Source organism: Hakea prostrata, chromosome 3 (genome assembly GCF_041222555.1).
Source record: "Hakea prostrata isolate BN-2017 chromosome 3, UWA_Hpros_2, whole genome shotgun sequence".
In the NCBI taxonomy this organism is placed as follows: Eukaryota; Viridiplantae; Streptophyta; class Magnoliopsida; order Proteales; family Proteaceae; genus Hakea; species Hakea prostrata.
Genome location: NC_142602.1, coordinates 17,437,908 through 17,504,734, shown reverse-complemented (window position 1 = coordinate 17,504,734; position 66,827 = coordinate 17,437,908). Strand labels below are relative to the sequence as shown.

Here is a 66,827-nt window from a genome sequence, read left to right as displayed (position 1 = left end):
CTAGATCTTTAATCTTAAACTCTCTGCTAAGAAAGTCCTTCAACCTTTGAATTTCTTCACCATCATTCCCTGTGATGACAATATCGTCTACATAAACAATGAGAAGTGTGATGTTAGTACTTGACTTCTTGACAAAGAGTGTATGATTAAGCATTGTTTTGCTTGTACCCAATAGAAGTCATTGCCTTCAGGAGGTATCCAAACAGCATCTAGGAGACTGTTTTAACCCATAAATTGACCTCTTTAACCGAAAAACTTTCCCTCTAGTATTGTCATCGGAGAAACCATGTGGGATTTCCATATAGAATTCTTCCTCTAACTCCCCACGTAAGAATGCATTTTTTACGTCTAGTTGGTGTAGATTCCAGTTTTTGTTCGCAGCTACAAACAATAGGACTCTGACAGTGTTCAGTTTCGCAACAGAGGCAAGAGTCTCATGATAATCAATCCTATAGGTCTGCGTAAACCCCTCTGCAACTAGTCTTGCCTTAAACCTGCTGACTGATCCATCCATGTTTTGTTTGATCAAACACCTATTTGCAGCCCACTGGTTTTTTTTTTCTAGAGGAAGTGTAACGAACTCCTAAGTATCATTTTTCTTTATTGCCTGCATTTCCTCTATTATAGCTGCCTTTCATCTCTTATTAGCATAGGCTTCCTGCCAACTTTTAGGAACATATATAGATGATAGAGAGGATATAAAAGCATGGTAAGAGTCAGACAAAGAGTTATAAGAGACATATTTAGCTATGGGATGCTGAGTACAAGATCTGACTCCTTTTCTTACAGCAATAGGAAGATCCAAAGAAGATACCTCAAGGGGAACAGTAGAATTTGATTCTGGAGCATGAGACTGAAGTGGTAATGTGTCACCTTTCTCCACCTGCTTTAGCTGGTTGTAATTCTTCCTCTGATAAGTCTACACCTCCTTATTTTGGTCAATTTGGTTTTGAAAGACCTCAATAGTGTGCCTCACAAGAGTGGTCTCCCCCTAGTTAGGTTCTTCATATAGTTCAAAGAATGAAGGGGGAGGATTAGAGTCCTCAAGTATACTGGCCGAAGTCTTCCCTTGGTCAGGAAACTCTTGTTGAACTCTTAAGTTGTGTTGGTGCGTGATAGGAAGATCTAGAATTGGAAAGAACACCTCTCCTCTAGGACTCTCCCCTTGGAAAGGTGTATAGTAAGGGCTAGACTCATTAAAAATTACATCCATGGATACAATGGTTTTCCTGGAAGGAGGATGATAACATTTGAACCCTTTCTGAGTGGCAGAATACCCAAAAAATATGCAGCGTAGGCCGTGGGGAGCCAGCTTACTCTGGTGGGCTGTGATTCTGGCATAACACATGCATCCAAAAACCTTTGGGGGAATAACAAAAGAAAAGGTTTCCTGAAGAATCTCATTAGGACATTGAAAACCAAGTATCTTACTGTGCATCCTATTCATAAGGTAAGAAGCATTGAGTATAGTATCACTCTAGTATTGGTCAGGTACATGCATAGCAATCATAATTGAACGGACTATCTCTAAAATATGCTGATTCTTCCTTTCGGCAACCCCATTTTGGGCAGCCGTATGAACACAACTGGTCTGGTGTATTATGCGAGAGTCAAAGAGATATCTTTGAAATTCACCATCAATATTTGTGCCATTGTCACTACGAAGAATCTTCACAGTGGCATTGATCTGAGTTTTAATCATCTTATGAAAATCACGAAAACACCGAAAAACCTCATTTTTTTGTTTTAAAAGATAAATCCATGTAGAACGAGAGTGACAATCAATACACGTAACAAAATACCTGTGGCCAGTAATAGACACACGTCGGCAGGGACCCCACACATCAGTATGAATTAGCATAAAAGGAGTAGATTTTCTATTATGAAGAGAAGGTAAATAAGTAGAACGAGCCTGCTTCGCAAAAATGCAGGCTTCATAAAAAAAATCATCCTCATTACAAGAAGAAACCAAATCAGGAAATATTTTCTTAAGAGTTCTTAGACGAGAGGTGACCTAGCCTACGGTGCCATTGATGAAGGTTTGCTATTACCGAATGGACTTGATTAGAAGATGGTAGAACCCTCAATGAATCCCCATGAACTTATTACTGCTACAAACATATAAGAACTAATAACCGAAGCTACGAACTCAGTTCAAGTAAAAGTCGATTTCATTAGCATCCTTGTATGGTATTGCTGAATAAAAACAGACTAGGATCGACTGATAATTACTTCTGAAATAAAGAGATAACTAATAAAACTCAGAAAACATAGAACAACTCAAAGGCTAGGCTATTCCCAGAGGTCTTCCCTCTTCCCCCGCAAGCTCTGCTTGCTACTCCTATTTTCTCCTCCCCCTCTCTCTCCTCCATCTCCCCTTACATAATCATCCATTCTAACAAACTCCCACACCTCTAACAAACTCTCACACAATCAGCCATTCATCATTTGCCACCTGGAGTATTCTTTTTGCTCCTTTGTTTTCAGCAAGTTAGTGGTTGCTGTCCAATTGGATGCTGCCACCTGTCTTCTCTTCATTTGGATCCCCTGCAGCAGCTGTAGGAGCTCTTGCGCATACTCCTTCTTCTTCCTTCTCTTGTACACCTGGATTATTAGGGGCCTATCAGAAGATGTAGTCAGAGTAGAAGTAGATCCTCCAATCGGCTCGAGCAAATAAAGTCCATTGTTTAGTTTACCACGTCCATTCTCCTTCCTTGTGACCAGATCCTGGAAGACACAATAAGATGGGAAAAAAAGTCATTTTACAATTCAAGTCATGTGTAAGACTACTGATAGAGAACAAGTTAGTAGAGAAAGAGGAAACATGTAAAACTTTAGACAAAGAAAGTGATGGAGAATGCTGAATGGTCCCTTTTCCAACAATGGAAGAATAGGAGCCATCAGCAATTCGAACTTTATCTTTTCCAGAAGAAGAATATTGTAAGAAAAAAGAGGATAAACCTGTCATATGATCTTCGGCTACTGTATCAATGATCCAAGGAGTAGAAACTAAAGAAATTTGGAAGCTTGTAAAAGTTTTACCTGAAGTAGCAAGGTAGGAGTTGGTATGGGTAGTAGAGGAAGCAATAGTAGAGGCTGTACCGGCATTAGAAGATTGTAGAATACATCGCAGAGTAGCTAACTCCTCTTGTGAAAAACCAACGTGAGAGGGTGTTGTCTCGAAATGAGCGGTTCCTCCGGCCTTTGCCAAATCGGGCCCAGGACCCAACATGGCCTTGGATGAATGGGCCACACGACAATCTCCTAGCCGAGCGATTTAGTGCCGATAGACTATAAGGCTGGAAGCGGTAAACGATAACGGGAACAAGGGCATAAGACTGTTCGAGTGTAGGAAAGGGAGAACGACTTAATACTTGCACTCTGATCTGATCATACTCCACATTCAAACCTGCCAAGAAGTTATATACCCGAATCTTATAAATGTGCTTCCTAAGTAGTCACATTATCTAGATTAGTGGGGTGATAATCCCCATAATGATCCAACTCTTGCCTTAGAGAGCGCAACTCAGCATAATATGGGGCCACAGTCAGTTCCTTTTGGGTAGTCTCATGAAGCTTCTTTCGTAGCTCATAAACCTGTGCATCATTCCCCAATTGTCCATATGTTTCAGTAGTAGCCTTCCAGATTTGGGCTGCAGTATCAAGTAATAGGTATCCACAGACAATATTTTTATTCATGGAGTTCAAAAGGAATGACATAATAAGAGAGTCATTCGAGATCCAATTATCTTGTGAAACACCTGTGGTAGTAGGTTGGATAGTGGTGCCCGTAATGTGTCTAACAAGTCTTCTTCCGGCAATAGTCAAGTAAGTAGATCGAGACCAAATCAAATAATTTGTTCCATCAAATTTTATTAAAAGAGGATGAAGAGTGGGTTAATGTGTGGAGCTAGTGGGAGCAATAATACCATCGGTATTTGCCATGTTGAAAAATTGTTGCAGTTCTTCAGTCGTCACCCTTCAACTAGAACGTCACAAAATGTAATAGCCAAATCATGATTCAAAATGTGCATATAAGAAACACCATGTTTCTTTCTTTCTTTCTTTCTTCTTCTTCTTTTTTTTAGCAGCTTCTTCTCTTCTACTTGCCTCTTTTTTCTGGTTCGATTTCAAGCAGGAGCGGCTTTTCTCTTTTTCTGGTTCGATTCAAAGCAGAAGTTTGAATCTACTTTTTTTTTTCTTTTTTCTATTACTGTTCTTCTCGAATCGAGACGGTACTGAAAAAAATGCTAGCAGCTATAAGTTTGGCAGCCGTGAGGTTTTCGATGCAGAAACAACAATCAGCGGTGAGTTTTGTGGAATTTTGCGATGCAGCAAGCAGCGGCGGTGGTGCTTCTCTTCTTCTCTTTCTTCTTCTTTCCGTTTGATTTTTTTCTTCCTTATTGTGGTAATCAGGGAGCTGGTTACAGAAAGTTTCAGAGAATTGAGAATTTCTGAAAAATTCTGGAATGGTGGTTGCAGAAGAAAGAAAGAGAAATTCTACAATGAGTTTTGTAGAAGAAAGAAAGAGAGATTCTGCAATGAGTTTTGCAGAAGAAAGAAAGAGGAAATCTGCAATGGGTTTTGCAGAAAAAAAAGAAAGATCCTAATCGAACTTAGGCTCTGATGCCATGTTAAGAAACACTATGCCGGTAGAATGGTTTATTGATCAATGTGATCACAAGCCCTCTATTTATAAGTAGAAAGTACACTATTGCATGAATACCCTTACTTGGGTAATAAGAACTTTACATGAATAAAAACTCTAATAGAGTTGGACTCCTTGTAGAACTCAACCAACAAGGTTTCATAGATAGTGCCGGGGGGGGGAAGAGGGTATGGAGAATGCCCATCGGATGCCATGGATCTAGCCAAAAGGTAGTAGAGGAACCGGATGAAATATGGGTGGTAATGGGAGGGATGGCACAGGGTTTAAGGAGAAGAAGCTTTCTCCAGATCTAGGAAGGGTTGGAGGGGATAGGGACAGTCCAGAAAGAGTAAAATTTTGAGAAGGTAAGAGTGGACCCAATTGACCCAAATGGAATCTTGTTTAGAAATAATTTTCCAGATGAGTTTGAGTAAGGTAGCGGAATTGACCTCTTGGATCTGTTGAATTCCTAGGCCCTCAGATTTAGGCCGACAGATGTTAGACCAACTGGTGGGGAGGAGGAATAGCGAGGATTCCTGGCCCTTCTAGAGAAAGGCACAAAAGAGAGATTCCATTTTCGACGAGATAGACTTAGGTATCGGGAAAATGTTACACCAATGAAGGTAGGAGGATTTGAGGATAGACCGAATGATCTCTACCCTACCAGTGAAGGAGAGAAGCTTGCTTTTCCATAGTTGGAGACTCTTACGGATGTGATCCAACATGGGGGAACAATATAGCGAGAGAGCCTGCCAAGGATAAGAGGAAGACCAAGGTAGACAACATGAAAGGATCCAGGCTTGAATCCAGAAAGATTCAGGAGATTTCTCCAGGCTTGAATCCAGAAAGATTCAGGAGATTAAAGCGCAGAGGATCAGCCACCCCATAAAGGAAAATATTAGATTTGTCAAGGTTGACCTTAAGACCAGAGATGGTCTCGAAGAAGGAAAGGGCAGAGATAATGGAGGAGATGGAGCTGTGATTGGCTTTGGAGAAAATCATGAGGTCATCAGCAAAGGCAGATGGGTGAGATTGAGGGATTTACATTTGGGAATGGGAGAAATCAGGAGCTGATCTGTCTTGGATTGGAGGAGGTGGGAGAGGACCTCTAAAGCCAGAGAGAAGAGATAACAGGAGAAGGAGAAGCCAGCCGACGAGCCATTGGTGATAATGGAGAAGAAAGGAGTGGAGATAAAGACTTCAATCCAATGAATGAAGGAAGAAGGGAACCTCATGGCAAAAAGAACATTGCTAATAAAATCCCAACGGATTGAGTTAAAAACTTTGTGGAGATCAACTTTGAGGAGAGCAGTAGGGGAGTGAGAAGATTTTTCAAACCCCCGACAATCTTTGCACAAAAAAGAATATTATCCGCCATACTCTGACCCAAAATGAAAGCAGTTTGGTTGGCACTAACTAGATTTGGCATAACCTTTTTGGGCCGGTTTATAAGGATCTTGGAGATGAACTTATAGAGGAGGTTACATAGGGAGATGGGACGGAAATCAGAAAGGGAGGAGGCGCCAACCTTTTTGGGAATGAGACAAAGAAAAGTTTGGTTGATAGAAGAGAGTTGAGAAGGATTGAGGAAGAAGCTGTGAACAACACGAACAAGTTCATCCTTAATAAGATCCCAAGCATTAGAGAAGAAACCCATACTAAACCCATCCAGGCCAGGAGCACGGTTGGATTTGTGGGAACGAATGGCCTGAAGGATCTATTTATGGGAAGGGATAGAGTAGAGAGGGGTGAGAGATTGGGGTCAATGAATTTATTGATGAGATCTGGAGGAGGGGGGTTGAATCGGGAGGGAAGAGGGAGAGAGAAGATTAGAGAAGTAAGAAATAACTTCAACTTTGATTCCAGAGGGGTCAGAGATCCAAGTGCCATTACTAGAGAGGAGAACAGAAATGGAGTTGTGGTTATGGTGAGCTTTAAGGGATTGGTGAAAGAAAGCGGTGTTGGAGTCCTTAAGCTGGAGCCATTTGATTCTGGCTTTTTGGCAGAGGAAACTTTCTTCAAGAGAGATGAGAGAAGATAAGCTCAGAGGAAAGGTCCTTTTTCACTTTTTGCAAACAAAAGGCTTGGGTTCTCAGGAGATTTGAGCAGCTTTCGGAGACCCTAGAGGAAATGTTTCCGAAGGTGGAAAAGTTCCAGAGACGGAGAGCTTCCTTCGTGTTCCTAAGCTAACGGGCAAATGCTATGAGAGGGAGGGAATGGCAATGGACATGCTTCTCCCAAGCTTCTTTGACGGTGGAAAGGAAGGAGGGGTTGGAGGTCCACATATCAAAGAACTTAAAGGGCTTAGGGCCAAAGGATGAAGGGGGGAAAAGATGGACAACACAAGGAGAGTGATCAAAGAGTCTAGCAGGAGAGAAAGAGGCATGGGAGACTGGAAAGAGAGAGAGCCAAAAGTGATTTCGAGGCAATTCTAGCCTCACCAATACGACGGTTGTGCCATGAAAGAAAGTGGCCCAACCAACGAAGATCAGTGAGACTAGACTCATCGAGACAAGAATTGAAATCCTCACCCACAACAAGATTGGGGGAGCATCCACCAACTCTCTTATGGGAATAGTGGACAATATTAAAATCCCCCTCCACCACCTCAGGGATGACCCTCATAAGAGGAGGAGATAGAATGAAGGGAGCCCCACAAAGGGGCACGCTTAGAGGTAGGGGTGTAAATGGATAATCGAAATCAGCTTCCGAATTCACATCTGCATCCATTTAGGGGCATCCGAATCCGTCCAATTATTAATAGGATGCGGGTATGGTATTACCCATTTCTTACCGATTATTATCCGTCCGATAAAATTATCCGATTAAGTTACTTATTTAGATTTATTATTCTTATTTTTATAAATTTTACCTATTGTTAGAAAACAAGCATTAAATAATCAAAATAGCAGCTGAACTTGAACAAAGAAAAGAGAGAAAAAGAAGAGAAGAGAGATGAAGAACTAGTAGAAGAGGCTTGTGATTCTTGCTTAAGAGTCTAGAATCACAGAGCCCTTTTATTTATAGCTGCTAATGAATCTAATACAACTTGAGAGACAAGTAATTGTCCTCTAGAAAAAAGGAAACAAAAAATTACAGCTTTGGTAACTTCCTAACTCCTAAAATAGAAAGTTCTGAAAATAGAAACTACCACCAAAATAGAAACTATGCTTTTGAAAAACTCCCAAAACTTATGTAGCAAGACTCCCACATTAGAAATAGAAAATAGAATAAAAACAATATCATAATATTGTTCACGTGAACAGTAACGTGAACAGTAAATTCCCAAATTTACGTATACTTCAACACTCCCCCTCAAGCTGGAGCATACACAAAGAAAACTTCAGCTTGCACAATAAGAATAAACTTGAAAAGTAGCACCAATCTTGAATCGTGTAGCAATGGCAGATGTCAATAAACACTGAGAAAACTTCACCCAGGAGATAATCAACACCAACTTAAAAAAAACTTTAATTCTTTATGTCAATAGAACTATCCAATATTGAGAACAATCGACGATGTTGAAGACGAACAAAGTCCATAAGTATAGCAGGATCAAAGATACTATCCATATAATGCCGGTAGTAGGGAGAAATATTCACACTAGATCTTCAAAATTGTAACTCCAAAGTCCATATAAATGCTTCACAAGAACGCAAGTAGTAGGTAGGCAAATAGCATTATCCATGTAATGCCGGTAGTAGGGAGAAATATCCACACTAAATCTTCAAAATTGCAACTCCGATGTCCATATAAATGATTCACAAGAAGGCAAGTAACAGGTAAAGTATGGGTAGGTAAAAGACAATATTGATTATTGTGGAACAAGTTGGTAATGTAGTATGGGATACTACGGACCAAGTAGGTAGGTAAATGATAGTATGAGTTACTGTGAACCAAGTAGGTAAAGTAAAAGACAGTATAGGATACTGCGAACCAAGTAGGTAAGGTAAAAGATAGTATGGGTTACTGCGGACCAAGTAGGTAAGGTAAAAGACAGTATGGGTTACTGCGGACCAAGTAGGTAAGGTAAAAGACAGTATGGGTTACTGCGGACCAAGTAGGTAAGGTAAAAGACAATATGGGTTACTGCGGACCAAGTAGGTAAGGTAGTATGGGTTACTACAGACCAAGTAGTTAGGTAAAGGACAATATAGGTAAAGACATGTAATGATATCGTTGTAGAATGCCATAAGTTGAGGACAAAAATCTTCACAAATAATATCCATCAGCACATCTTGAGTAGATATAGAATAAGGTATCATTCTCCCCCTCACGTGTAGCATTACACGTGGACAATTAATGATGACCAGTGACAAGCATCTTAAAGTATGAACACAAAAGAAACCCAACAAGGAAAAGTAGCAGCCATAGAGCAGTGTATTATTCACCAATAAAGTTGATCAAGCAGCAGAAAATCGTCTCACAGGACAAAGTCTTGTGCACCAAGGGGGGGGGAGAATTCTAGACCACCGCTAACCCTTAGGCAGGAGCAAATTAGATCAGGAAAAAATATATATTGAACCAGCTTGGAATCTCAAAATTGCAGTAGTCGTTGCAGCAATCCACTCGAAAGAATTGCAATAACAGTTGCTACAGTAAGAGATAATATCATATCTCGAACCATAGCCGCAAACTTCTGTTAGATTTGAAACTCTAACAGATCTCGATATGAAGGAAAAATAGTCCTCTAGGTCTTTGTAGAAGTATTAGAAAAAAAGAAGGCTAAACTTGATTTTGAAATAAACAACGGAAGAAGTAGTAAAGCAAGAAGGTAGCAGCAGAATTTTTCAGAAGAGAGAAATTCAATGAAACAAGGGTACTAGTATACGACTTGCAACTAAACTTATAGCACAAACAATGGAAGACAATACTTAGGTCTTGCAGTCCGAATTATGGGCATATCTTTGCAAGAATCAAGAGGAATCCCAAGACATCAGTATAGTGCAGATTGAACTTCAGATTTGCACACAAAAAAAAGGGTAGTAGCAGCCTTAGTTGAATCAAATAGGTAGACATATCCCCAAAAAGCTTAGGGCCTTTTTGTAGTATTAATACATAGATACTTGGTGCTTCAAAAGTTAAGAAGAAGGACAGCCATGCACAATTACTGCAGTGAAGGTTGGGGCTGGCCCTAGATAAGAAAAAGGGAAAAAAAAAAGAAGAAGAAAAAAAACTGGGCAGCCAAGAGAGAGAAAACGGTCCCTAAGTTGATTAAACTTGCTCTGATACCATGTTTGAAAACAAGCATTAAATAATCAAAACAACAGCTGAACTTGAACAAAGAAAAGAGAGAAAAAGAAGAAGAGAAGAGAGATGAAGAACTAGTAGAAGAGGCTTGTGATTCTTGCTTAAGAGTCTAGAATCACAGAGCCCTTTTATTTATAGCTGCTAATGAATCTAATACAACTTGAGAGACAAGTAATTGTCCTCTAGAAAAAAGGAAACAAAAAATTACAGCTTTGGTAACTTCCTAACTCCTAAAATAGAAAGTTCTGAAAATAGAAACTACCACCAAAATAGAAACTATGCTTTCTAAAAACTCCCAAAACTTATGTAGCAAGACTCCCACATTAGAAATAGAAAATATAATAAAAACAATATCATAATATTGTTCACGTGAACAGTAACGTGAAGTAAATTCCCAAATTTACGTATACTTCAACACCTATGATATGTGACAATTTTTCTAGATTTTTTACTTGCAATAGCTACCAAAGTTGTTAAATTCTTAAATTTCAAACCTAGCCCTCACAAATAAAAAGGTAAAGATGTAAACAGGTAGTCAAAGACTTGTATTCAATCTATATTCATGCCCATTTAGAAGAATCTACTTAAGAAAATAACTATCCGATTATCATCCGAATCCGACAGAATCCGTCTGAAAACCGATAGGATATTATCCGAATCTGTCCGAATATAATAGGATGTGGATATGGATATACCACTATCCGATCTGAATCCGGTCCATTTACACCCCTACTTAGAGGCCCTATTAGAACCATAGACAACGGTGAGAAAGGAATTGGTAGAGGCATTGGAAGGGGAGATCGAGAGATGCATGAATTGGGGGGAAGAATCAATGAGAGAGATATTGAGAGAAGAAGGATCCTAAAGAACCTAGATTTGGCCATTTGGGCAATGGGAATAATTGGAGAGGAAAGACCAAGAGGGGGCTAAGAACTTGGCAATCCGGTGGGAAGTTTTAGATTGGACATGAGTCTCAAGGAGAGCACAAAGGGGAGCTTTAGAGTCCATAAGGAATTTCCTAACATCCCCTTGCTTTGCAATAGAATTAAGGCCTTTAACATTCCAAACAATAAATTCAGACATAATAAATAAAAAGGGGGGGGGGGGGACGGGGCAGCAACTAGCAACTAATGTTGGGATCAAAAGAGGCATTTTGGTGGGGGCGGGCAGGGAGAAATAGTCTCACACAAGGGGGAGTCCCATGGGGATGGGGTTTTAAAGATGTTTGGGTCAATGGATGAAACCGAATTGGGAGTTGTAGGTTCTGTGGAGTGTGACGAAGGTTGGGTGGTAGATGGTGGGTCAAATAGGTGATGGGTCAAGGAGATAAACCCAGGTTGGGCCAAGTGGTTTAAGGATTCTGGCGGGTTAGAAGCTTTACTTTTAAAGTGGACTGAGGACAAAGAGGATAATTTGCATTTAGGGGAAATGGGCTGAGATTTCGAGCTCTTGAAACAAGTGGGCCCTGACAAAGGATAACCGAAGGCCCAAGAGGAGGGGAAATGGCTTTATTATTGGGCTTAGGCCCAGGGAGGGAAGGTGGTAAATGCTTGCTAAAGTGATGGAAGGTGGTAAATGCTTGCTAAAGTGATGGGAAGTTGACGTCGATTGGTGATATTTGGGCCCCATTTAGAGGAGAGAGGGGGTGGGTAAAATAGGATTTGAGGTAGTGTGTGAAGGTGGGTTAAAGGTTTTCAGATGAGGGTTTGGGAGCTTGCAGGGGTCTCTAGGTAGCAAAGGTTTTGGGGGTTCAATGCTCGATATATCACCATTTGGGAAAGATAACGACATGCATTCAATGGGGTGAGTAGCAAATACCTCAAAGGACCAGTTGGAAGCTCCAGGAGCAGCAGCATTGATCGCAGGAGCAGAAATCTCAAGATCTTCGACGTCTTCATCAGAAAAGTAGCAATCTGGATCTGCTGGCTTTGCCGAGAGGCCATCATCAGAAGTGTTGAAGAAGTTCGAGTCAGGAAACAGAGGAGCAGGTACAGAAGCAGCTATATTTCTTCTTCTTCTTTGACGGTATGTGTTGGCTACCGGAGTTGCAGTTCTGGCAGCCTTCGATGGGAACAAAGTGGCGGAAGTTGCAGCATTGGATGAAATGAAATTGTAATTTTATCCAGCACATCGATAGTGTTCAGTCTTGAGGGAGCACTGGCAGAATTGCTGTTGTCATCGGAGAGCAGTAAACCCGCAGTGTTCAGTCTTCAGGGAGCACCGGCAGAAATTCTGTTGTCATCAGCGAGCAGTAAACTGGTAGAGGCTGAGGGTTTGGCTTGTTGAAGGGAAGCAAAAGAACAACCCTTCGAATCATGGCCGAAGGAGGAACAAAGCTCACAGCGAGAAGGGATCCGATTATAAACTATTACTTGGTTGTTCTTGAGACCAAAATCATCAGCGATGGTGATGAAAGAAGGGAGATCCTTGGAGGTAGAGAAGTCCACACAAATCCTTGCATAGGAGAGGCGAGTCATGTTTAGCATTTTTGCATCAGTATGGAAAAGTTTACCGAGAGCTGAGCCAATTCGACTTAGGCAGTTAGAGTTCCAAAACTCAAGCGGGAGACCTGGCAAGTTGATCTACAAGGGAAGGGTACTGAAGTTGACCTTGTGGAGAGGAAATGAGGGGGTCCAGGGTTTGAGAAATAATGGGGATTTTCCCACAAACCAAGGAGACCCTTCAAGAGCACGAGATCGGCAATCAGGGGAGGCAAAGTTGAACAGGAAGTACCTGAATCAATAAGGTGAATATCCAGAATACCTTGAGCTTTCCATTGTTTAGTGAGAAACGTTTTTAGGATACCAAAGGGGGAGGCGGGCAGACGAATTGGCCGAGGATTCCAGAGTTCCATCGACGAATTCCACAAGCAGTATAGTCAGAAGGGCAGTGAACTGATGGGTTGGGGCCTTCGGAGATGGGTGGAATGAAGGTGAGGTCAAGGTTAGAATTGTTTGAATGCTGGTGAGTGAAGAGAGTATTCCATGGTTCTTTAGGGGAAATGGAGGTGGGATGACTAGAGGGAGAGGAGGGGAGGGATCGGTGGTGATGGGGGAGAATTGAGTCATCAACAAAGGGGTTGCCGGAGGAAATAGGGGTGGCCATCGGAGGTTACCGGAGGTCAGGCATCAGGTTGCACAGTGAGATTCTTCTTGGAGGGGTTGCTCTGGAACATGCCCACGAGATTATTAGGCGTAAGAAGTAATAAAATGAGTTTAAATCTTACCTTGTCATCAGACCCTGTACTACCAACCAAATAGCAACCCATCAACTTAGCAAACTGTCCGACTATCTGCCCAACACCACCAGATGCTGATGACACAAACACATACTCACCTTCCTTAGGGGAGCAGAGCTCAATGAAACCAGTGTAAGCAGTTAAACCTGGCATACCTGCATTGTAGCCAACATGCTGCATTTGAATAACGTGTTGTAAAAAAACAAATTTGAATGTCCTTTCTCACTCCCTTTTTTGGGAAAATATATTTTTTTTCTGAAGGACCATATGTTATCTGTATATCACCAATAAATTTCGTCAAATGGGAGGGTGGTGGCAACTTCAACTATTGTGGCCTAGAAGACTCCATCAGGCACACTTACATAGAATTCCAGCATAGTAGAAGAGGGTGTACATCTGTGTTGTGAATCTTGAACATGAACTGGGGTGTATTAATGAGGCTATACTCTTCCCATCTTGTCTCCCTCCACACCAAGTCGTCTACTTTGAAGTCTGGGTGATCAGAATCTATGATTTTTGCTACTCCAAACCCAGCTGTGGCCTGCAGCAATGATATAAGAACGTCAAATTAAATTACTCATAACAGGGGAGAGATGATCTCTAGACTTATCAATCTGAACTTAAATCAAGTTGTGTTGGTTGAAACTAGAAGATTGAGTCTCACCATCCCTGACTTGATTTGTCCGTTAATCATCAGTCCCTTTGAATAGGGATCACAAGCTAAGTAGATATTCTTCACCAGAATGGCTTTGGAGCCTTTAAACAGGTAGTTCCTGTGCTGAAAACCATGTCTGTCTCTTGGAAAGACCGATGTACATAGTTTTTCAAGAGAACGTTCTTGTTGCTCACTTCTTCCCTGTTGGACATATTTTTTCTGCAATGAAAATAAGCTCAGAAGATAGGGAAGTATGTATCTCTTCCTCCAACAAGCAGTATCTTCAGATTTACACGTAGCATTTGAGTTTGTTTTGGTTCTACTGAATCTCACATTTTGATTTGTCATGGACCCATCAGAGCATGCCTCAGGGAACTGGTGGTATTAGGGTATAGGATATCATCAGGTATGGATATTGGGCAACTTCAAAACTGATGATGTTATTACGGTATCAGCTTGGATTTGGCTTGTATTGGAATATTTGTTTTAGTTTTCCTTAGAAAATGGGTTTTAGACTATTCTACCTTTGATATTTGTTCCCAAGTATCAGTTTCAGGACCTTGCAGTATTAGTGGTATTGGGGCCGTCTGATACAGATACGACCAATGTGGTTAGCATTTCATTTGTCGCCTTATGTTCAATGCTAGAAAAATAGCTTCAGGTAAGAAATGTTTCAAAACAGTGAAAAAGAAAATCGACCCACAACAAAAGTCAAGAGAAAGAGAAATCTGGAAACTTGAATAAGTTGGAAGCTTTAATGGGGAAAGCCATTAACTGTTTCTTCTGGTAGGTGTACAAGGTGTAACTAGAATCCATGAACAGTTGAAGGTTTTGATCCACCACTTATAAACTCAGAATATGAGAATTTGCACCAGATATTCAGTATGTTCAATCTCTTTATCCCTGATCTTGTTCTATATCACAAATGTTGCTACCGAGGCTTTAGAATTCAGTTCTCTGTCTTTTATTTATACTTCTAATCTGACTGACAAAGTTGTAATTAAAACTTAAAAATTCTGGTAATCACTGGAGCAGCATTGATTCACTAGTGACATGAATGACCCCTCTTCCCACTTATATGGCCTGCATAGAGTCTCACAAGGTGGAAGTTCCACTCTTAAGGCCTTCAACTATATCTTGAAAATATGCCATCTTCCCTTTGCTGATCTGTTCAAGAATCAAATCAAGAAACTTGGGATAAAGGTGAAAGTAATCATAAAATACGAACCCTTCCATTTGAATCCTCTTAATGATCAGCAAAAAGTAGTTCTGATGATAAGGCTTGAAGCTGAACGTGTGAATTTTGGTTAAAACTTGAAAGCAAGTCTGTCTTTCTCCCTGCCTTGTTCCATAACAAATCTTTCTTAATTGTTTCTATATCCTTCTTTCTGGGCCGAAAACCAAGCCCAATAAAAGCCCATGGCATTAATTTTGTATGAAAAATGAGCAGGTCCATGTTATATAGCCCGACCCGGCTTGACATACATTGAAGGAGTTTGGATCTTCTACCCACATGAGAGGAAGTTTTTCAAGGACCATGGTTAGATTTATGACATATCCAAATTAGAGACAAAATCCTTTATGTTAAGAAAATAAAAAAAATGTATGCATCCAATATTCTCCCCCTCCGATTCCCCCCCCCGGCCGCCCTTGGTTTGGTTTAGAGGTCATTTTCCCCGTCACTCTCTCACTCTTTGAAGAGCCCCAAACACAGCCCTTCCAACCCAGTCATTCCTTATTTCTCGCCAATTCCCTGTGAACCCAAATTGCATCATTTGCTAGAATGGTACTGAGGACATTGAGCATTTGTTATTGTCTTGCCCTTTATCTAGTGCTCTTTGGAGAAAAGCCTTTAGCTACATTTGGCCCCGGTCCCGTCGCTCCTTTGGGTTTGCCCGTGACTGGTCTTGGATTTTGAGTAAATTTCTAGGTACCTCTATTTGTGATCGGATTGGTAGGCTTGTATTTGGTGCTATAGTCCACCATCTGTGGTGGGAGCGTAATCTCAGGCGCTGGACCTCCAAATCCTGCTTTGACAATGCTATTTGGAATGCTATATACTTTGATGTATCCTCTATGGTTTCTTCTTTTTCCCTCCCCCCAGTTGTTGACTCCCCAAGGAATAGGCTCATTGTTGTTTCCTAGGGGCTCAACTCCCAATTCCTTCCTCCTATTTGATCCTGGCCCTTGGATCCTCTATAGTTTGTTTTTTTTCCGTCTCTTTAATTGATTATTTATTCATCCAAAAAAAATTTCTCTTCCTCACTCAAAAGAATTTTGTTTTCTAACTAAACACGTGTCATGAATTTAACCACGTGAAAAACACCACAAACTAATCACAAACCTAGGAGAGGAGAGATACCTATCTGGAAACCCTATTTTCCTGTCTTGGCAATAATTCAGATTGCAGAAGTTCTAGATTTACAAAGCTCGGGGTGGTGAAGTCCCATAAGAGCATTGTTGAAAATTCAGGTTTTATGACTCAATTGCTTTTAATTTTACTGTATAGGATACTATTTGAGCAATTTTATTGTAATTAAATGACGATTGCCTACTGCAGTTTGTGAACAACTGTCTCGAGTTTGAATCTCTGGGCTGTTATCTTCTCCCATAACTATATAAAAAAAAAAGGTTTATCTTGATGTGGATTTAAAATCAGAGTACATTGTGATCTCGAAAACTCTATCAGTCTGATTCTATTTATTTATTTACTTTTTTGTATTGGTCTAGTCTAGATCAGTATTGTGAATCTTAAGCATGTACTCAGGAGTATTGATGAAGCTATACTCTTCCAATCTAGTCCTTGTGCTGAAATCCATGTCTGACTCTTGGAGAAACCCATGTAGAGAGTTTTTCAAGGTAACATGCTTGTTGCTTACTTCTTGTTCTTTGGCTATGTTACTTACTTTTACTTTTCCTTCTACAAAGATGCACGCTCTATGCTTCATTTTAAAGATTAGTTTGGCTTGATGACTCGAGAAGAAGATATTAACCACACTTCACTAATTTATAACCTAGATAATTATCACCAATTTGATTATGAATTATCATATTAGAGCTGGTCTGAAAGTAGTTCCGACAAATGATAAGCTATGAGAAAGTCGATTGGTGGCACAATTACATTGAACAATATAAACCTTTAAATGTCCTTAGGTGGAAAAGTGACTTAATCTAGATCGTAGGAATTAGAAGAATTATAAGCAGACTTGAGATAACCTTAAGAAAAGTGGTGAGAAAGGATATTATAGCTTAAGCCTTATATCTAGTATGGCATTATATTCTCTTCCTTTGTAATTCTACATCCAAATTTGCAAACATGTAATTGAACTTGATTAGTTCGAGGACTAAGCAGTTGAATTAAAGAAAAGGGAATTTAAACTTAATATTAGACATATGCAGCAGCTAATCCAAGGGGAAAACACCAACATAAGTAATATAACAACCAACATAAAGATACTACTAGGGAGGAACCAAAGATCACGAAATGATACATCAAGAATGGGGATGGGGGAATTGAGTGTAAGATCCCCAGTACTTTTAATGGTGGATGAACATGCACAACAGAAAAAACCTAGCATGCAATGAGGCAGCCATCTTGATGATCACAACAGAAAAATACCAGCTTTCCAAGAGAATTCATTCATGAGAAACACGGATAACTGGTTTTCCTACTACTTGGCCATCAAAGAGTCTTATCAGTGCAGAAGGACCATTCTCAAGACCTTCAATAATATCTTCCATGCATACCATCTTCCCTTCTTTGATGTATTGAAGAGTCAAATTGAGGAACTTGGGATATAGGTGATAGTAATCAGTAATTACGAACCCCCGCATTTGAATCCTCTTAGCTATAAGGTTAAACAAGTTGTGAATTCCTTCATGCTGCTTGAGGTTGTATTGGGATAACATTCCACACACAGCAATGCGGCCGTTCTGTCTCATGTTTAGGAGAACTGCATCAAGCATTTTGCCACCTACATTGTCAAAGTAAATGTCTATACCTTCTTGAAAATACCTGCAAATTGATCAATAATAGACCAGAAAATTTTCATTATGACTGTTATCTCAAGAAAGGAAAAAAAAATGAAACTTCTCTGAAGTACTTTTAAGGAAATCTAGAAAGAAAAATCTACTGGTGTTCATGAAATTCAATTGACCTTTTGAGTGCTGCATTCAGATCTTGCTCCTTTTTATAGTTAAAAGCCTCATCAAACCCAAACTTGTTCTTCAATAAGTCAACCTTAATCAATAACATAAAACAAATATAATCAATATTAACAAAATCTTCAAATTAAGAGAGAATGATCTAATTTGATCTTATGAGTTTGGGTTAATCCTGGGGCTTCAATCAAAGCCAACCAAAGGAAACTTTGGTATTGGATGTGATTTTGACTTGAAACCTTAGGAACAGTTCTATAAATAATCAAATGAATTAAATCTTACCTTGTCATCAGATCCAGCACTACCAACCACATAGCAACCCATCAACTTAGCAAACTGTCCAACAATATGCCCAACACCACCAGATGCTGATGACACAAACACATACTCACCTTCCTTAGGGGAGCAAATATCAACTAAACCAGCATAAGCAGTTAAACCCGGCATACCTGCAGTGTAGCCAACATGTAGATTTTAGATAGAGTATTGTTAAAAAGAATAAATTAACATGTACCTCTCTCTCTCTCTCTCTCTCTCTCTCTCTCTCTCTCTCTCTCTCTCTCTCTTGGCAGAATATTTCTTCTGTAGGACTATATGGTATCTCAAAAGTCACCAATAAATTTTGCCAAATGGAAAGGTGGTGGCAATTTTAACTATCGGGGCATAGAAGACTATCAGATACACTTACCCACAACTCCTGTATAGTAGGAGAGAGGTACATCTGTGTTGTGAATCTTGAACATGAACTGGGGTGTATTAATGAGGCTATACTCTTCCCATCTTGTCATTCCCCACACCAAGTCGTCTACTTTGAAGTCTGGGTGATCAGAATCCAAGACTTTTGCTACTCCATACCCAGCTATAGCCTGCAGGAGTGATATAAGAACAGTCAATGTCTTAACAGGGGATAGAAGATCTCTAGACTAATAAAAAACTGGACTTAAATCAAGTTGTTTGGGTTGAAACAAGAAGTTTGAATTGAATCTCACCGAGCCTGGCTTGATTGAAAAATCTCCCCCCTTCATCATCAGTCCTGAAAGGGGATCACAAGCTAAGTAGATATTCTTCACCAGAATGGCTTTGGAGCCTTGAGGAGCCTTTAGATGGGTAGTTCCTATGCTGAAAACCATGTCTGTCTTCTGAAGAGACACATTTACATAGTCTTTCAAGAGAACTTGCTTGTTGCTGACTTCTTCCCCGTTGGACATACTTTTTTCTGCAATGAAATTAAGCTCAGTAGACAGGGAATTATGTATCTCTTCCTGTCTACCTCTATGTTGTAAATTCTCTCCACTCTTTGTTTGCTGGATCGTTGAGCTCAGCCTTGATGGATTTTTATTTGGAAATTTAAGAGGACAGCACGAAGTCACTTCAAAGATCGGCGATGGTTTTTTTCTTATTATTATTTTAACATGACGTCACTGCAATGTTCAGCCATGACCTGTATTTCATTGTTTATTTCTTCTTCTTCTACATTTGGCGTAGTCATAGGAAACTTTTCAACAAAGGTGGCGTTTCCTTAGGGTTTTCATCTTTTGAGGGATTTTATTATTTATTTTTTAAGGAAACAAATTTTTTCCGTGGAAGAGCTCATACAAGGAATAGCATCTACACAAATATTCTGAGTTTATTTCAATTCTATTAAATCTTACATTTTAATTTGTTGTGGACCATCAGATAGTATAGATCTTTTTCACCCAACCTGTCGGTAGCCACATCTGACCCCTGTCATATAAGAGCTAACAAGTGGAGATCTTCTTTACTCAATTTGTCCTTACACTCATATAAGTACACTCACATGAGTATGAGATCTACATTACCATAGCCTGATACAAGTAAACTATGAGTGTGACTATATAGGTGTAGGGATAAATTGGGTGAGAGAGGAACGATGAGGGCACAAGCTGGTTGGGTGGAGAGGATCGGACTATCCATCAGAATATGCCATAGAACTTATGTCCACAATAGTGTTAGGGGATAGGATATTAGGTATTAGTATGGGGCACTATCAAAATTGATATGATGTGGTTATGCACGAGATCGGTATGGATTTGGCTTATATTGGAAAATTTGTTTCCATTTTAGTGATTTTTCATGTGAAGAACTTTATAAATGCAAGACTAAAATGAATTAAAAGACATCGTGCTGACGAGTACAATCCTTGCGGCCACACTGTAAAATAAAGAAAAACTAAGTCTAAGCCAATAGCAATTTTTGAGGTATACATGGCCTTGTGCCTTGATATTGAAACGGCGGTAAGATTGAAGCCATTTCGGTGGTATAGACTGATAGAAATCCTCCATGGATCATCTTAGGCTTATGATTAAAAATGAAAGAGGACATACCACTGAAAGGATTTAAAAAGTACCATAATATGTATTTTTAATAAGATTAAGTAGTCTATTTTAATGAAGATATGGATTTGACTATAACATCGTTGCGTTATAATATTCACTGGGCTAGTGTAGTTCAATCTCCCTTACCATGTACAGATGAACGAGCACATGACAAGGGTAAGGACATAGCAGCCCACGAACATGACTGAAACCTCAAATTCCTTAACTTGTGATTTTGGATAAAACTTAAAAGCCAAAATTAAAATTCAAAATTAAAATCCAAGTTTTAAGGAAAAAAAATAATAAACTCTCAATTAGAAATTTTTATTTTCATTTTTTTCCCCTTTTTCTTCACACACTACTAAAGGAAGACGTACAACAAAAAAAAAGACTAGCTTACCAATAGAATTCATTCATGAGAAACACGGATAACTGGTTTTCCAACTACTTGACCATCAAAGAGTCTTACTAGTGCAGAAGGACCATTCTCAAGACCTTCAATAATATCTTCCATGCATATCATCTTCCCTTCTTTGATGTATTGAAGAGTCAAATTGAGGAACTTGGGATATAGGTGATAGTAATCAGAAACTATGAACCCTCGCATTTGAATTCTCTTAAGTATAAGGTTCAACAAGTTGTGAATTCCTTCATGCTGCTTGAGGTTGTATTGGGATAACATTCCACACAGAGAGATGCGGCCGTTCTGTCTCATATTTAGGAGAACTGCATCAAGCATTTTGCCACCTACGTTGTCAAAGTAAATGTCTATACCTTCTTGAAAATACCTGCAAATTGATCAATAATAAAGTAGAAAAATCTCATTATGATTGTTATCTCAAGAAAGAAAATAAACAAAATGAAAACTCTCAGAAGTACTTTTAAGGAAATCTAGAAAGAAAAATCTGCTGGTGTTCATGAAATTCAATAGACCTTTTGAGTGCTGCATTCAAATCTTGCTCCTTTTTATAGTTAAATGCCTCATCAAACCCAAACTTGTTCTTCAGTAAGTCAACCTTAATCAATAACATAAAACAATTATAATCAATATTAACAAAATCTTCAAATTAAGCGAGAATGATCTAATTTGATTTTATGAGTTTGGGTTAATCCTGGGGCTTCAATCAAAGCCAACCAAAGGAAACTTTGGTATTGGATGTGATTTCGACTTGAAACCTTAGGAACAATTCTAGAAATAATCAAATGAATTAAATCTTACCTTGTCATCAGACCCAGCACTACCAACCACATAGCAACCCATCAACTTAGCAAACTGTCCAACAATGTGCCCAACACCACCAGATGCTGATGACACAAACACATACTCACCTTCCTTAGGGGAGCAGATCTCAACTAAACCAACATAAGCAGTAAAACCCGGCATACCTACAGTGTAGCCAACATGTAGATTTTAGATAAAGTATTGTTAAAAAGAATAAATTAACATGTACTCTCTCTCTCTCTCTGTGTAGGACTATTTGGTATCTCAAAGACCAATAAATTTTGCCAAATGGAAAGGTGGTGGCAATTTTTACTATTGTGGCATAGAAGACTACGATTTTGCTTCAGCGCTGAAGACTATCAGACACACTTACCCAGAACTCCTGTATAGTAGGAGAGAGGCACATCTGTGTCGTGAATCTTGAACATGTTCTCGGGTGTATTGATGAGGCTATACTCTTCCCATCTTGTCATTCCCGACACCAAGTCGCCTACTTTGAAGTCTGGGTGATCAGAATCCAAGACTTTTGCTACTCCATACCCAGCTATAGCCTGCAGGAGTGATATAAGAACAGTCAAATGAAATTACTCTTAACAGGGGATTAGAAGATCTCTAGACTTAAATCAAGTTGTTTGGGTTGAAACAAGAAGTTCGAATCTCACCGTGCCTGGCTTGACTGAAAGATCTCCCTTCATCATCAGCATTTTTGAATAGGGGTCAACAGCTAAGTAGATATTCTTCACCAGAATGGCTTTGGAGCCTTGAGGAGCCTTTAGATGGGTAGTTCCTATGCTGAAAACCATGTCTGTCTCCTGAAGAGACAAACCTACATAGTCTTTCAAGAGAACTTGCTTGTTCCTGACATCTTCCCCGTTGGACATACTTTTTTCTGCAATGAAATTAATTAAGCTCAGTAGACAGGGAAATATGTATCTCTTCCTTTCTACCTCTATGTTGTAAATTCTCTCTACTCTTAGATTGCTGGATCGTTGAGCTCAGCTTTGATGGCTATTTATTTGGAAACTCAAGAGGACAACATGAAGTCACTACAAACATCAGCCATAATTTAATATTATCGTTATTAACATGAGGTCACTGCAAAGATCAGCCATGACCTATATTTCACGGTTTATACTATATTTCGTTGTTTATTTCTTCTTCTACATCTGATTTTGCCAAAGGAAAACCTTTCAACAAAGGTGGCGCTTCCTCGGGGAATTTCTTCTTTTGAGGGTTTTATACTTTTTATTTTTTAAGGAAACAATTTTTTTTTCAGTAGAAGGGCTCATACAAGCAATAGCATCTACACAAATCTTCTGAGTTTATTTTAATTCTACTAAATCTTACATTTTAATTTGTTGTGGACCATCAGATAGTGGAGATCTTCTTCACCCAACTGCCGGTACCCCCATCCTACCCCTCTCACATAAAGGCTGAGAAGAGGAGATCTACTCTACCCAATCTGCCCCTACACTCATACATATTCACATAAGTATGTGACCCACACTGCCATGGCCTGACATAGGTAGATTTTATGAGTGTGGCTATATGGGTGTAGGAATAAGCTGGGTGGATAGGATCAGGACTCGGACCTTTGTGAGAGAGGAAGGATGAGGCCACGAGCTGGTTGGGCGGAGAGGATCTGAACTCCATCAAAATATGCCATAGAACTTACATCCACAGTAGTCAGGTATCGGTATGGGGTACCGTCAAAATTGATATGGCGTCGTACCACAGGATCGGTATGGATTTGGCTTGTATTGGAAAATTTGTTTCCATTTTTCCTTAGAAAATGGGAATTTGAGTATTGTACCTTTTGACCGTATCCTTTTATCGGTACTGTTGCCAAGTATTTTGTAGTATTAATCGTATTGGGGTTGTATGATACAAATACAATACCTCAAACCTGGTTAAGCCACAACCAACGTGGTTAACTGTTTTTTCTATTAGGTGTAGAAGAAGGTGTAATGAGAATCTAAATTAAGAACAAGCAAAAGAGAAATCTTGATCCATATGACTCAAGTACTGCTTTTAAGAAACATGAACGGTTGAACGGCTTCTCTCTATCGCATTGAATTTCTCTTCCCTTTTTAATCATGTTCTAAGGATATCTAATTGTGTGACAATTCTCTAGCTTAGCGGGCCTGTGTGCATCTTTTTATATTATTATTTTAATAATATGTTGGAATATTTTTATACCCAAGACAATTGAAGGATCACTGTTGGTTGGACCATTATGTGTTAGAATGGTTTGTTTGATGGTTTAATCAAGGGCTGGAGTATAATTAAATGATAATTTAAAATAGAATTGGACCCCAATTTGTATTTTAGTCGATATCCAATACCACTTGTAGGCCCCATATGGATGGAGTTAGACTGAACTGAAAGCAATGAAATGCAGCTTAATTTTCTGGGTTTGAATGAACCTATCGTTGGACAGTTAAGTGGGTTCTATACAAGATATCAAGATGAGCCCTTATAGAATTAAGTAAAATCCACTAACATGAGATAATAAAAGCACATAGTTATATATATATATATATATATATATATATATATATATATATATATATATATATATATATATATATATAGATATATATATATATGAGTAGAGTGAGTGACTATAAGGTTGAATTGAATGACTATAAGAACTCGATATTTAAACTTATGAATGTATGATTTGTAATATACTACAACATTTTGTTTATACATGATTGCGTTTTTGTTTGAAAGATATACTTATTTCAAACATAATTTTAAGTGACTGTTCATGTGAAAAACTTTATAAATGCAAGACTAAAATGGATTAAAAGACATCGTGCTGATAAGCATAATCCTTGTGGCTAGACTATAAAGTAAAAAAAATTGAGTCTAAGCCAATAATAGTAGTTTCTGAGGTATACATGACTTTGTACCTTGAGATTGAAGCGGTGGCAAGATTGAAGGCATTTCATTAGTATAGACTGATGTATATTCTCTATGGATCTGTTTAGGCTTATGATTAAAACTGAAAGAAGAACTAACATTGAAAGGATTTAAAAAGAAGTATTTCCTATAATACGACTTGACCCTCTATTAATAAGCTCAGAATATGTGAATCTGGACCAGATTTTCAGAATGTTCACTCTCTTTATCGCTGATCTTGTTCTATATCACAGATGTTACTGCTTGTGGATTTATAACTCTCTCTCCCTTTTTATTTTTATATTACAGTGCAAATGAGGAATGAATTCTGTCTACTCAGTACGAGTACTACAACATTATAGACTGAGAGTACGTATAAAATACATAATACAGCATTCAATATATAAGAGAAATACACAATACCATACTATATATCATACTAGTCTCTAACAATTTATAATCGTACACACAAAGTTGTAAATAAACTTAATGTTTCAGGTAACCATTAATGGAGAAGTATTCATTCACTAGTGACATGAATGACCCCTCTTCCCACTATGTGGCCTGCGTAGAGTCTCACCATGGTGGAAGGTCCATTCTCAAGGCCTTCAACTATATCTTCTATATATACCATCTTCCCTTCTTTGATGTATTGAAGAATCAAATCAAGAAACTTAGGATACAGGTGAAAGTAATCATAAACTACGAACCCCTCCATTCGAATCCTCTTAGTGATCAGCAAAAACAAGTTCTTAACTCCTTCAGGCTGCTCACTGTTATATTGAGAGATCATTCCACATGCAGCAACACGGCCGTGATGCCTCATGTTGAGCAGAACTGCATCAAGCATTTTACCACCTACGTTCTCAAAGTAAATGTCCATGCCATCCGGAAAATATCTGCAAATTAATCAACACTTAAGAAGCAAACTGAAATTTTTTTTGAGAAGAAAAACCCAGAAGTGAAGTTAAGGGTGGTCATAAAATTCAGTTAACCTTTTCAAAGCTGCTTCCAGATCATGCTCTTTCTTATAGTTGAAAGCCTCATCAAACCCAAACTTGTTCTTCAATAATTCAACCTAAATTAATGGCCAAACAATAAGGAATATGATCAATTAAAATTCTTCAGAATTAATCAAGAACTCTAATGATCAATCAACCTTAATTAACACACCTTGTCATCAGAGCCAGCACTTCCAACTACATAGCAACCCATCAACTTGGCAAGCTGTCCAACAATCTGCCCAACTGAACCAAAAGCCGATGATACAAACACACATTCTCCTTTCCTAGGGGTGCACAGCTCAATGAAACCAGCATAAGCAGTTAAACCTGGCATACCTAAAACAAAGACAAATAGGAAAAATTACATGCAGTTTAGTTCTTGAGAAATAAGGCAAAACATTAAGTCACAGGAGTTTACATAATGATAATCCATCATTTGAACTTACCCAGAATTCCTGTATAGTAGGAGAGAGGCACATCTGTGGTGTGAATCTTAGACATGAACTTTGGGGACTCAATGAGGCTATACTCCTCCCATTTAGTCATTCCCCACACTAAGTCACCTTCTTTGAAGTCTGGGTGATTAGAGTCCAAGACTCTAGCTACTCCAAACCCACCTAAGGCTGTACTTAAATTAATTAGAAAATTAGCTCAAATTAAAGTACCCTATCAAGGAAGATAATTGAGATGCTCAGATTTGATTAAACTTGACAGAAATTAAACGAAGTAACTTGAAACAAGAAGTATTGAGTCACACCGAGCCAGCCTCGCTTGCATTATCTACATGTTTCGATAGGTTCTTCGACCCAGATTGGTCTTGGATCACAGGCTAAGTAGATATTTTTCAGCAGAATGGCTTTGGAGCCTTGAAGAACGTTTAGATAAATGGTGCCTCTGTTGAAAATCATGTCCGTGACTTTCAGAGGACCGTAGATATGGTCTCTCAATATTACCTGCTTGTTACTAACTTCTTCACCTTTGATCATATTTAGTTTCTGCAATGAAAAACTAAGCTCAACAAGGCAGATCAATCTTAAGGGGATTACTGTTTCTCCACTCTTGATTTGCAATTTTGAGGTCCGCTTTGATTGCTATTACATATCAATTGCAAGAGATGAAGTCATCGCTATCATCAGCATCTTGAACGTGTTCCAATAAAAACTTTTTACTCGGGGGAATGCATTCAAGCGCAAGGTTTGACTAAAGCTGGAGCTTCATAACTGACACGATATCAATACGATGAGGTCAGAACTTACGAGACATCAGTCAGCTTCACATAGTCTTTCTACCATGTGAGGATGACACATGCGATGACGATAGTAATCCAAAAATTGAATCCGATCTGTTAGGTGATTTGGGTAAAACTTAAAAGCAGCCGAACACTGTTCTAGTTATTGAAACTAACACATCTTAGTGAAGAGGTTGTGAGTTTGACTCTTGCTAAGCATATTAATAAAGCTCTTCCTCTTTTATAAAAAAAATAATAAAAAACAATAATAAAAATTTAATTTTTAAGGAGGAAATAATTAATTATCAATTAAAAACTAAGTTATGATTGCTAAATTTTTCTTTTTTTATTTTTTATTTACTCTTTCATCTTCTCTCTTCTTTTCTCATATACACTAACTAGAAAACTTGGATTTGAAAAAGTTATATTTGTATAAATAAAACACTTCCATAAGCAAACTTAGATTTTGAATTATTACGAGGATTGTTTTCTTTCTAAATATTAGTACTATAAGTTTTGTAATTATTGTTCCCCATGTTGAATCCTGACCCGCCTGTGGATTGGATGCTGGCTGTGGTATATAACTATATGCAATAGTTTTTTTTTTTTAATCCAAGGTTCATCCGGGCCAGCTTTCCCACACCACGACTACATCCTCAAGGGAGCTTTTATATAATTAATATATGCAATAGTTCACATGTAAAGTTACCAATTTTAAAAAAATATATATGTTTTTTCATTTCTTTTTCCTACTTTCTGGGCCGGAAAAAACTAGGCCCAATAAAACCCACGACATAAGTTTTTAAGTCGATTTGAAGCCCAGTAACACTTTATTTAAGTCCATTTTTTTATTAAGAACGAGTTATGGACCTAGGTCCATGTTATTAAGGCTCGACCAGGTATGGCACACGCACACGCACACGAGAAGAGCATCAGAAACCAATCACAAACCTAAGAGGGGAGACATACCTATCTAGAAACCCTATTTTTCCTATCTTGGCATTTATTTCGGACAACAAATATTAAATTGTCATTTCACTACTTCCATTTACTGTTTTTGTTTGTTTAGGTTTTTTTCAATATTATTTATTTTTATTTTTTTTTAAAATATTCCACCATGGGAACTCATCAACCTGACAAACTTGACAATAGTTTAGAGGGTTAGTTCACACGAATTAAAGAAAGAAAAAGGTTAGAACTTTTTTCTTGCGAGGAAAAAAAGATGTTCGGAAGCTGCACCAGATATTGATAGTAGTATCATTAATAAAGAAAAAAGTTACAGAAACTGAAATTCATTATAATACCTAATTTACAGTTAAAAGAAGGGAATGATAAACAAGAGAAATTAAAAGAGAACGTTTTTTTCCTAGCAGCCCAAACTTGGAGTTTGCTTTTCAAGGAGTCCTCTTCATCACAAGAGAGAACAAATGTTTAGCTTTAGCACTATGTTCAGTTGCAGAAAGTTTTCGACAACTGCAACTTCTTCTGGCACAGAGAGAGACCACACTTCCTATTATTTGTAAACTAAAGGAAGACCAATTGTAAGACTGTTACAAGTTATTATGAAAGCAACCAAGGAGACTATTTCCTTGATTTTGGTGACCCAAATCATAATCTTGTTGAATTAGTGGGATATTAATAGTAGGACATGATGTAGTTTCACTAAGTTCAGATGCCAGAAACTCATCCAGAGTTCTCCAATCTGCAAACTGTGCTACATGGTTGTTCCTTTGGTCATTGTAATCCTCCTTTGATGTACCACAAGGTTGATCAAACCCTGTGGACAGTGTGGGGCTATCTAGTTGAGGGAGATCAATGAGTTGATGATCCAAGTCATGAGCATTCTTGGTCACAATCTCCTGCTCATAGAAAATATTTTGATGAGGAAAACTGGTAGTTCCTTGGTAATTGTTAATTACTTGCCCAGGACTAATTATATCTGCAAATGATCTAAGTCCAACGTGATCATCTCTTGCATAGTAAGCTCGATTCATCATTTGATAACATTGTGGATGACTTGGACTTGGCTTCTTGAATGCACGACACACTACCCATCCTTCTTCCTGCAGTTCCATAGAAATTTTTAGGGCTAGCCAAGGGAGAAAACCTAATTAAATCATAGAAGTTCTATTAATGGAATTTACCTGAGGAGGTGCATGTTCAGATGTTTGGAGCCGATACTCATGCATGATCCAGTCGGATTTCTTCCCATGAGGTGCACGGCCCTTGTAGAACACCAAGGTCTTCCTCATCCCTATAATTCTGTTTTTAGAGAGAACTGCTTTGTCTCTACCTGTTGCCTTCCAGAATCCAGCTACAGTTGCTCTATTTGTCCGAGTTCCAGTTGGGTACTTCTTGTCTTTGTGACTAAAGAAGTACCATTCATTCTTCTCCTCATTTCCTAGCTTGCATCTATCTGCAATGTATAACAAATCACAATTATATATCTTAAATATAATAAATCTTCTAAATCTTGTTCAACCAATTAATAATGTTCTCTTTTGTACTTAGAGATACTCATGTATACCTTGGATGTCCCATGGTTCTATTCTGTAGAGATCAACTTCAGTGATCACATCCATATCAATCTTTCGGGAGTTCACCTTTCTCTCCAGATAGTACCCCACAAGCTCTTCTTCTGTTGGGTGGAACCTAAAACCTGGTGGAACACAGGATTCACCTTCCATTTTAGATGTTCTCCTGAAAATCAAAACCCAAAACAATTGAGAGAAAGGGAGTGAGATCTGGTCTTGTTGAGTGAATAGTAGTAGTCATGCACTATCTTCTTCACCCAACTGTTCAACAAAAACTTTTAGATTGTCTGTGGATGAGGTGGTTGATGACTTTGAGTAATCAGCTAGTCTATTTTCTGAAGCACAGGGAAGAGGTGGTCTTTGGACCAGTGGCTCCCACTATTGAAATATCAAAGTGTCCCTTAAACAATAAATACCTAGCCGTCCTACTGCCTATTGTGGAATAGAAATGATTACAGACTTAGCGCTCAACTAAAGCCATTCTACTTTCTGTGCACAAAGATTTTCAGACACACACGCACACGCATGCTAAAGGTTACTGGATTCATTTCACACTGTCAAGTTGAACGACAATAATCCTTATTTAGGACCACTTGATTCAATAAAGACTTATGAGTTTGACATTTACAAAGCCTGCATGCATGATATAAAGTCAGAGACTTTAATTAATTACTGTTCATCTGCTAATGCTAACGCGCATAATTAAGAGGGTTAAGATATCTGATCATCTCATTCCTGGTACTCAGATAAGACTCTCCTATAAAAACTGGCCATTGAAAGGAGGGTTACCCAAATACTTAGAAATTCTCACATATTCTCAGATGAGATAATTGATTTTGCACAAAGGTAAGGAATGCCAACTTGAATATATATACTTTTTTTCTTAAATCCAATTTCCTGAAATAGAATAAAATTCAAGAATAAGTTTGATCATGTGCTTATCATCATCATCATCCTCCCCATGAATTTAAACAATGTCTGGGCGATGATAAAGACTGATTCAAAGAGGACACAAGTATTGTTGGGTTCATATGATAATGGCAGACACTAAGGGACCCATCAAGCAACTTAAGTGTCTCCAGACAAAAACTTGCTTTAGTTTCATGAATGTGGCCAAGAACACATCTTACATAGGCAACAAGGAGCCGAAAAGATTGAATTTAGAGTTCAGAAAAACAAACCCTAGTTATGCATCGTTTTGAGTGGAGTGCACTCCATGCCTATGGTGGTGGAGAACATATACCCGCAACCACCAGCTGCACAACTTCACTAAATTTCTGGCCGGAAAATATCATTCATCCGGCCACCGATGAGAACTTCTAAAGAAGTCTTACCTCAAAATCCTTAACAGAAGCCGATCTATGGTCGATATTTATCTCTGGGAAATCACTAGATATATAGATTTCTTGTAATGGGCGAAAGATTGAAATAGAAACAATATATAAAAGAATTTTGTCGATCTTGAGAGTACTACTCACCGGAAAATGTGTTCTTGCCAAGCTCTTCTGCTTGCTTCAGAGGGAGGGAGGAAGGGAGCTAGGGGGAGAGAGAGAGAGATGAAGTGTGCTGCTATGTGAATGTGTTTTTTGAGGTTTTGTTGTATGAACTTCTGAGCTGTGAAGGGAGAGAGCTTTAGAGATATAAACAAGATGATATAGAGAGGAGGGAGAAAGGGTGTTATCGATTGCGCGTGGGGTGGCAGGCAGAGAGATGAAAGGGTTGTTTGGACGGCGTGACACCAAATTTTCACGCCACCCTCCACCGTTATAGTGTTTCTCAAGATTTTCCATTCTAAGCCCACCCCATAAACATTCTTTCATTTGCTTCTCCCTCCTCCTCTTTGTTTGGTGTGCCGCCCTTTGCCACGTTTCAATCTCCTCTTGTTGCCATTTGGCCGCCAAGTCACCCCCACTAGGGCACCAATCCATATCATGTACCAATCATTATGTCACTCTCTTCAAATTCCTTCCCCTAGTGATCCCCTACAAAGACATTACTTACCCTTTTCTTCTTACATGGCTAGGCTTCTTTAGGTTATATCTAGAACTGGCTTGGCTTGGCCGGTTGGGTTATGAAGGTGACATAATCAGAAACGTTTTGAACCATGAGGTTATAATGATCACTACTCCAAAGCCCTCCATGATGCTTAACAAAATGTTCTCTTTAGCTTAATCAGTAAATTCCCCATATGGAAATACTTTTTTCAATTTCATCATATACACCATGTTTGACAACCAAGAAACCCAAAAAGAGGGGGTGGGGGAAAAAACTCTGATTCAGAGTCATCTGGGTCTTGTTTTAAACTTGTCAACTTTGAGTTGGGACTCCTCTTAGTTAAACTGTTGTTATCCATGAAGTTTGAATTGCTCAGAGAACTGATGGTTTCAGTTCAACTGTGAGAATCTATCTGACACCCCTCAGTTGGCAGATCATAAGTCCACTTCTCTCTTGGTAAAACTATTCCTCTCAACCTTAGATAGGTCCACATTTGAGTTTTGGTCCCATTAACCGATTGGGAAAATGCCTGAGAGAGTTTGGATTAGAAGAAATATTTATTAGCTTATTATGTCCCGTGACCCAAACGATGATGAACCCTGACCTCGACCGATCCAATGCAGTGTGAAAAGGGAAGAAGACTCACAGCCTGACAAAGAGTATTTTACAATACAAACACTAGATAACGAGTAATCATGGTGTTTTAGCCGTCTTTTGTAGGGTCTCATACTCAAATAGTAAATCTAAGTGCTTTATACTGTTCTCTGGATCCAAATGGTTGGTGGAGATTTTGGGTTGTTGATAATTAGAATCATTAGACCCACGTAATCCGGCCGGTTCATTTCCTTAATTACTACCATACAAAGGTTAAACTGAACCCCGACCCGGCTTGGTTCACTTAGGTTTAAAGTATTCTGGATTATCATAAATAAAAACATAAGGGGTCCTGAAGTAGAAGAGATAAGAATGTTTATTTCTAAGGAATCTAAAAGAGATTTCGTCACTAATTATTGAATTCAGAAAATGACAAAAAGGCCCTTTAGATTCCTTTTTGTTTTGGTTTAGCATAAGCTGCTACTGAACCGTACTCTTTAAATTAGAGAGCTTTAGTTAACTTAAGAAAAACGGTACGGATGTGATATTTTAAACTAGTTTATCTGCATTCCTTTTCGGAATTGTTTTACTTGAGAAGCATTTCAAGGTTTCTTTTGCTCCAAAAAAGAAATACAAAAAAAGCATTTAAAAGAGTCGAGGTCACGTTTGGTACCTGGAGTTTTAAAAAACAATTCCTTGAATATCCTAACAACAACTTCCAGTTAAATTTTGTCCTTTCTTTCTTCCTAGGGTTTAGCTGGCTACGAGCGTTTTCTTTTCTCTACAGACATACCAACAACCTTGGATGGATGCGCTGGGGTCATAGTCCAGCTTAGGGTTTGGTTAGTCACAACTAATTTAATTGCTACTTGATTTATTTTATTTAATTTTTAAAAAATTTTTATCTGAGGTTCATATGGATCAGTTTAGGTATATCACGACTACATTCTTAAGGTAGTTTTTTCTTTTAATGTATAATTTCAAATATACTATATCAGGGAGAGTCCAATCCATGGCCTCTTCATTAAGAAGCATTAGTCATTGCCAACCGAGTAATCATTTGATAGTAATTCATTTTCACTAGTTTCGGTTCTATTGATATTCAAGCCTTTAAAGCAATTTAATTCACTAGTTTTGGCTCTATTGATAATCAAGCCCTTGAAGCATTACTTTTTCCGCTATGTGTTTGAGGGTATTGGTTAGCCGGATCTCGAATTCTTGTATCCGGTTGAAGATTAACCCATTCATATATTTTCTATTGACAATGGCCCAACTTTTTAGATTTGAGATCACGGAGAGTAGGTCGATTCAACTCAATGGATCAACATAGCCATTTACCTATTTGGGGCATCTTCCATATGTCCCAAGTTCCCTTGAAAAATAAGTATGTAAGATTTGGGAATTTTGACTAAGGATTTGGGTGTTTGTAGAATATCTTTGTTGTAATTTTATTTCATTACTACATGGTAAAGGTTCTTCACCTTCACCTGTCAATGTAGCATACCACATGTTTTCCCATCAATTTTTAATAATAAAAATTTAGAGATTTTCCTAGTCCAACTCTTCTAATATTAGGGATGTAAACGGATCATATTTTGATTGGAAGGTGAAGGTCTTTCGGATCAATATCGATCACTTAGTCTAATGTCAATATTAGGAACAAAGGTTAAAGGTATCGGTATTGAGTATCTCATCATTCAAGTGATTTTAAGAGATCTATCTTGTATCGAATTGTATTATACTGGTCAATACATATCGGTACAATCCAATACATGAGAGAGAGAGAGAGCGATATATGTTTCATATCAAATGTATCCAATATAGATATAATATCGGCTAATATTATGTCATATCATGGGATATGTAAACCATGCTAAGAACCTAGTGATGTTCAGCCTAATAACTCGGTCTACAACCAAATCCTATTGATCCCAGGGTCAAGTGTGTTTTTTTTTTAATTTCTAGGTAGGTGGATGCTCTCCCTTTAATCCAATGACAAAATCCAATTTGATCCAGGAAAAAAAAAATCCAAGACACCGAAAGCAACCCCCCTTCTTACAGCCAAGAAGAAAAATGTCAAAACTGGTGGGTCCAAATATATCTCTCAAACCTAGTGAGCCGATCAAATTATTACAATCACATACAATCCATTGATTGGATATTTCCTTTCCGTCTCAATTCCTGAAATGATGAAAACCCACATTTCACTAATCAATTTAATGGACCTTAATAGATAGGTCCTGTGTGTTCTAAGCCATATAATCATTTTCATCTCACCTTATTCATCCACAAACCGACAGTCCAATCAAGAGAAGAAAACACAAGAGTAGTCATAAAGTGAGCAAAACAGACTTGCATTAATTACCAAAAGCTCTAGCCTGGCCTTCAAGTCAATTTCGGCTAACACACAATACAAGTCTTCATACGTCGCGTGATAAGAGAGTTACATACTGATGTTCTAGATGGTTTCTTATAAGCTATTATATACATCAACATGGCACTTAGACACTGACAAGCAAACCGTATAATAATCTTCCCAAGTTGGTGTATACAAGGCTTATCATCATCAAAGCTCCTCTTTTCCCAGATACCCATGCTGCCAATACATCAAACAAGTTTAACACATTTGATGAATCACTGTACTTAGGGTGTATTAAGAATGATAAAGGTGAGTTTGTATGTATGAGAGAATGCATGGGTATTTTTTTATTGCTGTGTTGGGTGGCTTCTGCATAGACAAACAGTGTGAATCAAGCAAATGGGGTTTGGGCGGTTTGTGGGACAGGTTCTGCTCCGACCCACTTGTTATTAAACAATACATTTGGCTCTCTTCTTCTTCAACCTAATTCATAGTATCCAACAAAAGAGAAAACCCTTCTTTTTCTTCATTCTTTTGTTTTCTTTTTGGTAGCACAGGCTTCTAGAGAGACTCTTAACTTGCTTGATCACGACTTGTCTCCTCTCCCCACACCTTGTATATGTGGATGGGTCTACTTCCTAGGTTCAAGAATGATCTAACTGTCCAAACCTGATTGTTTATTAGAAAGAAAATATACAAGTGGATATCACCATTAATGTGGTCCTGATGCAGAGAGGAGTCTGTTATATATTGGGTTGAACCTTTTTGACTCTGCTAGAAAATTTAGGTTCGGATCAATCAATCAATCAATTTATTTGAGTAAACACCAAACAAATCATAGATCACAATGATTTCAAGTTTTGAAAATTGTAATTCTAATATAACTGTTTTAGGTGAGAGAAATGTCACTTTTCCGTCCCTGAAATCATCACCATTCAAACAGCATTTGGGTTTCAGTCTTCATGAGGTTACTGTCATGAACAACTTGAAACCAATGTATCATAAGTATAAACTTTACATTATAATAAAATAACACCCATAGGACAAATCATGCCCTTAAACAATCAAGTACGAAATGGAAAGTAAATCTAAGCAATTAATGAAGAACATTAAGAGACAATCCATTACAATTAAGCTCTCATAGAGTTGAGAAGAGAGCATATTCTGGTGGCCGCAAATCTGGCAGATGCCTTGTGGGGTTGTTATGAATTATCATTTAGAAGTAAAGCAACAATTCATTCACACGCTAGATGTGAAAAAGACAGATTCATTCTTTAATTGGAGATTAATTCCAAGAGAAGCTCGGAAAGAAGCAACTATCATGGATGGCTAAAGCTTTAGCTTCTATGCTGCAAATTTGCAATATTGAAATGAGAACTCCAGAAGCATGGTTCCTTCTTACTCTACATAATCTATAGAGCCTAAGGCGTGTTCTTGAACAGTTGTAGGTGAGGATTGATTGCCTGAGAATACTTCCGTCACCGATATTCCGGTATCGGAGTTTTCACACAACCCTCGTAACACAAAAAGGATAATGAACCGACCCACTACGCATGCAGCTAGCATAGTATGCTTTTTCAAGTTAGTCTTCGCATGCAGATGAGTGGAAAAAAGTTACAGAAGATAAAGCTTAACAGTCTCTTCTCTTCTCTTCTCTTCTATTAAGGGTCTCTGTCAATATAGGCAATCAACGTTAGTTTCGTATGTAATTTGGCTTTTTCTGTCTAATGTTACACTGATTGGGGACATGTAACTGGGACAATTTTCCAAAGTTCTACAACGCAAGATATCTAACGCACAGAACAAATGAAGAGGGGTAGAAGTCAGCGAGGTTTAAGAAAGAAAAAGAAAGTTTTACTTTTGGATAATTCAAAGAAGCCTCCATTACTCACACGTCTTCATCAGCGTTGTTTTTCTATTGAAAAACTGAGAGTTGATTATCAAAACTTTGGGTTATCAGACACATACTTCAGAAAATGATTCATAAGATTTCTTATTCTTTGTTTCTGGTGGGTATTTTTCATGCATGGTCAGTTTGGAGACTCAGAAAATGGGGCGGGTTCATGAAATCCATACCCGACCAGTTCCTGAAATTGAGCAGAACAAGATGTGGAAAGTCCACGGTGCGGGTCACCCATTAAACCCGCCTGTTGCAACTCCAATTTGAGCTGCACTTGTACGCTAAAGGCACGTTTGTGTGTACGCTTTTGAGAGACATTTTCCACACGCATGTAACGCAACAGGAAGAAGTATTTCTATAAAACTCAAAAGAGGGTTTCTTATGTGGTAGTTTCTTTGGTTTGATTTGTGCATAACAAATTATGGAGGCTTCTCTTCATGAAACACTTCAGCTTGGAGAAATCACAGAGGAGGAGTTAAGGACCTATAACGGATCCGATCCAAACAAGCCTTTGCTGATAGCAATAAAGGGTAAAGTGTTTGATGTATCATCAAGCAGGAGATTTTATGGGCCAAATGGGCCTTATGGATTACTCTCCGGGAAAGATGCCAGTAGAGCTCTTGCAACCATGTCCTTTGAAGAGAAAGATTTGAATGGTGATATCTCATGTCTTAGCCTCATTGAAATTGACAACTTACAGGACTGGGAGAACACATTCAAGAGCAAATATATTCAGGTTGGCGCTGTAAAGAAAACTGAATCACCATTGCCAGTGCGTGATATCTTGGCTAATGATGATGATGTTCAACATGTCAAACCTCAGCAATCAGTCAATAATGCTTCTACTGGGCCTAGTAAGCTTGGGGTTGCTGAATCCATAGATGATGAGCCAAAAGCTGCAGGAGATGTGGAGCCACGTCAGCCCAAAGGATGTGGCTATTGGTTTGGATGCTGGCCGATATGATTATTGTAGATTGTGCTTGATGTATTACATTCTCAGGTTAGATTCAGGGTTTAGAACACATTCCTGAAGCTTAGAAGATAGCAAAAATCTATATCATAGTTTATGAATTCTTGCAAGGCAAGTTCTGGGTTGACTCTTTATTTTGATAACAGCATGGGTTTGGGGTCTGTTAACCGCATCCATGCTTGTGTGTGTGTGGATATTGTCATGAAGTCTTGCTTCTGGGTGCTGCTTTTCTGCCGTTTATGGGCCTTATGTAAGCCCACCATTGATGGGTTGTAACTTGTATATACTACATTGTAAAGAAATATTTTCTTAGTGGTTTGACACAATTGTAATTCAAAAGTTACAGTGAAAAAGAAAGCTTTACAAAAATACTCGCCGTTGCCGGGGATCGAACCCGGGTCACCCGCGTGACAGGCGGGAATACTTACCACTATACTACAACGACTGGTTGATGGTAACTGAACAAAGTTAGTTTACTTGTCACATTGAAAAAATAATTCCAAACCAGACACGCTATAACAACGTTCGGTTCCCTTGTTTAATGACTCAAAAGTCGTGAGTCATGAAAAGTTCGCGACTCCCGCTTGCTTTGGAGCTCAAATCTTTCTTGCCACTTCCGAATAAACAACCAAGTTGTTATTTGAATACTGCCCTTGAACTCCAAGCTTCAAAATCTTCTCCATCGTTACCCATTCTTGTGGTGAAGAAAGATCCAGTTGCCTTTGCAGCTGCACTTGCCTTATGTTCGAAGTTCAAATCAGTTCTTCTGGGCCAACAAATTCATGTACAGATAATCAAGTCAGGATTCTCCAAGGACCTTTTCTCACAAAATAATTTGATTGTTATGTACTCAAAATGTGCTTCTTTAAATTGTGGACTGAAGATTTTTGACGAAATGGCTGATAGAAATGCTGTTTCCTGGACTTCATTGGTCTCGGGTGCAATTCAAAATGTGGAGTTTGAAATGGGACTGGAGATTTATTTGGATATGATGAGAGCTGGGTTAAGGCCTAATGAGTTTGCTCTTGGTAGTGTCTTGAAAGGTTGTGCTAGTCTTATGGATCTTGAGTTTGGTTTGTCCTGTCATTGTTTGGCTATAAAGATTGGACTTGAGAATAATTCTTTTGTTGGTAGTTCCGCAATAAGCATGTATTCAAAATGTGGTGATGCTGAAGCAGCCAGGTGGGTGCTTGAAGATATGAGCAGTAATGATGTTGGTTGTTGGAATGCCATGATTGGAGGGTATGCACTTAGTGGTCATTACTTTGAGGCTATGGAACTCGTCTCATTGATGCACTTGAAAGGAATAATCATGGATCAACTCACATTTATAAATGCTCTAAAGGGGTGCTCAGATTTGGGTGATTTCAATCGTGGGAGACAGCTTCATGGGAAGATTATTCGAGATCAAATAGAATTTAATACTTCTGGGATGAATTCTCTCATGGATATGTACTTTAAAACTGGTGGACGGACCTCTGCTTTGAAAATTTTTGACAAGATGGGAGGGAGAGATGTTATATCTTGGAACACTGTATTTAGTGGCTTATTTTTAGATGAAAATGCTAGAGAAGTTGCAAGGTTGTTCTCTGAAATGCTATCATCTGGTTTGAAGCCGAACCATGTTACTTTCTCAATTGTATGTAGACTATGTGGGGCTGTCTTTAATCTTGCTCTTGGACTTCAGTTCTATTGTGTTGCTTATCGTCTTGGGTTCTGTGATGAAACCCTTGTTGTAAACTCCCTAACAAATATGTTCCTCACATGTGGGGAATTAGGCAGAGCATATTCTCTATTTGAGAGCACCCACATCAAAGATATTAGCACTTGTAACGAAATGATCATTGGATATAGCTCAAATTTATGTACACAAGAAGCACTTAATATTTTCTGCAAGTTTTGGGAGCTGGGATTTAAACCAAATGAGTTTACCTTCTCCAGCATCTTAAGGCCTTTTTCTAAAAGTGAACATCAAGAAATAGTCAGGCAAATACATGGTGCTACAATCAAGTTTGGTTATGGTTTTCATGGATATGTGTGTTGCTCATTAGTTAATGCTTACATAAGAATTAGACTGTTGGGAGATTCAATTATGGCTTTTAATGGGATCAAGAAATTAGATCTGGTATCTTGGGGGACTGTGATTTCTGCATATGTTCAGGGAGGCCATAGCTATGAAGCTCTACTACTTCTCAACCGCCTGAGAGCAACTGGTGAGAAACCTGATGAGTTTATTCTGGGTAGTGTGTTGAACAGTTGTTCTTGTATCTCTGCTTATCACCAAACCAAATGCATTCATGTGCTTGTAATAAAAACAGGGTTTGAAAAGCATGTGTGTGTTGCAAGTGCAGTCATAGATGCTTTTGCAAAATGTGGAGACATTGAAAGCTCACAGTTGACTTTCAATCAGGCATGCAAATATGATGATTTGGTCCTATTAAATACAATGATCATGGCTTATGCACATCATGGAATGGTAGCTGAAGCATTTGGAATCTTTGAGAAGATGAAGTCAGCTAATCTAAAGCCCAGCCATCCTACTTTTGTGTCAGTTATTTCAGCTTGCAGTCATCTGGGTCTTATTGAGGAAGGTTGTAGGTTATTTGATTCAATAAGTTCAGATCATGGGATGGACCCTTCTGCAGAGAATTTTGGCTGCCTGGTTGATTTGTTTTCAAGAAATGGATTACTTGAAGATGCTAAACATGTAATCGAGCTCATGCCCTTTTCTCCTTGGCCTGCTGTATGGAGATCCTTACTAAGTGGTTGCAGGATTCATGGAAACAAAGAATTGGGAGAGTGGGCTGCTCAGCACTTGATTCAGTTGGCTCCTGAAAATGAAGCCAGTTACATGTTGTTGTCAAAGGTCTACTCTGAAGGGGGTAGTTGGGAATATTCCTCAAATGTATTGAGGAGAATGAAAGAAAGAGTAATTCGAAAAGATCCAGGATATAGTTGGATAGAAATATAGAAAGTAGCTGTTACATTCTTAAGCCCTATGAAGAGATGAAGTAGTTAAAAGGTGCAGCTTCAACCATTGGGGCTTCTACTTTGTCAGTATTCTTTTCTGCTTAATGCACCTTTGCTTATCAGTAACTTCCACAAGATCAAAGGATTGCTGAGAGGCTGATGGCATAACCCCTGTCGAGAGACAAAGAGCAGTGGCTATCTAGTTCGTTACTGTCTGCATCACATCAGTCTTCCCAAAGCACTCTCCCTGCTGAGTAGGATCTGTCCACAGACAAATATATAGTGTTCTACCTAACTGAAACTTTGAGTTTGTGCCAAGGTACTTAACTGGACGGGATTCAAGAGAGAAACCAGTCAAAAGGAAGAGGGAAGCAATATCAGTCTCTAAGACCCACGGAGAAAGCTTTTGGATTTTAAAAGGTTGATACAGAGATCAAGAAGGAATTTGACAAGGTGTAGGGAGAACATGATAGAAGATAAAGAGGAATGCTTGGCCTTACAGAAGATCAGAATGTCATCCACAAAAGGTGGGTAAGGTTGAGAGTTAAATGTTGGGGATGAGAGAGATCAGATGGTGGTCAGTCATGGCTCGGATGCTTCAAAAGAAGACTTCCAGGGCTAGGGACAAGAGGGAGGGAGAGAGAGTAAAACCTTGACAGATGCAAACCTGTGAGGAAAAGAAACCAGATGGAGTACCTCTGACAATGGCCAAGGGGCGTGAATGCTGGGAACATACAGCTTTGAGAGAAGAACTATGGTATTTCTAATTTTAAGTTTCTACCCTTCATTTACATGGTCTGATTCAATCATGTATTTTGAACTTTTCTTATACTACATCTCTGCCTTATCTCAACTGACTGGGGTCAGTTACGTGGATTGTTGCCCTCTGACCAGCTCTGTTTGAGGTGTCTCTAAATTTTAACGTACAATTGCATCTTAATTGATGAGTGCAATGCCAATAGATGTATTTCTTTCAGTTCTAGGTATCAAGTAGGTTTGCTTCACCTTGATGCATGAACATCTAAATATACCAAATTAGATCCACGGGTGGCACAATTAATCATGTTGGGGCTCATCTGCACTGCCATCTTGCAGATGTAGTTTTCCTGAGATTGTTACTTGATGTTTCCCCTCTTTGTAGTTCTTCTTAGTTCACCATTTCTTGAAGTTGACAGGCTTGACGACTTCAATATGTAGATCATCTTAAAGCAGTAGTGTTAGACAATATTTGCTCTGCAATGCCTTTCTTTTCATTTTTTGTTTGAATCTTTACTGCTGATTTATGGAGAAAAAGAAGAAGTTGACTGCATGTGCCCATAATGGCGTTGTCCTTTTTCAATATACTTAGCCACTTTTTAAATATATGTAAATATTTTTTCAGATGAATAAATTTTTGTTGGGATGAATGATATATGTATATATTAGTTACGTTCATCAAGAGAACTTCATCTCTTTGTTTGTTCTTTATTTCATTTGACTAACTTCTTCATCATAAGTAGTTCAAGTGTGAAGACTGTATTTTACATTTCAACATATTATTTTCCTAGGGTACAGAAAGGCGGTGGACTCTGTACACATACATCAGAAAGGGACATAGTAGCTACGTAGCTTCTGTAACTAAGATCAATCAGAAAGGTATGATGAGATTGAACGCTTACTTCTGTTAAGGATTAGGTGTTGAGGAACTCAAGTTTGAAGGATGGCTCATTCCTTTGATTGGTTTTCAACTGAAATTGATTGTTAGGTTTTTCTTCATTGGGCTTAGACTGTTCAAGATTATGGAGGAGCAGCAGACAAGCATTATTCAAAATTGATATGACTATGAGGATGATCATTCTAAAATATTTTAACATGTATCCGTGTAGTTTATTTTAGAGTGAAATGAAAAAACTCATGATCAAGATTTTGTATATAAACTTGTCTTCCAGGGAATAGGGGAAAAGGAGAAATAAATTCTTACTTATACCGGTGGTTGGTCTACAGTCTTCAGCCAAAAATAAAGGAGAAAAAGCTTTCGAATCATTAGAAGAGCTTGCTGAGCCCAGAAACTTGTTAGAATCACTCTTCTGGTCTCATGTTGATGTACATGTAAGCATTACTGTATCATCGATGTGAAACTCTATCCCAATTCATCCACTGAAGTAAGGACTGAAACTAATATCACAATAACTAGGTTTTCCATCGCTCAAACTGCCTCGACAGAACTCTAATATGGTATATGATATTGAACTAGTATCATTACAATTTGATCACATGTAGCCTACAAATTGGAGAATTGGAAAATGTGAGATCTGAACTTGTATGCCATCTACAGCATACACATTATGTATTACTTGAACTCCATCTAAAATTTCAGTGGCTTGGTTGGATGCTCCTGATTCAGGAAACTGCCCAGACAAATTATGAAGCATTTGCATAAGCACATCCTTATCGGCCTTCGACCAAAGAATCCGTTACCTCATTAACGGAGCAGCTTGATGGTCCACAAGAAGATGACTCAATGCTGGAAAGACTCCTCTTTATGAAGCAAGCTGGTCGTTTGGGATTTGGAAGAGTTGCAATGTCACTAGCTAGCATCACAAGAACTGATGCCATGGTGGGTCGATCTATTGCATCTTCCTGTGCACATAAGAGGCCTACATGGATGCATTTCAACACCTCATCAGAATTGCATATTCCTCTCAGTGATGGATCCAGTAATTCCAGTCCATTGCCTTCCTTCCACGATCTCCAAGCCTGGACAACTTTGAATCTACGGTTACAATATGAAGCATCAAACTTTCAAAAGGATGAGGATTTATTTATTTGATATTTTTAACTTACATGACCTTGAAGGCTCAAAAAGTGCTCGGAGTCATAAAAGCTTGAGTTCTTCTTCCCACTAATGATCTCAAGTAGTATAACACCAAAGCTGTAGACATCAGATTTCACCGAAAAGAGTCCATCTAATGCATACTCTGGAGACATATAACCACTGCATGCCATTCTTAACAAAATAAGATCAAGTATTTTGATACATTTTTCTAGGAAGTGTTTTCTCATTCATTCACTGAAAATTTTAACTTGTTACATTGAAGGGGAGGATGTCAAGTAGCCTAATACACCAAAGTTAGATTTAGATGAGAAAACTTACTATGTACCAACTACCCTTCTTGTATTTGCCTGAATCTGGTCTCCACCGAAAATCCTTGCCATGCCAAAATCTGATATTTTGGGGTTCATCTCTTCGTCCAGAAGAATGTTGCTAGTTTTCAAATCCCTGTGAATGATCCTCAATCTAGAGTCCTGGTGTAGATAGAGAAGTCCTCTTGCAATTCCCAGGATGATGTTAAAGCGCTTCTCCCAATTCAGTAAAGAGCTTTTAATTTGATCTGTAATTGATGGCACTCAATTCAGTAAAGAGCTTTTAATTTGATCTGTAATTGATGGCACAGGAGTGCTCAGTTAAATAGTCACTGCTACCAAGCTCAGAAGTTATGACAGATCTGGGTGCAACAGTAAGGTTATTCCACCGTGACCAAGAGGTTATAGGTTTGAATTTAGAAAAAGCCTCTTTACACAAGTAGGGGGAAGACAGCATATTTTATGGCCCTCCATGGACCCTGCAAAGGCAAGAGCCTCATGCACATGGCGTTTTCTTTTTAATTAAGTTCAGAAATTCAGTTCAGGAATGTTTGGATCTGATAATTTATTATAGAAATCATAGTCTATGTTGAATAGTAAAATCTCAGGTCATAGGAGCTAACCAAAGAGAAAGGAATCCAAGCTCTTGTTAGGCATGTATTCATAGATTAGCATCTTTTCATCTCCATGAATGCAGTAACCTAGCAGCTTAACAAGATTCCTGTGTTGTAACTTGGCAATTAGCAGAACCTCGTTCCTGAATTCTTCAAATCCTTGTTGAGAACTCTTGTCTAACCTCTTCACTGCTATTTGTTGTCCTCCAGGCAAAGTGCCCTGGAAAAGAGATCATTACCATCTTTACATAGTTTTACCCTTGCAATTGTAATTGTAGAATTAACATCCAACTACAAATTCACATAATTTAAAATGTTCAGGTCAGGGAAACGTTACCATGTATACAGGCCCAAAGCCACCTTCTCCCAGCTTATTTGATTCTGCAAAGTTACTGGTTGCATCTTCTATGAATTCTAAGCTCAAAAATGGTATTTCAATGACTCCACTTTCATCATCTTTAAAATTAGCTGCATCCAGTATTAGTTTTGCAGTGGACAAACTAGCCTCTAATGAACCTGATCAATGGATAAAGGTGGAATCTTTAATATATATCAACTAAAATGCACATCTTGACCCATAGTGCTCAAAGTGGGGAGAGGGGGAAACCTGATGTACTTTATCTAAATATGTGCATACTGTACAGTACTAGAACACAGTCTGGTTCCAAAGTTTGGCTTGAGCTAGGAGATAAATTGGATCAAAACAACACCACAAGTTATTCTAAGCCGTTTGATCTAAGTTTATGAGGAGGTCTGGAGGCATTTATTTTCAACCCATCCACAGGAAATTAAGAATTGGAAACAGCTTGATATCCAACCATATTGACTTCTTGACCAGAATCCATCAAGTGCTGGCCCCAAACCCTCCTGTTAGGTTTGTGTTCTACCTTGTGCTCAAGGGTGGTCATCTAAGGATATATACTCAGGCTTAAAATGTAAATTAAATTAAATAAAAAAAAATTAAAAAAAAAAAAAAAAAAAAAAAAAAGAAGAAGAAGAAAGAATCTGTTTCACCTTTTTTCTCAATTATCCTCCTCCTTGAGATGCCCAAGAGTGAAAATACTGCAACAAAGACCACTACAGCAATGACAGGAAACCATCCCCTCCCGCTTGTAGAATGCCCTGAACATGAAACAGAACAGAATGAAATACTCAAGTATCATAATATTGAAATTGGGTTGCAGCCATTCTCTCCACATTTGCAGGCACAAAAAATTGATCCCCTTGCTTCAGAATATACTATACATGTAATATCCGGCTTAAGACCTGTCACTGAACAATCTTTTATTCCAAAGACTAAAACCAACTCCAAGGGTTGAATGTGGACAATGCCATTGCTTTACTCAAATGCAAGCATAAATGTTTCCATCTGAAACAGCTCAATTGTTTTTGTCACTAGTTAACTCTCAGGTATGCTGGATGCTGATTTGCTTCCATTGATAGCATTCTGTATCACTGATTATTCGTACAATTTCCCTAAGAAAATTTGGTTCCAGCAACTCAGAGACTATGTTTCTCTTCCATGATCTTGATGTGTTTTTCCATAATACATCAAAGATTACTTATTCGTGTTAACAATATTTTTCGTTTTCTCTTCACCAATCCACTTGTCATGAGAGAAATAAAGAAGAAAGATGAAATATTCAATGCAAGTTGAATAAAGAGCTAGGATCAACTAAATTAAAGCACTAGAAGGGTCTGAGTAGGGGGTTCAACCAGGATTCCAGTTGATTAGCTCAACAACAATATTAATTCAAAAAGAAGTTAATTTACTGTGTTATGGGTTTGCTACCTGTTTCTAGGGAGATCCCTAGTCTTTAAAGATAGCTTTTATTTGGTTTGATATCAATATGAAGCCTGTTAACATTTGAATAAGAGAAACACACAGGAAAAAGGTTACGATGAGGTGATTCAATATGGCTGTTACTTTGATAGAGAAACACACAGTCACATAGGTAGAGCTCCTGTAACACGTACATACAGTGCTTCAGTCGTGCGGCGGTCATCTCGAATATTAATCAAATCGCCAGACCAAAGGGAACAAGAGAAGTTACCACCACCCACATCGATGTAGGCATAAGCACTACAATGGCAGCTTTTTAGGCATTCGGCTTTACAGTCCTCTGCACTGGCAGATCCTAACCACAACGTAGATCTTGTCAAGTTTACATTTTCCAGAAGCTGGAAGCTGTCGTGTGATCCACACTGCAAGGCCATTATCCTCTGGCACCCTGATGATTGATCACCCAAATCCCAGTCCTGCATTAATGTGGGCCAGAACCCCGGTATACACTGGCACTTTGGCAATTTGTGAGAGTTGCATATACTGTAAGCCCCACAGGTAGCATAAACATCACATTGATCACTTGGATATGACCAAATTATGCTCCACTGTTGACTTGTATCCAACCATTTATACAGGTTCAGCTGGCCTGTTGTATCCATCACAAGCCTTGACATATTTGAAGTTGAAAATTCCAAGTAAACTGCTTCCTCTGTTTTGACTATGTGAGGAAAAGAGCTCTTATCCTCAGGGATATTGACCAACATAAGTGGATGCCCAGTGTTTTCAGGCCTTATGTAGAACCGATTCATTGCTTTCACGTCTACTCCAAATGTGAAACGTCCTAGCGCAGGGTCTTGCATATTTTTCCAAGAGCTGAGAAACCAATTATCTCCTGTGCTTAGATTCACTCCTATTCTCATCCCAGGCAAAAAAGTCCTAGATGGATGATCAAAACTTTGCCATAGAATCCGATGTGGATTGTTAGGGTCTCCTTCCATTATGATTAAGTTACCAGAATCAAGAAGCCTTGCAGTTATATTTCCTGACGACATGGTCAAATTTGTCGACCAGAAAATATTCTGTCTTTGATCTGAAATCACAAGATTGCCATCATTTCTAAGAGTAAAAACTCCAGTTGAGCTTGCAAGCGGATTTTGCCTATTGGCAACCCATATGACTGTACATCCTGGAATTTGGTTGTACCAGATTCCAACATAACGCTTCCTGGAAGTACCTGGAGTGAAGAATCCAAGAGCAAACTTACCTCCTGAGGAAGTAAGCTTTTCTCCATCTGCGATTGATCGGTTTGGAATCATGGTGTTTGAGGCTGAGTGACTCAGGTCCCAAAAGCAGAAGACCAGCAGCAGAAGCAGAACATAGGATAAAGAGACCATATCTTGATGTTTCTTGTTCAATCCAAAGCCTGAACCACAACATCTGGAATCCTCTCCATGTATAAATGGCCTCTTCGAGCATCCAATATGGGGAATAATAAGCTATTTCTCCCAGTATTTTTTTAATGTCCTTGGGATTGACATCAGGGTAACTAGGAAATCAATAAATCTTCTGGATCTAGGAAAGACCAATGATCTCAGGTCAAAAGTGAGTGAGGATTTGCAGCACCTGTATCATGCATCAAAATTGAAGGCCCCGCCATATGTGTTTTCAAATAATATATATCTGAGTGGAGGGAAAAGGTAATGAGTTTTTTTTCTGGTGAAGAAAAGGGTAATGAGTGAAATTGCCACTATCATTTCAGAAATCACCCTTTCTCAGTGGTAGGTAAATTGGGTTTGATCACCCAAAAAGAGAAATATTGGGTTTGAAATTTGGTCTTCAACCCTGAGTGCCCCATTCCAGAAAGATTAACAATGTTAGAATACTTTGAACCTACGAAACAGAGTATTTGGCTTCTGGAACATCGAAACAAGTCAACAACCCTGGTAATATCAAATCGCAGTTGTAAAAGGTGATACAGAGTTTCAACTACCATTCCCAATCAATTCAACCTAAGCCTAGTGACCCAACCTAGAGATGTCAATCTCAGTTGCTACTTAGGAATTGATGATGTAACTGAGCAACTAATTATTCCTTCCTTTTCCAGACTCAAATTGACAGGAAGGTTACAACATTCAAAGTAAACAGCTATGGCTTTTGTTTGTTAGCATCAAATCGATTCTTAAAATAGTTAAAACCTTCAAATGTAAATAAATGGTAATGAACTGTTGAAATTGTTACATCCTGACTTAGAGGTACAACTGGGATTGAATGAACTCACCTGAAAAAGTGCCACTTTCCAGAGCTATTAGAAGCAGAGACGAGAAGGAAACGCTTCCCAGAGGACCCTAGACAAGTCCATTTTCGCGGCTTACCTGCAAAAATCAACCCTTGAAGCTTAAAGGACCTCTTTCATGTCACAATCATTCCATAGCACAGAGAGAAAGAACTTTACCAAGAAAACCAATTAACGGAAGAAGTGGATGCGTAGACGATCGAGAAGACAAGAACAGAAATTCCCGAACCAATTAATTTGTTTATCGAAACTGTGCTACGAAAACCGTACAGAGCAAAGCCTATTCCCAAGTGATCAAATTCTCTTTTTTCTCCTCCATGGCTTTTCGCTTTCAGTTTTACCATTTCAGATGCAGGGACATTGATGACCTGCAATTTCTTTTTCCATTCTTTAGAGAAATGTTTCAATAATTTACTCAATACCAATGTACACATGATGTAATGAGATTGAATCATGGAAAAGGTATGTGACGTGTGTCTGCACTTTGCAGAATCTCATTATTACTTCCAAACAATTCTCTTCTCTGGCTTCCTGAGTCTTCTGGTCGAGTCACTGAAACAGTAATTTTGAAGCCAACATCATTGTCGTTTCGCTTCCCTACGAGTCCACGAGGACTCAAATAGTGATGTGCGTGGCATTCACCATGAGCGGAAAGGCAGTGAGAGAGAGAAAAATAAATGAACAAATATAAAAAGCGCATTTGTAATAAAAAATTAAAAAAAAAGAACAAATTACACTGTCACCCAAAATTGGAAAACTTAACCCTATATTATGTTTAGAAGGTACAAAAATCGTAAAATTAGATTTTTCATTCGATATATTTATCAAATTTATTACTAAAATAGTTAAATCCCTATAATAAATAGTGTCTGAAAGGTGTGACAAATTGGACAAATATATCCAATGATTTTCATCCAATTTTAGAATCTCTGTACTTTTTAAACATAAAGTGGGTGTGCTTTTTAAACATAAAATGAGATGTCATGTTTTAAGGCTTTCATTTTAGGGTACCAGTACAATTTGCTTCAAAATAAATTCATCTGTTTAATTGTTTTTACTTTTTGAGAAAGAATGATATCAAAGGTGATGTAGGGACCACATCCGATGGATGGTGTGAGATTGAAAGATTGATCTTGATCTTTAAACATCATTGATGATCTTTTTCTATATCAGATTTCATTGTCATTTCTGCTCTATTTAAAGAAATTAATACTACCAACGGGGTTGGTTCAAGTGATAAGCAGCTTGGCCCGCTTAAGCAAGTTCCGATATCAAATCCTTATGGATGCAAAAAATCCCCGTTAGGAAACTCACTCATCACAGCCAAGTGTGCGATTCGAACACCGGTTTATAAACCGGGGTTGGCAAACCAAAAAAAAAAGAAATTAATACTAAAAAAAATAATTAAAAATAAAATTTTATTTGACAATATTGTCAAGAATAAATTATAAAATAGAAAAATATTTTTGGTAAATAAGTAGCAATAAATAATCTTTATAATATTTTGTAAATAGGATACAAGCTAGTTAAAGAATCTAAGAGTAAGATAAATAGCTACGAAAGAATATGCTTTTTATAATATCTTTGTTAAGAGTAAATGATATTGTTGCCCTTGTTTTACAAGTGGTATGAGCACCTGCTCATTAAAGTCACTCAGAAAATATATGAATGATTTTTGGTTTAAAATCCAGATTATGAAAAAAAATTTTATTTTTATAAATAAAGTTAGGTTCTAAAGTCGCTTGTTATGCTATATGCTTTATTTGCCATAAATCGGATGAGATTATTTGACATATCTTATTTTCTTCTCCTATGACAAAACACATTCTTTTTGCTGGGCCTTTGAGCTTAAGGACAAAAAACTGAAAAGTTCATGCATTACTTGATCTATGTGTGCAATGGTGGATTTAGTTGAAGTGGCAAAAAAATGAGCTCCGTTGGATCTTTCTGTATTTGGCATTTGGTTCTAAAAAACACTTTGGTGATTACAGGAGTTTGGGATGCCTTAATAAAAGGTTGGCGATGGGTAAGTATGGATATAAGATGCAAATAGAAGCTGTTTTGGATGGGATGTATCAAGCAGTTGCTATGGCAGAAAGGAATAGTGTTTGCCTTCAAGAGGTGTGGCTTCCACATAGGAAGTCAGAGTTTGAATTCTCTCGGGGCCAGGGGCAAAGCCCCTTTCTATATTAATTATATAAAAGATCCCCTCAGGATGTAATCATGGTGCACCGCAACCTGGCCGGATGAACCTCAAATCCAAAAATAAAATAAATAAATAAATATAGTAATTAAGCAATAATACAGAGGGACAATAGTAATTATCCCTAATAATAAAGTTAAGTTCCATAATTGATACCAGACACACAAAAGTGAAAAATTATCAAAGAATGAGAATGAAAATTGATACCAAAAAGACTATAAGCTTGCCTACATGTATCTGAGGCAATGTAGAACCATCTACTTCTACCCCCTTTGAGGTGGTTCCAATTATTCGAGATATCCAAGAGTTGCTGACAAAGTTCTCGTCATACAAGTTGAAGTATGTTAGAAAGGAGAAAAATATAGTCATGTTCAACTTGTATATATATGTACCGTATATTTACCTACAAGATTATTGAGAGATTTTTGGGATTTTCAATTTAGGTTTTTGGTGACAGTTCCTATAATGCCTTTTTTATTAGTTGTGAGATCTTTATTGTTTTTTTTTCAACATAATCACAAGCTCTTCCTCTTTGTTGGTGCGTAACACACCGCATTGGCGCGTGAATTACATTAAATCGCTCTTCAAATCATGATTTTGTGGTATTCATATTCAACATAAGATATCATCCACCTGTCTACTTACTTTAACTCTTCTTCATGGTCACCTAACTTTTTTTAATATATTTACTATCAATTCAAACGCAATTCAGTGGCTCTTTTTATTTGCACTAATCTGCTTTACATTTTGTCAATGTATTAATTATTAAATAGAAAATTTTCAAAATCAGAATTATTTTACATTTTATGTAACTTTTTTTCTCTATCAAGAACAAATATTTGTTTTCTTTTTTGGCTGTGGAGAGAAGTCTGTAAACTTCCACTTGATTACACACTAAAGAATTTTCACATGACTAAATGATGTCAAAAGAATGATTAAAGTGTGAAATTAACCAACATTCTAAAATAAGCACTGATATTTAAATATTCAATGGCTTAAGAAGGAGATGAACCCCTCAATTGAGATCTGGATCCTCTACTCCCTCCTTTAGTGCTCCCACCTACTACCAAGCCTAAGAGATCTAATTCAAGCTCTTAAAAGTAAATCATGAATCAGCAAATTGAATTCAAGAACCCTTTAACTTCAGTTGGCCTAATTTGTTAACCCCAAACTGCAAAACCAAAATTTTCAAGCATAAATCAAATTCAACCCAAAACTATCTTGGATTTCTTTTCTTGTTTTTGCTAATCTTTTTCTCTGACTAATTCATCTCTGTTTGGTTTTGTTATATGAGGCGCAGGGGAGCACTATCTTCTACCAAGACAGGAATTTTTGAATTCACAATAAATCATGAAATGAGAAACATTTTCTGAACAAAGCAGGAAATGCAGTAGGTATGATATGAACTAAAGAAAGTACAGACACAACTGCATGAATACACAAGGTTCGAACAGAACCAAAGAGCGGAAAGTGATATTACTTTTGGCCAATCAGACCAAAACCTATAGAAGAACCAACCATGAAATACTGCCATTAAACACAGAACCACTCATCGTCTGTATCATCATCGAGACAAAAATAAATATAAGTAAAGGAATTATGATATTCCGGGTGATCATCTAAACATGAACCCTCCACCTTGAATGTCTTGATGTGAGAAGCCATCTTTAGTATCTCATCATCTTCTGCTTGAAAACCAATGCAATCTCTTGCATCAAGGAGAACAAGTTCTTTACATCCTTCCAGTATCATTTGTAGACTCTCACGTTGAACTAAAGTTTTCTTCCTTAACCACAAATACTTGATCTTTGGAAGCAAAGTTGCAATAGCTGATGCTTCTGCATTTCCAACCAGGCCTCTTATAGATAGCCCATTAAAGTTCTTGCAGTTTATGCTTACTTGAGTAAGAATTTCCTTGAAAGCAAAGTGATTACTTCCCAAGTGTAACCTCTGCAAATGCTTAAACTTCCCAACGAGTTCTTGGATTTCTTTGCAATTTTCTCGCAACAAAACGTGTGGAATGCCAAGGGCTTTCAATGCAGGACACCTGTTTGTGAAAACAAATAACATTATTAGAGAACCCAGAATGAAAACCATGTGTACATTGCATCAAAACAGGTGAAATGACTTACTCATTAGAGACGAAATCCAAAATTTGAGTGTCACATTCACCAGGAAGCCAGACACTGACAGCAGATCTACGGCTTTTGCTTATAAGAAGCTTAACAAAGCCTGTGATAGAGAAGTGCTTGATTTGGTATTCGTCAATGAATCTTTGCCTAAACCCATTGAACAGGAACGAACATGGATTGTCGAGGTCCCAAAACCCACCTGAGAAACGAAGTCTTTTCCAACATTCAGGATTGAGAGAAGATAGGTACCAAGATTTACAGACGAAGGGAATGTCAAATATGAGAGACTCCAATCCAACTCTCTCGAACACCTTCACCAAACAATCTCTGTTCAACCCCTCCCACTTTCTTTCCCCCTCCATCTCTGTACGTTCGAATGACCTTGAGACCTTGATAGGTTGGCTTTAATTGTTGGGTAATGTAGCTTTTCGATGGAATTTAAACTAAAACGTTCAACTCCTACCAGTTTCTTCCCGGGATGATCTTCCCAGAACGGGGAATTAATTGGGAAATGGCTAAAAAAATCCGCACAGCTGTTTCTTGAACTTGAAATTTACTCGAATGTAACAATAAGTAATAAAAGAAAGGCATCTCTCTTCTTCTTCTCTCTCTCTGATGCCTAAACTGAATTTGATGGGCTAAATAAATGGCTTAGTTAAACCTTTACGACATTGAATGAAATATTTATGAACTCAGAGTGGAAGACATTTCCGTGAACTCCCAGCAAAATGAATTCCTCATGTGTCACTCACGATTTCCATTATTTTACTGCACACACGTATGATTTTCTATGAAAATGTTTTTCTTTTTTGGGTTTTGCTACAATTCGTTTCTTTAATTTCCATTGCAACTATGGCTTTTAGATTCTAAACCACAGTATAAACTAGGATATGAACGTCGAGAGAAATCTTGTATCACTACACTTAAAAGACTGCGACAAATCAGAAGGATAACGTATCCTGAGAACCTAAACCATACCAAGCAAATCTGGATCGTGCTTGGGAGCAGCGTCGCTCCCAACAGCGCATGGTCTAGGTGCAATTTGAGGTTCAGAGCAAATCTGGACAATTGAATGAACACTTTAACTCAACAGTTCAGATACACTTTAACTCAACAGTTCAGATTTGCTCTAGACTCCAAAATGCATCTGGACCTTTGACTGCTGAGAACAGCACTGCTCCCAAGATGGCTACTAAGACCAGATTGATTAACTAGACACCCTGAGGACCCACAACAACAATCACCATTGATAAAATGAATCCCTGTAAAATATAGGTGGAGGGGGTATCTTCCTCTTCTACTAAGGTTGATCCCTCAACCAAGAAAATTTGGATGTGAGAAGCCATCTCTAATTTCTGTGCTTGAAAACAAATACAATTACTTGCATCAGTAAGAGCAGGTCTTTTAAGTCTTTACAACCCAACAATATCATTCAAATACTCTTGAGATTTTTCTTCCTCAAGCCACAAATCCTTGATCTTTGGAAGTGTGCTGGCTTGATTTGGAAACAGAGACTGGAGCAGGTGAGCATGTGCAGTAGGGTTAGGTGAGCTTACATAGGTGGGCCGCTTGGCTCATCTTGGTGCAACCGGTGGGGTATTCTTGTTGGAGAATAGAGACCGAAACAGTAATCAAACCATACTAGTTAGCCTTTGCTGCTTTGTCCCTATCTTTAACACCACCAATTATAGCAATGATCTGCATCTGGACGTGATACTATATCGAAAATGATAGCTTCTAATAAAGATCTTAGCTTGTTTCTGATCAACAACTCAATCATGCATTCATCATTCTAAATAACAAATACTGGAACCTGGATTATCAAAAATGCAGAGACAACAACAGGAGTTCCGAATAGAATATCATCAAAATATGAAACAACATGAGTTTTATGTTCTACCATACAGTGTCTTGAGCAAAGAGGGCCACAAGCTGGACTAAAACATCTGAACCAGCTCAGATGAAAAAACGAATTCCCAAAATTATAGCCTCCCCACACCAGCTTACTTTTTACCAACCACCAAAATTTCAAATGTCAAAGGAATAAAGCTTCCAGCGCACTGAAATAGAATGGGAACCCAGAACCATTGACAAACCAAATTACGTAAACCTTCTTTAACCATATGGCTCATAAAGTATGGGATTCTCTTCCATTGTTCTTCAGTGGTTTCTATTCCCAAACATCCCAAGATAATGGAGAACTCAGATTAGTCTGAAACTTAATAGATGACTGGATGATCAGGGCATCTATGTCCACTGAATGTCTCGCTACCAGAATTGCCAGATTGCAGTAACTGCTACCCATAAAGCTTGAACACCCACTTACACCTAAAGTTCTAAAATATAATGCTAAACTATTTCATTCACTCCATACTCAGCTATCAAGCTGCAAATCTTACATAAAATCAACACCAATGCAGAACGCCTGTGAGACAGCTGTGCAGGGATTAGGATTCAAATTCCTGGACTCTTGTCACACCATCTCAAAGGAGAGCAGGCTAGCCGTAAGCAGCACAAATCAGAAAGTACAACCACAGCAAATGAAGAAGACGCAGATCATTGCAGCTAATGCCAATGATTCGAGCATTGTGATCAAAGTCCACATGACATTATCCACAAGAGAGAAGTCAACATCAGGCCACCGGAAACTCTGCGGAGCCCATCTTGGAGTCAAGTACGATAGGTCAATATCCGGCCACCGGGAGATCAATGAAGATAAAGAAAAGTCAAAATCCAGCCATCTGAAAGCCAATGATGACCACCTAAACCCTGCCATCTGAAAGCATGAGAAATTTATTAATTCATTTTATTGTTATTATATAATTATTGGGGGGAAAAAAACAGGGGTGGGATGTGAGGTTGTTGGTGAGAGAGCAGGTTTGAATGAGTTGGAGAGTAGGTTTTTGGTGACCTCAATGTAGCAGTGTATAAATTAAATATTTAAGAAATACATTAAAAAAAATGACCACAATTCAAGAACACAGATTGTGCCAAAATTATGGCTCATCTCAACCCATACTATTTACAATGATAACTTTTTAAACAAATTTCCAGACATTACTGATACATACAGAAGTCAGATAGGTTTTGAATCTGAGAAAATTCTAGATGATGAGGACAGCAATCCACACTGGATTTGGGACACAAACTGCCACATTGCAGTTTTAGCAGATTGGGGTCCAGAGTTGCATATTTTAGAAAATAAAGGAGAGTTGAAATGCTTTCTTTACATAATTGCTGGTTCAATTGTACCAAACTATTTTAGAAGTTCTATGATGATAGGACACAAAACCAGACATTTGCACTTCTTTAGAGCAAAAGCTGTCTCTAGAAGGACTACTAGTAATTTAGACTATGTAGAGGTGCCATCATTCTTAAATAAAACAAGACTTAATTGGGTCCTCTGGGGGAAGAAAACTAGTCGGGCGGTTTTAGAAACCAGATTTGCCAACAGGGTAAACATTCGTCTTCAACGGTAAGCATATCATCTCTTAAGTCGGTAGATCCTAAACCGCTTGATAGTGGGTAAGGATATAGGATTAATCTTCTGCTATGCTAACATCTCTTGTTCTGCTAATGCTAATGCTGAGCACAAGAAATGTGTCACTTCATTTTTAATTTTTATTATTATTATTATTACTATTTGCTCCCAGCCAGGGGGGATGGGAGGTTCTAGGTGAGAAGGGGGTTAGAATGAATGGGAGAGTAGGTATTTGGTGACCTCAAGGTAGCACGGTACACATTAAATATTGAGAAATACATAAAAAAGGACCACAACTCAAGTACCATGTTAACTTTTTAAAACAACTTTCCAGACATTACTGACACATGGAGAAGTCAGATTGGTTTTGAACCTGAGAAAATTCTAGATGATGATGATGACAGCAATCCACACTGAATATGGGACACAAACTGCCACATTGCAGTTTTGCAGATTAGGGTCCAGAGATGCACATTTTAGAAAATAAAGGAGAGTTGAAATGCTTTCTTTCCTTGATTGTTGGTTCTGAAGCTGGTTCAATTGTACCAAACTATGTTTAGTAGTTTTCTAATGATAGGACACAAAACCAGACATTCGCACTACCTTAAGGGCAAAAGCTGTCTCTAGTAGGACTACAAGTAATTTAGAATAGGTAGAGGCATCATCCTTCTTAAATAAAAAGGAGATTCACTGGGGTTCTCTGGGGGGAAGAAAACTAGTCGGGTTTTTACACCGGATTTGCCAACACAGTAAACATTTGTCTTCACGGGTAAGCATACCATCTGTTGGTAGATCCTCAACCACTTGATAGTGGGTAAGGCTATGCCGCTATGGGATTAATCTTCCACTAATGCTAACATCTCTCATCTCATTCTTCATTTACTGCTTCAGGGAAGCATATAACCTGCCCATGCTCATCCGCATTTCCGAAGAAATTGATGATTTTCAATTCATTATCCTTCTGTTTAAATAGAAAGGAATGGCTCATTCACTACATTGATAGAAGTGCAACTAGAAAAATAAAAACTATTACTTCGAGAATATTGGTGGTTTGACAAATAAACTACGTGGGAAAATGGAAAACAGCTAGTTACTCTCGCCAGGAGAGTTTTGGCCTACTTTCTGGTAGTGTCTAAAACACAGTAGGTGGAATTTACAAACAACAATTCATGGGCTCTTCAGCTCTGAAGGAAACTCTTAAAGGAGGCGCACTTTGTGCTATTAATGTAAAGCTTGTGGAAAGCAATGAAATGAGACATTGGAAGGATTATTTTTCTCCAGAGATCTCATTCAAAAGGTTCTCAGTTCATCAAAACTAAGCTGCAGACAGCAGCGTAGCAGTATTTCAAAGAGGTTCCACATACCTTCAATAGAATAACGGAGTACTTGTCTTCAGTGAATTTCCCACTTCAATTGAGGTCTAAATCTTCCAATAATTTGGTTACTGTTCGAGTAGATATGATCAGAGAAATAATTCGCCTTTAACAACATCTCCCTATGATTTTCCTTAAATTGCTCAATCATTTCTTCCTCAAAAATAATTGAAAAATGTTTTCTTAATCTGTGCCTGACTGCCTGCATTCATTGAGTGTAGGGTGGCCTTCCAGTCTCATTCCTTTCTCAGGTTGAACATCTCTGCCAGCAAGACATTTCAGACCAAACCTTTGGTCCATGATAATGGATAAGGGTTTAGGCCCATAAGCATTCATGTCATGGAGGGGGAATTGACCAAAAAATCTTAACCATTATTTTCTTATGTTTAAATTAATACAATATTTAACGCTAAGTTGCTAATGTTATGAAGCTACACAATAGTTTCTATTTATCTCACTGTGATTTGGTAAGACTAGTTGATGTGAACATATGGACACCCTTGCCAAAACCCTCAGTAGGGCCCCAAGATGGCTCTAAGAAACCACCCTAACCTGGCCGAACCACTATTAAGGGGTATTTTTGGCATTTTGCCCCTTTTTTAGGTCTGGAATTATTTTTTGACAAATTCAAATTTTTATTTGAGTTTAAATTAGTGAGATGAGTTGTGTTTGGGTTTGATTATAAGTTGTTTTGTCAAGTCCTTAGTTATCTTTAAATTAGGCACATGAGTTTTAATTAAAAAAGAATTCAGCATGTGCTTATTTAAGTTAACTTAAAGTCTAAATATTAGCAAGTGTCTTTTAGTAGATTTCAAATCAATGGTGGAGGTCCTTAAGTAATTAGATTCCAATTCAAGAGCTTTAGCAAGTGCTAAGATCCTTGTCTATAAAGGATTTCCCTAAGTTAGAGTCTCTTGAAGGCTATAAATAGCCAAGTATTCTATGTAATTTTTTAGCTTTGCAGATTAATGAAAATTGTTGAGCTTGCAATCAGGGTTTCCTAGCTGAGGGGGCCCACTAAGTAGAAATTGTTCAAAGATCAGCTGCTGCTTCTTCATTCCAGCAGATTACAAGCAATCATCAAGCAGTCACAACCAATCACAGCAGTTCCAAGTAAGTTCAAGACCTCTCCTGCCTCCCTCTCTCTCCCACAGCTCTACCACCACCCTCCCCTACCTTGCACACTTGGGTTTTCCCTCCCCTTGCTGCTGCATTACAACAGCAGCATCCCCCACCCTCCACGCCTCCCCTGACCACCTCCCTAAGCCCCACGACCCTCCCAGCCCCTTCCCACCCTCTACCCTAGCACCTGCAAGTCTCCCACCCATCATGCTACCCCATGGCAGCCTTAGGATTCCTTCCCCTGCAGATTTCAAATCCAGCCCCTTAAGCCTTCTTTTCTTCTCCCCTTAGGTCGCACCACCCTTTAGGTATTAAACCTGCAGTTAATCTCTTAGTTTGGCCTTGTTTTCTCAGTTTCTAAAAATCATGTACTTCATCTTCTTCACCTGAAAATTCTGCAACTTATCCAACTTCTGGAAAACCCTTAGTTTATAAACTTCAGACCTACCCAAGCCCTTGATCACCGAAATTCAGTTCTGAATCTGCAGAAACAGCAAAAACAGAGCTTATCCTACCCTGGCGGAAATACCTAGAAACCCTAGTTCTCTGTTTTGTTCAAATTTTAGATCTGACATTACAATACAGCAGAGTTTTAAAGTACTAAAATACCCTATAAACCCCTGGGATTTTCATTCTTCATTGCTGGAAGTCCTAGGCAGCCCTTAGATTGAGGGAAATTCCCAAAATACCCTTAGCCCAAGGTCTGGGTTTACATCACTAGTTCCACCTACTACTTAATTTCTAGAGTCTAATTTGAGTTGCATCCAAAAGATAGATCCTATACCAGAGATGGTCTGATAAGTCTCTATTTTATTTAGCTTCTAGAGAGATTCATTTCCACACAAATGGGTATTGTTTGCTTTTTTTTTTTTTTTTTTGATAGTAACAAAAGTTTTATAAATGTTAAACAAAGCATTTACTGCATACATTCATGGAGCAGTCCATGTCTGTTAAACTGGCTATGATAGAGAATGTTTCCAGGAGGGTTGGGGATTTAAACATGGTAAGCTGGGTCTTAATACTATTATTTGGGTATTGTTTGCTTTTCATTAACAAAAGACAGGCTGGGCTGCCTATACACCCCCACGGTTTTTGGAAGTAATACGATTTTGAGTCGTTGATATTGTTCTTCTTCTATTGAAGTATGTGATACCAAAAACATACCAAAAACCCAACGTCTATTTCACTTTAACCTCAACCATTCTGGAAGATTACTCAAAAGAGTTCATTTCTGGTGCCATACCAGATCTGAGATTCGCTGCTGGTAACTGCTGCTAGGAGTCTAGGACAGATCTACGGTCCCCTGTTTTTTTTGTCTTTCTGCTACAACTACATACATGTAATATCTCCACATCCAACCAGTGAATGTTCAACCCATTCTGAGGGTCATGTCTATGGGCATACTCATCCATTAACCAGAACTTGGTTCTGATTGAATCTGCAGAGACTGGTGGATTATGGTAGTTACTAAATCTGAGATCCTAGATACAATTTTCTATGCACGTAACTTCAACCTGTCCGAAGGATTACCTTTGGCTTGATATATGTTATTCCAACTATTGAATGGGATGATTTGTTAATTCAATAGCAAGTTACTGAGGGGTAGTGAAGTTAAAGCCAAGTTACTAATCCTGAAATCTAGGTGCTGTTTTGGTGATCCTACACCAGGTTGATAAGATTTGTTGTTTGGGTGGTATCACCAGTTGACCTGGTTGTGCACTACTACAGTCATCTTGTGTGGAGGCTTCTGAAATCTAGATGACGATAGGTTGACCCATCACACATTGTGGGTGTGGGTGCTCAAGTAATTTAGTTGAACCCAATAGGACTGGAAGTTTTAAAGAACGGAGGATAATAAGACCACCAACCTTCAGCCTCGGTGCAATATTTAGACTGCTCCTCTATGGGACTGCTGCTTGCTACTCAGTGGCAAGTGCTTGCACTGCGATGATCTGAAAATATCTACCGACTGAAGTTCTTTGTCAGCTAGGGGAGCACCATCTGCCAGAAAACAGCAAAAAATAAAATTGCTATGTCATGTCATTACTTTTACTTCTACCAATCAATTTCCCATATTCATTTGGAGAAAAAATTAGATGCATCAAAAGCCAAAGCCGAAAAGCAGAGTAATTTTCACATTGGACAGATTTATACTTTATTCTATGAGTAGCAAATTCAGTAATCAGCACGAAAAGAAGAATATACAAACCCTAAATTAAGATCATCATGAGAACAACTGGAGATGTGACAGAGAGAAGTCATCATGGAAGAGAAGCTTACATTCATATAAGCAAGAAACTTGATCCAATACTTAAAATTGCATCATGCACCTCATTTCACTGCCTTGCAGGTGAAAGCATGAAAAGTCTCAGTAAATTAGGCTTCTACTATCAACAACAAGAAGAAGCCTTTTCCCAACTAAATGGGGTAATAATTCCTTACCTTATCCTTCAACCATCTATTTTTACTATTTCATTACAGGAAATTATTTATCTTAAGGATTGCTGCAGCATTGGAACTGTTTTTGAAAAAATATGAAGCACACACAGAGTCATCACTCCCTCTGAAAAGAAAATACTCCTTGAATGGTTGATCCCTACCTTATAATAGTCATTAGAAAGAGAGCAGGATGAACCTTTGAAACTTCCTAACGGAAATGCAATGGCAAGATTATGTGGAAGGATTTGAATGGGAATTATGAACACCAAACCCCATTCACTGGCAATAGGCAATCCATGTCAAGTCAAATTCCTGTTGGTAATCCAGTGGTCCCCATGATAATCAGAAGATTAATATCAAGACAGTTCAAAGTTATAACTGTCCCAAAAACCATTGGCATGACAAATTATTTGATATCAAATTTCATGCCCAAAAAAAGAGAGGGACAATGTTTGGAGAAAGCTTATATATGAGAAAAAACATACCTAAGCAACTTCAATGGCTGGGCTAATAACATGCACTCATGGATAAGTGACTACTGAAATCTTTATAAATGAAATAAATACTCCAAAAAGAGAACTATCGTTAGGCGTTCTGAAGTCACAAAAATGAGAAAAAGAGTTTATTTTAATTACTTTTATCATAAGGGGGCTCTTCACCACTAGAGCAACGAGCGGTGAGGGTAGTTTAATTTGTGGAAATTGATGAATCATTTAGACTCAGCATGCTAGATGCTTGAAAGGATGCTAAATAATTTACCCAGGTAATTAATAAGATAGATCTTGAACACCCATCAAAAACATTCCTGTAGCTCCAAACGTTATGGATAGAGGTTATTTAGACTTGAGACGGTTCTTACTTACTGAAAGCTAATTTGAAGTCTCACCCACCAAAAAAAACTAACTAGAAGATGCCATTCAGTTCAGAAATTCTCGTTTCTTTTATTTTTAATTTGCATAACCATTCTGAATAACACCAACCAATTTAAGGGTGTACCCAACAAAAAGCTTGGTTCATAGTACTTGAGTATCAAACCAGGAATGTTATTTTAAGAGTGGTACTCTATCGTATCAGAGAGAAATGCTAGACGCATCACATACATATGAACATAGTGAAGGAATGTACAAAAATGCTTAAGATGTATGCAGAATACAGCTTTGAAGCATAAAACACTACAATTAATATGTAAGAGATGTGCACTAATTGGTAATGCATAGTGGATGAGGTTTCTTACATTTACTATTGCTTTTTCGGACATTGTATTAGTACCTTAAAGAAGCTACAGACATCAGCATCAGCAGATAAAGAAGGAAAATTAAAAAACCTGCGGGCATAGTTGTCCAGGCACCTTGGATGCCTTGTAATGGACTTGCTTTTTAACCCTCTTAAATACATTCGATCGCCAAGGCACAATCACAACTGAGGGTAGCTTATACCTTCAATACCTTCGATGCCTTGTAGGAATGATGATATATTGCATAGAATAATAAGGCATGTTGTTTAAGTTTAGCTAACTTATCCCGACCACAGAAGGAGGAGATAAACTAAAGGGACATTCTAAAGAAAGGACATACTCATTACATGAGGTTCCAACCATTGCAGATTACTTTGAGATTCTACTGTTTGAAATTTTAATAAGGTCTAGGTCAACATGTCTTTGCAGTGTAATGACGGTTCATACTAACACCATTTGGATATGACAAAACTTTAATGTACCCAAACTGTTAGCTCCCTCATAAACAACAAAACATTTGCAACCCCAAAAAAAAGGGGGAAGGGAAAAAAAACTGTAAGCAGGTCTTACTACTCAAAAGTTTCAACTCTTTTTGAAAATCATAGGTCATCAAACTCAATTAAGAAAATTAAAAAAAATGAAAATAAAAAATAAAAAATAAAAAATAAAAATGGTGCGATACACAGCCACTGGATGCTTCATTGAGCAATTACTGAGCCAATGCCCTCCAAGGGGATAACCCAAATTCAAAAAACAATCCAAACCCATGGGTCACGACTCATAAGAATAGATAATAACTCCAGTGAAGCAGAATAGATGAATAAACCAGGTTGTCACCGATGTCACGGTGGTTATACTTCGATTTTCAACCCTATAATGTGAACACAATTCAAATGGCTAAAAAAATCGTTAAGTTTAGTTGAGTTTAGAAGGAAACTAAATGTTCAGAAAATGGTTAGCCATTTCCATCGCAAAATAGAGTAAGAAGAAGCAGCTAGGAACTTATATTCAGAGTCTAAGAAAAGCCAAAGACGCTCATATGTGTACGCACAGTCTATCAGAAAAGCAAAATGCGTTCTTTTGACACACTTTATTCCAAAACTAAAAATTCAGCAAGGACATCCGGTGCAAACAAAGAAAACGTAAGCTCAGCTCTTTCATATTCCAAACACATAAACAGCAGATAAAAATTCAACGATATAATATTTAAAATCAACAAAACAGGGTAAAGCTCAGAACAAAAACACAAGAAAAAACGAAAACATTTTATTTTGGGGGTTACGGGTAAGTATCAAATAAAAGAACTTTCAGTAAAGATATAATTACAAACAACCCAAGAATATCGAAAGTTAGGGTTTCAAAAAATACTTTCTAAAGGGTTGCCGGAAAAGTTCCTTCAAGGATTCAAAGCAAATGAACCCATTAAAAAAAAATGCTAGAAACAAAGAAAGATAAAGTTCAAGACCCAAAAGAGTGTGACCTGGAATGAATCAAAATACACCCATGATGAAACTTCTTCTACAAGTAAAGAGCTCTCCGATTTGATCAACTCTGAAGAAGAGGGATCTCTGCAGGTAGCTTTGGCCCAAAACGCAGTACAGGCAGACATCTAAGAACTAATCTGCCAAGGTCTTGGGGCTTTATGGCGGCAGCAAAGCCAAACCAAGAAGCGGGAGATGATTCAAGAAAGAAAATGGGTTTCGGTGAGTAAAGAATTACAGATGAACCTACCGCTCAAATCTTCAATGATGACTAGCAGAATTAAAAGTAATTGATATTTTCTTCCCTTTTAGCAAATCATTTTTGTCGTCTACAACTTGATCATCGTGTCACGTCAATTAACTAAGCCGAAATTTAAATATGCCTCTTCACATTCTGGTGCGAAACGTGTTCAAATTTAAATTTTACAATCTTCGGATATTCTTTCCGGAAGATACTGCTTAAATTTAGGATGTTTATCCTTATCATTCATTCACGAGAGTTAATTAGGTTTTATTAGTTCACCAAAAAGGTAAGGTTTTGTTGTAAACTAGTATTAATTTTTTTCCAAAGCTAGAAGAGGACACCGTGAAGATTTTGGTGACGTTTTTGAATAATAATTTAGGTGTTTAATTACTTGGGGAGAGAGTTAAAAACGAATTAGTGAAAAAAACAAAGTAGGTTCAAAAATGGTTTTAATGGTGTAAGTCCCCCTATAGAATCCCCACCTTAAACTTTACTTAGGCTGCATTTGTTTGGAGAGGTGGGGTGAGAAAAGGAAAAAAAGGATTTTGTGGAAAAAGTGATAGGGGTGGGTCCCACTTTATTTTCCTAACCCCCACAAAGCCACAAATACGAGGGTTTTAAAAGCAGGGGTGGGAAAGTTGGCCCACATCTTGTCTCCCACTTTACCACCCCAAGCAACCAAACAATGTACCATTTTGGCATTTAAAATAAAAGTAAGAAATCTACTTTTTCAAGAAATTTTCCACCCCTTTGTTCCCACCCCACCTATATTCTAGCAAACAAACGCTGCGTTTGTTTGGAGGGGTGGGGCGGGAAAAAAAAAACATACTGGCCATGTATGAATTCGGATCATCACCCTCGACGGGGAGCACTCTGTGCTCCTCAACGATTTTTCCACCACAAAAATGGTGGGCCCCACAGATGGAAAAAAAATTTAAAAAAAAAAAACCCATCACCACCCCTGGCCCCCGTATTTTCCCGACCGGGTCGCATCCGGACTCGCCATGTATAGTGAGGTGAGAAAAAAAAAAAAAAAAGATTTTATAGAAAAATGTTAATTGTAAGTCTTACTTTTGGTTTTCTGTATTTTTTTACAAAGTCTCACATATTTTGTTGAATTTTTAAAAGACATGAGGTGGGAAAATTAGGTAGTCACCTCTTTTTTTTGTCAAAAATTCAACATTTCATTCGTAATTAGACAATGAAACTTGTCTCTAACTTTTCCATTCAAAACAATCAAATAAGCCACATTTTTAAAATTTAATGGAAAAATATACATTTTCAAAATTTTTCATACCTCTTTTTCCTCACCTCACATTTATTCTAACAAACAAATTATCGTTGGTCTATGTCATTTTTAGTCAAAATCAATTGAGACTTTGCATATGCTCCATCTGTGCTATAGAAAAAGTCAATTTAAGGACAAATTATCGTTTCTATGACTAATTTGTCCTAATTCTTTTTTTTTTTTTGGCAAATTTCATTTGCACCCCTTCAAGTTTTGTTTATGTCATTTTTAGTCAAAAAAAGTTAAGACTTTGCATTTGCCTCTCCTATACTATAGAAAATGTCAATTTAATGAACAAATTATTACTTTTATAACTAATTTGCTAGTATTTTTTTTTTTAATTAAAATTTTTTACATACACACTCCCCACCTGCTTTAAAACTTATGACTCTCCTTTTAGTCTAAAAAATTATAGAATTTAAATAAATTTTATAATATGACCAAATACATTTATATGTTAAAATGACCCAATTACACCTTAGCTTAAACCCTATTTGTAAATATTAACCTTAAATGGAGATGGGTGTTTTCTCCTTGGTTGAATTGAGCAAATGGAAAATGAAGAAGATGGGTGAAGGGGGAATCTCTTCATCAATCTCGACTAAGTTTCTACTTTACAAATAAGGTTTAAGCTAAGGGGTACTTGAGTGATTTTAATATATAAATGTATTTTGATCATATTTTAAATTTTATTTGAATTTTAATATTTTTCTATAATTTTTGATTAAAAGGGGATTCAAGAGTTCCATGGCCAATAGGATGTATATATAAAAAAATTAAATTAAAAAAAAAGAACAAATTGGTCATAAAAGTAATAATTTATCCTTAAATTGACATTTTCTATAGTACAGAGGAGGCAAATGCAAAGTCTCAATTTTTTTTGACTAAAAATGACATAAACCAAACCTCAAGGGGTCCATATGAAATTTGCCCAAATAAAAAGAATAAAAAGAATTGGTCATAGAAACGATAATTTGGTTTTAAATTGACTTTTTCTATAGTACAGAGGAGGCATATTCAAAGTTTCAATTTTTTTGAACTAAAAGGGACATAGACCAAACCTCAGGGTCTATATGAAAATTATCCTTATTCTTTTTAAGAAATTCAAAAGCATTTAGTGTGATTGTTCGGGAGTTGAAACAGTTGAATTTTATTAATAGTTTCATCAGTTTTTTAAATCTTATAAATACTAATAAAAGAGATCATGATTACACACAAACATTCATTTTCAAACAAAAAAAAAATTCTTTTAGCATAAAAATATTTAAAAGCAATTTTACGCAAAAGTATCTTTTAAAATGAAAATATTACCAACTTCTCTAATTGGAAGAAATATCTCATATGAGGGATCATAGGCAAATATAAATTCATAGAAAATAATACTATTATAGTCAACGAAACAAAAAAAAAAAATCTATTATTTCTTGAGGCTTTCATATGACTCTTATAAAACCAAAGAGCTGAACTGAAATATAAAAATATAAAATTTCCAAGTAAATTGTATATTATATTATATTATATTGATGACTAGTAAAATTTATTCATAAAAGTTGGATGTGCCACCAAATGTCATATTCCACTCGCTTGTGTTTTGTAATTTTTTACATTTTTTATGAAGCGTAAGAAAAGCAAAAGCTTTTTTTTTATGGTAGGGAATAGAAAAGACATAAAACGTCCCTAACATATCGCTAAAGATTTTTTGTTTGGTTCGAAATCCTCCAAAAATTAGCTTAACCAAAGTCATTTGGAAATTACCCAAAACAAGATAATATGTACGCCATTTGTTCAAGTTATTATTATTCCTTCTTTTTTTTTTTTGGGTGAACTGTTGAACTTATAATTTAATGGTGAAATGATCAGAGTCCCTTCACATGCTGTGGGGCTGTAGGGGTGCCCCATGGAGATATTTGTGTAATTGGGTAGATAGAAAGACAACTTTTGTAGCATAAAATGGACCAGGTTTGTCTCGGATCCAGACAAATTTAAACCCACAGTGGTTGTTGGGATGGTGTGGGCTTGATTTTATGGGATTCAAACACGTTC

General features: G+C 37.8%; 7 protein-coding genes, 1 non-coding gene and 1 pseudogene across 13 annotated transcripts; 2 read left to right on the top strand and 7 right to left on the bottom strand.

The window, feature by feature from the left end:
• Nucleotides 1–16,924: 16,924 nt before the first annotated feature.
• On the bottom strand, nt 16,925–19,323 carry LOC149021300 (2-alkenal reductase (NADP(+)-dependent)-like). The gene is made up of 5 exons (XM_089149554.1): nt 18,942–19,323; nt 18,641–18,818; nt 18,235–18,401; nt 17,949–18,031; nt 16,925–17,806 (listed from the first exon to the last, which is right to left on the bottom strand). The coding sequence occupies exons 1-5, from the start codon at nt 19,158–19,160 to the stop codon at nt 17,428–17,430; spliced, it is 1,026 nt and encodes a 341-aa protein (XP_089005680.1). The 5' UTR covers nt 19,161–19,323; the 3' UTR covers nt 16,925–17,427.
• A 1,314-nt stretch (nt 19,324–20,637) lies between these two features.
• Nucleotides 20,638–22,496, bottom strand: LOC149021299 (2-alkenal reductase (NADP(+)-dependent)-like). The gene is made up of 5 exons (XM_089147092.1): nt 22,173–22,496; nt 21,884–22,061; nt 21,508–21,674; nt 21,222–21,304; nt 20,638–21,076 (listed from the first exon to the last, which is right to left on the bottom strand). The coding sequence occupies exons 1-5, from the start codon at nt 22,389–22,391 to the stop codon at nt 20,698–20,700; spliced, it is 1,026 nt and encodes a 341-aa protein (XP_089003218.1). The 5' UTR covers nt 22,392–22,496; the 3' UTR covers nt 20,638–20,697.
• Nucleotides 22,497–24,937: 2,441 nt separating this feature from the next.
• LOC149021298 (2-alkenal reductase (NADP(+)-dependent)-like) lies at nt 24,938–26,407 on the bottom strand. Of its 6 annotated transcripts, none has more exons than XM_089147088.1 (6): nt 26,228–26,407; nt 26,179–26,191; nt 25,868–26,071; nt 25,591–25,757; nt 25,413–25,495; nt 24,938–25,316 (listed from the first exon to the last, which is right to left on the bottom strand). In XM_089147088.1, the coding sequence occupies exons 1-6, from the start codon at nt 26,405–26,407 to the stop codon at nt 24,938–24,940; spliced, it is 1,026 nt and encodes a 341-aa protein (XP_089003214.1). The 6 variants fall into 6 exon arrangements, with proteins under 6 accessions (XP_089003214.1, XP_089003212.1, XP_089003213.1 ...); XM_089147086.1 differs by having other exon boundaries at nt 25,868–26,049; nt 26,134–26,202; nt 26,241–26,407; XM_089147087.1 differs by lacking the exon at nt 26,179–26,191 and having other exon boundaries at nt 26,206–26,407.
• A 1,485-nt stretch (nt 26,408–27,892) lies between these two features.
• On the bottom strand, nt 27,893–30,794 carry LOC149021297 (NAC domain-containing protein 30-like). Its single transcript, XM_089147084.1, has 4 exons — nt 30,662–30,794; nt 29,177–29,349; nt 28,794–29,065; nt 27,893–28,712 (listed from the first exon to the last, which is right to left on the bottom strand). The coding sequence occupies exons 2-4, from the start codon at nt 29,334–29,336 to the stop codon at nt 28,200–28,202; spliced, it is 945 nt and encodes a 314-aa protein (XP_089003210.1). The 5' UTR covers nt 29,337–29,349; nt 30,662–30,794; the 3' UTR covers nt 27,893–28,199.
• Nucleotides 30,795–36,452: 5,658 nt separating this feature from the next.
• LOC149021296 (putative steroid-binding protein 3 pseudogene) lies at nt 36,453–36,995 on the top strand (annotated as a pseudogene).
• A 379-nt stretch (nt 36,996–37,374) lies between these two features.
• On the bottom strand, nt 37,375–37,446 carry TRNAD-GUC (transfer RNA aspartic acid (anticodon GUC)). Its single transcript has one exon. It is a non-coding gene; the product is annotated as a tRNA-Asp (tRNA).
• A 110-nt stretch (nt 37,447–37,556) lies between these two features.
• Nucleotides 37,557–40,079, top strand: LOC149021294 (pentatricopeptide repeat-containing protein At3g09040, mitochondrial-like). The gene has a single exon (XM_089147083.1). The coding sequence runs from the start codon at nt 37,564–37,566 to the stop codon at nt 39,970–39,972; it is 2,409 nt and encodes an 802-aa protein (XP_089003209.1). The 5' UTR covers nt 37,557–37,563; the 3' UTR covers nt 39,973–40,079.
• Nucleotides 40,080–41,919: 1,840 nt separating this feature from the next.
• On the bottom strand, nt 41,920–46,979 carry LOC149021293 (G-type lectin S-receptor-like serine/threonine-protein kinase At4g03230). Its single transcript, XM_089149552.1, has 7 exons — nt 45,672–46,979; nt 44,723–44,841; nt 44,046–44,224; nt 43,718–43,928; nt 43,105–43,342; nt 42,795–42,945; nt 41,920–42,707 (listed from the first exon to the last, which is right to left on the bottom strand). The coding sequence occupies exons 1-7, from the start codon at nt 46,886–46,888 to the stop codon at nt 42,399–42,401; spliced, it is 2,424 nt and encodes an 807-aa protein (XP_089005678.1). The 5' UTR covers nt 46,889–46,979; the 3' UTR covers nt 41,920–42,398.
• Nucleotides 46,980–51,523: 4,544 nt separating this feature from the next.
• LOC149021292 (F-box/LRR-repeat protein At3g48880-like) lies at nt 51,524–52,484 on the bottom strand. Its single transcript, XM_089147435.1, has 2 exons — nt 52,123–52,484; nt 51,524–52,037 (listed from the first exon to the last, which is right to left on the bottom strand). The coding sequence occupies exons 1-2, from the start codon at nt 52,482–52,484 to the stop codon at nt 51,524–51,526; spliced, it is 876 nt and encodes a 291-aa protein (XP_089003561.1).
• Nucleotides 52,485–66,827: the final 14,343 nt, after the last annotated feature.

Excerpts from the sequence above, each read along its gene's own strand:
- LOC149021300 (XM_089149554.1), bottom strand. The coding sequence starts at position 19,160 with ATGTCCAACGGGGAAGAAGTCAGCAACAAGCAAGTTCTCTTGAAAGAC. Across the intron at positions 18,402-18,640 it reads CTACTATACAGGAGTTGTGG|GTATGCCGGGTTTAACTGCT; the intron begins GTAAGTGTATCT and ends GCTACACTGCAG. Across the intron at positions 18,032-18,234 it reads GTGCTGGATCTGATGACAAG|GTTGACTTATTGAAGAACAA; the intron begins GTAAGATTTAAT and ends TTATTGATTAAG.
- LOC149021299 (XM_089147092.1), bottom strand. The coding sequence starts at position 22,391 with ATGTCCAACGGGGAAGATGTCAGGAACAAGCAAGTTCTCTTGAAAGAC. Across the intron at positions 22,062-22,172 it reads TTTCAGTCAAGCCAGGCACG|GCTATAGCTGGGTATGGAGT; the intron begins GTGAGATTCGAA and ends TCACTCCTGCAG. Across the intron at positions 21,305-21,507 it reads GTGCTGGGTCTGATGACAAG|GTTGACTTACTGAAGAACAA; the intron begins GTAAGATTTAAT and ends TTATTGATTAAG.
- LOC149021294 (XM_089147083.1), top strand. The coding sequence starts at position 37,564 with ATGAAAAGTTCGCGACTCCCGCTTGCTTTGGAGCTCAAATCTTTCTTG.
- LOC149021292 (XM_089147435.1), bottom strand. The coding sequence starts at position 52,484 with ATGGAGGGGGAAAGAAAGTGGGAGGGGTTGAACAGAGATTGTTTGGTG. Across the intron at positions 52,038-52,122 it reads TTGGATTTCGTCTCTAATGA|GTGTCCTGCATTGAAAGCCC; the intron begins GTAAGTCATTTC and ends TTTCACAAACAG.
- LOC149021298 (XM_089147087.1), bottom strand. The coding sequence starts at position 26,407 with ATGATCAAAGGTGAAGAAGTTAGTAACAAGCAGGTAATATTGAGAGAC. Across the intron at positions 25,758-25,867 it reads CTACTATACAGGAATTCTGG|GTATGCCAGGTTTAACTGCT; the intron begins GTAAGTTCAAAT and ends TCTTTGTTTTAG. Across the intron at positions 25,496-25,590 it reads GTGCTGGCTCTGATGACAAG|GTTGAATTATTGAAGAACAA; the intron begins GTGTGTTAATTA and ends CCATTAATTTAG.
- LOC149021293 (XM_089149552.1), bottom strand. The coding sequence starts at position 46,888 with ATGGTCTCTTTATCCTATGTTCTGCTTCTGCTGCTGGTCTTCTGCTTT. Across the intron at positions 43,929-44,045 it reads GCTTTGGGCCTGTATACATG|GGCACTTTGCCTGGAGGACA; the intron begins GTAACGTTTCCC and ends TCTCTTTTCCAG. Across the intron at positions 42,946-43,104 it reads AGAAGGGTAGTTGGTACATA|TGGTTATATGTCTCCAGAGT; the intron begins GTAAGTTTTCTC and ends AATGGCATGCAG.
- LOC149021297 (XM_089147084.1), bottom strand. The coding sequence starts at position 29,336 with ATGGAAGGTGAATCCTGTGTTCCACCAGGTTTTAGGTTCCACCCAACA. Across the intron at positions 29,066-29,176 it reads AGAACCATGGGACATCCAAG|ATAGATGCAAGCTAGGAAAT; the intron begins GTATACATGAGT and ends TATACATTGCAG. Across the intron at positions 28,713-28,793 it reads CTGAACATGCACCTCCTCAG|GAAGAAGGATGGGTAGTGTG; the intron begins GTAAATTCCATT and ends ATGGAACTGCAG.